The sequence below is a fragment of the Acomys minous genome (assembly GCF_964271855.1).
Source record: "Acomys minous genome assembly, chromosome: 12".
Lineage (NCBI taxonomy): Eukaryota > Metazoa > Chordata > Mammalia > Rodentia > Muridae > Acomys > Acomys minous.
The window spans coordinates 25,190,464-25,244,959 of record NC_140493.1 but is presented as its reverse complement, the minus strand read 5'-3'; the positions used below and the strand labels follow the sequence as shown (position 1 = coordinate 25,244,959).

At 49.5% G+C, this 54,496-nt stretch overlaps 1 protein-coding gene and 1 long non-coding RNA gene across 2 annotated transcripts in view; both read right to left on the bottom strand.

Annotated features, from left to right (window-relative positions):
• Positions 1-6,436: 6,436 nt before the first annotated feature.
• Positions 6,437-17,518, bottom strand: LOC311579924. Its single transcript, XR_014773290.1, has 3 exons — positions 17,286-17,518; positions 13,973-15,203; positions 6,437-6,561 (listed from the first exon to the last, which is right to left on the bottom strand). It is a non-coding gene; the product is annotated as an uncharacterized lncRNA (long non-coding RNA).
• A 35,220-nt stretch (positions 17,519-52,738) lies between these two features.
• Positions 52,739-54,496, bottom strand: part of MB (myoglobin) — a 7,803-nt gene continuing 6,045 nt past the window's right edge. Inside the window, exon 3 of the mRNA XM_084751584.1 lies at positions 52,739-53,335. Within this exon, the coding sequence (XP_084607710.1) occupies positions 53,192-53,335 (144 nt within the window). The 3' untranslated portion in view covers positions 52,739-53,191. The remainder of the gene's footprint in view (positions 53,336-54,496) is intronic.

The window sequence follows — 54,496 nt, the reverse complement described above, 5'->3', positions numbered from 1 at the left end:
AAACAAACAAACAAACAAGCAAAACCTTTATGTGTGTGAGAGTGTGTGGCTGTGGGTATGAGCGTGCTTGCACATGTGTGGAGGTTCAGTGTCTAGATCTGGTGGCAGTTGCCTTTACTCAGCCACTTTGCCAGCTCACACACTGCCTCTTTGTTTTTTGGTTTTTGGAGACAGGGTTTCTCTGTGCAGCCTTGGCTGTCCTGGACTCACTTTGCAGACCAGGCTGGCCTCAAACTCAGAGATCCACCTACCTCTGCCTCCTGAGTGCTGGGATTAAAGGTGTGGGCCACCACACCCAGTCACACACTGCCTCCTTAAAGGTTAGCATCAGAAGCCGGGCATGGCCTTTAATCCCAGCACTTAGGGGAGGCAGGAAAAGGTGCGTCTCCATGAGTTTGAGGCCAGCCTAGTTTACAAAGAGAATTTTAGGACACCCAGAGCTATTATTACACAGAAACCCTGTCTCAAAAAAACAAAAAAACCCATCTATTTGTATTGGTGTTTTCTCCGCATGTATGTCTGTGTGAGGGTGTTGGACCCCATGGAAGTGGAATTACAGACAATTGTAAGCAGCCATGTGGGTACTGGGCATTGGACCTGGGTCCTCTGGAAGAGGGGCCAGTGCTTTTAACCACTGAGTCCTCTTTCTAGCCCCAATTTAGGCCACTTTGATCATATAGTGCCATATCATATAGATCACAACATATAACATTCAGAGAGCACTTGTAGAATCACTCCAGGGAAGAGCATCTCAGGCAGGCTGGGGTTTCATTTACAGGAAAGAGAAACACAGTTGCTTAGAATGAGTTGAGGTAATCTGGTGTGGTGGCGCAGGCCTTTAATCCCAGCTCTCGGGAGGCAGAGGCAGGTGGATCTCTGTGAGTTGGAGGCCAGCCTGGTCTACAAAGTGAGTCCAGGACAGCCAGGACTACACAGAGAAACCCTGGCTCAAAAAACCAAATAAATAAATAAATAAATAAATAAATAATAAAGTTGAGGGAAAACAGTCTCAAGTCAGGTGGCAATTTGCACTTTTCACTTATGAACTCTGTGCTGTTGCCATTTTTTAGAAAAGAAAACCCAATGTGCATTAATCACTGAAGTCACATTTTCACGTGATTGACACAGTGGACTGGGTAACAGACACCAGGTTATGTCATTCTCACGTGCACTCATTCCTGGCTTTGGTACTTGTTGTAGGACCTTGGTCAACTCACTTATCCTTTCTGAGCCCAGCATCCTTAATTATAAAACCTGGGCTCTAGGTAGCCTATGACACAGAATGATGTGATTAAAAAGACCATTCAAGCCGGGCGTGGTGGCGCACGCCTTTAATCCCAGCACTTGGGAGGCAGAGGCAGGCGGATTGCTGAGTTCAAGGCCAGCCTGGTCTACAAAGACAGTCCAGGATGGCCAAGGCTACACAGAGAAACCCTGTCTCGAAAAACCAAAAAAAAAAAAAAAAAAGACCATTCATCAGGCTAGAGAGAAGGGTCAGCAGGGAATGGCAGTGGCTGCTGTTTCAGAGGGTCAGGGTTCAAGTCTCAGAACCCCATGGCATCTCACAACTGTCTACAACTCTTTCTCCAGAGGATCTTATACCCTCTTCTGGCCTTTGTGGACACCAGGCACACATGGTGCACGGACATACATGCAGGCAAGGCACCACACACAGTTTTTAAAAAGGCAACCCATGCATGAAATGCAACTAACGCTGATGTAAAAATGAGCCCAGAAGTTGTTGTTTGTTTGTTTTTTGAGACAGGGTTTCTCTGTGTAGCCTTGGCTATCCTGGACTCACTTTGTAGACCAGGCTGGCCTAGAACCCACAGCGATCCACCTGCCTCTGCCTCTGGTATTAAATGCATGTGCCACCATGCCCCTAGAAGTTGTAACTGAAGTTGTAAACTAACCTGATGCTAAAAAGGAACAGAGTAATTCAAAACCAAACAGAAACAAAATAAGCCAAAGCTAAAAGACTTGTACGAAAAGAACAATTAAGGCTGGGCGTGGTGGCGCACGCCTTTAAGCCCAGCACTCGGGAGGCAGAGGCAGGCGGATCGCTGTGAGTTCGAGGCCAGCATGGTGTACAAAGTGAGTCCAGGACAGCCAAGGCTACATAGAGAAACCCTGTCTCAAAAAACAAAAAAACAAAAAAAAAAAAGAACAATTGAGCACGTTAGTTGGGCATTGGGAGGCGAGAGGACGGTGAAAAAGGAAAAGAGTGGGAGGATTTTATTAGAGTTGTCAGAGAATCCAGGGGACTCAAGTCTGAATTTCAGATGAACAATGAATTTCTTTAGTATATCCCAAATATTGCACCAGGCATATTTCACTAAATTACCTACTGTTCATCTGGAATTATAGTTTAAATGGGTGTCACTATTTTCATTTACCAAACCAAATAACCTAGACAAAGTGATTTTTGTACGAAATCTCTTATTGCCCTAAAGGTGACACAGAATTCAGAAGAGCCTGACCTTGCTAACTGCCCTTGAACTCACAGTGATCCACCTGCCTCTGCCTCTGGAGTTCTGGGATTAAAGACATGTGCCACTGCGCCTGGCCTAGATACAGTGTTAACCAAATTTCATACATTTCACCTGCAGGATATGCAGTAATACCAAGGCCTTCTCTAAATGCTAACCAAAACTATTATCCAAGAAATTAAACTGTCCTTAGGACCAAGCCTATGTTAGCAAAGAACACACTCCTTGTAATGGGTCTTTTTTTTTTCTCTTTTCTTTCTTGATGGGTAAGAATACCTTTACAGCAGTGGTTCTCAAACTGGGGTCAGGACCCCATTGACAAGGCTCTATCTCCAAACATATTTTTACATTACAATTCGTAACAATAGCAAAATTACAGTCATTATTTGTTTTTGTTTGTTTGTTTGTTTGTTTTGAGACAGGGTCTCTCTGTGTAGTCTTGGCTGTCCTGGACAGCCACCACATCCGGCTAAAATTACAGTTATGAAATAGCATCGAAAATATTTTTATGGAAGTCAGGCATAAGCCTTTAATCCCAGCACTCAGGAGGCTGAGGCAGGATCTCTGAGTTCGAGCCTAGCCTGGTAATACAGAGTGAGTCCAGGCTACAGACAGAATACAAAGCCAAAGAGAGAAAGGGGGGGAGGGGAGAGGGAAAGCAAATAATTTTACGTTTGGGGTCACCACAGCATTAAGGGCTGTATTAAAAGGCCATATGCAGTAGGGAGGCTGAGAAGCACTGTTTTAGGGAGTACCTTGTTTCTTGATACAGATGACTTGAAGGTACATAGCTAACAGGTTAAAGCTCCTTAGGTCTTAACGGTCAGAGCTGGAAGACAGTGGCCCATCTGTTAATCAGAAAGCTTGCCTGTTACTTGTCTTTGGTCATTTCACAGTGCAAATCCTTGTGCATTCCTCCAGGCTTTTTGTTTTGTTTTGTTTTTGATCCAGGGTTTCTCTATGTTATCTTGGCCATCCTGGACTCCCTTCTTTGTAGACCAGGCTGGCCTTGAACTCACAGTGGTTCACCTGCCTCTCTGCCTCTGGAGCGCTGGGATTTAAAGGCGTGTGCCACCATGCCCGGCTCTCCAGTTCTTAGGTAGATAGCGAAGCTTAAGAGAAAGACACACCTTGTGCTGTTATTTTCCTAAACAACTTGACACTGCCACGCTGATCAGTGTTTGTCTGGAACAACGGATAAATGGCTGCGAGGTTGTCTAAACCTGCGGAAGGCCTCATGTCAGGGCGCCGTGAGTCGACCCAGGCAACCAGGTCCGCTCTGGGCACTCCAGACATGAGCCTCATTTATCCCACAATAGTCCCTCTTCCTAATGTGCACAGAGATGCTCCCCGGTGATGTTTTCCACGTCTGTGTAGCGAAGGACAGGGAGCCCTTCACCCTCTTGCCACCTCCCACCAAACTGCTGATGTGGCGTGGGATGTTCCTTTCTGCGATCAGAGTACTTGCTCTCTGTTGTGTGTCCTCAGAATAACTCCAAATTGGTAATTCCAGAGAACCTATAGTGCCAGCGATCCTGGGTTTGAGCTAGGCGACCTCAGCTGTTTTGTTTGTTTTACTAACCTGGAGGGTGTCGTTTAAAGTCTAGAAGCCTTGAAGGTCTTTCTGAAGATAAAGTCAGAGATAAAATGTAACCCCTTTTGTAAACTGAGCAGTTACATAAATAGGTGACTTTGTTTTCATTCATCTCAACTGCCTCCACTGTTACAAATAACCTGTCGTTCTTTGTTCATTTGTCCCAATTTCTTCCCTCTTCTTCCTGCTTCTTCTACCTCCTATCCTTTCCGCCAGATAAATTTGCTTCCCTGAAAAAGGCTGACTAGTTGGAGACAACATTACCAGCCAATCGGAGCTCACCATTCCTGGCTGGTAAGCCATACACATGTAAGCTCCAAATCTCCTTTCATTGTTGCTAGGGCTTTGGGTCTTTTTTATTTATTTATTTATTTTTAATTTAAGATTTACTTATTTATTATTATGTATACAGTGCTGTGCCTGCATGTACACCTGCAGGCCAGAAGAGGGCATCAGATCACATTGTAGATGGTTGTGAGCCACCATGTGGTTGCTGGGAATTGAACTTGGGATCTCTGGAAGAGCAGTCAGTGTTCTTAACCTCTGAGCCACCTCTCCAGCCCCTCTACTTCTAAAAGCATGCTTGCTTGCTGTTTCCTCCTCTCCCTTTTCCCTTCCTCCCACTCTCTCTAGCTCCCTACCCTTTCCCCTTTCCCTCCTCCCCCTTTTTTGGCTTGGAGTAATTCCAAATGCTTAACGGGTTTAAATAAGCAAGGTTTAGCCCTGGCTGTCCTGGACTCACTTTGTAGACCAGGCTGGCCTCAAATTCAGATCCAATTTTAATCTAATTTTAAAAGCAAGTGTTTTAGCAGCTTAATTTCTCTTGGCTCCATAAAACAGAATTTCGTTGTGTTTAGGGGATTTTTCCCCCATGCAGATTGGCTTTTCTTCAGGTGACTAGAACACAAACTGGCATCACATTTGGCAGTGAAATGCCCTGTCACGTGGACCCCACTGGGCTACCACAGTGAGTTCTAAGTATGTCAAAGCTCTAACAGTCTTAACCAATGACCGGAGGTACCATCCGGACTGCATCAGAGTTGATACATTCTGTCTTACAGGGATGCCTGGAGACCACAGCTGCTCACCGTGATGGGGCCCTTGCCTTGCCAAGTGGGTAACCCCTCCCCTCACACCTGGCTCATCTGTAAGCTCACCGGTGCTCGTTAGATGCTGGTTCTCAGGTGGAAAATGTGTATGGCTTCATTTGACTGCTTGGATCCTTCTTTTATATGTCAAGTTCGATTAAGGCAAAGCCGAGTATTTCTCACCCCACTGTAACCCTAGATCCTGGGAAAGTGGCACGTAGTTGGTGCTCAATGGCTGTAGTGAAGGAAGGAAGGAAGGAACAAGTGCGCACAGGCACTCTGGCATCCTCCATGTGCCATGACACTTCTGCACCACCAGCTATGGATAGGGCTCCTATGGGACATCCTGTTATCTCATCATCCTTTTGGAAGTTATGATTTCTAATAAACTGTCATTATTTAAGAATTTTTGTAGAATTACTAACATGCTTTCTCAAAAAGGAAGGAAATTTTTGTTTAGATTAAGGCTCGGGATAATAACAGTGTATGATTATTATCCATAGTCATGCATGTTTTCTCTCTTTTTTTTTTTTTCAAGAAAGCGTTTCTCTGTGTAACAGCCCTGGCTGTCCTGGACTCACTTTGTAGACCAGGCTGGCCTCGAACTCACAGCGATCCGCCTGCCTCCTCTGCCTCCTTTGCCTCCTTGAGGTTATTACTTTTTTTTTTTTTTTTTTTTGCCAAGATTGTGTCTCTAAAAGATAAACGTATCCTTAGCAAAATGAATCACTGTATGGGGAGTTCAAGGTCATAGATGAATCAATGTCTTGGTCAAGGTATTGCTGCTTTACTTGTGTCCATTTCTCTTAATATTCCAATTTTGGAATTGTAGCTGGCCTGTTACAGTTGCTTTTGAAAGTGAAAATTGTTGTGGTGCCCTCTGGTGAAACAAAAAAAGAATTTCATTCATTCTTTTCTTTCTTTCTTCCCCTTCCACTCTTTTAATCTAGAAAGAACACATGATTGTGATTGATATGTGAAAAGATCAGCTTTAATGTAAATTATAAAATTTCCAGGCAGGTTGTTCTGGCTGTTGGGGGACTACAAGAAACACACCTCAGTCTATCGGTTTATAAAGAAGATATATTTATAGCAAGCAGGTGCTGCAGACGAAGGGCAAGCCTATGAAGGATTGTGGTTTGAGATTCATTAGAATAAATACAGGAACATAGCATTTATATTATATCGCAATGCTGATAAGCATTTAAGATTTAAAAAAAAGATTTATTGTATATATAGTGTTCTGCCTGCATGTAACACCTGCAGGCCAGAAGAGGGCACCAGATTACATTATAGATGATTGTGAGCCATCATGTGGTTGCTGGGAATTGAACTCATGACCTTTGGAAGACCAAGCATTGCTCTTAACCTCTGAGCCATCTCTCAGTCCCTAACTAAACTAGTCCATGTAACGATAACTAGTCCACCGACCAGTCCAGCTGGTCAGTTATTGGGGGGCCGAGGGGGGTCGCAACCTGTATTTAAAGAAATGGGCGAGAGAGACGTAGAGCTCAAGCGAACAGTTGCTTGTCAAGAGCCGTTTATTGAGGGTAATGGCAGGCTTTTTAAAACCTGCTTTAGGGAGGGCGGGGGTACGCAAGGAGAGTAGTGGAAAAGTACAAAATCTTCTGGGTTGAGCCCCGGGAACATTAGCAAGGGGAGGGGTCTTCCAGGTGAGACAAAGCAGGATGTCTCTGTGGTTATCTTAGGATCAGATCGCTGTCTTCTCAGGACTAAGCCGGATGCCTTGCATACCTAATGAGTGGCCCAGCAGGATGTTGGCTGCAAATACTGAATGGGTGGGGGTCGGCCTCAGGCCTTTTGGTCCCTGGCATCTTCACCCCTTTTGTTTATTTTGGCCTGAGGGAGACCTTACAGCCCAGCGAATGACTTTTAGGAGGTCACCAGTCATTGTTACAGGATGGCGGTATATTTGAGAATCACTATTGTCCAAGTGTTTCAGGACAACAGTTATTCTGGACCGGCCAAATTCCCAAGGAAAGGGGGCCTCGCGATGGCCTGAGCCTGCTAGAGGATCGATGCTCAATCTTACCACGCCTATGGTCTGTCCTCCCACCAAGGACCGACCGACGTCTGATAACCGAGACTTATTCGATCGCTCCGTCTCTGACTTACCAGGCACTATCGCGGGTCAGGTCAAGGTGGGCTCAGGCCAAAAGATATAGGGGAGGGCTTGCACAGGTTTACCAAAGGCACCGAGGGCACAACCAGGCTCACCATCCAGCATTCTGCATCCTCGGGAACTGCAAAGGCCGCCCATAGTTAACCGACTGAGGCGTAGGTGAAATCTCCTGGATGGAAATAGAAGTCTCATTTGAGTCCTCAGTCTCCAGGCTGCGGTAGTGAACCTGGATATTCTTGGTGGCAGCTTCAACCTGACTTTTAACAAACCCTGTAAGACGGTTTAAAGTCCATGGGCCAAAGGATAATAGAAGGAGAACACCAACGAGGGGCCCGAGCAGGGTGAGGAGAAGGGTAGTAAGCCAGGGGGAGGCAAGGTTAGGGTTGGGGAAATTCCCCCTTTCAGAAAATTTAAAAATGAGTCGGGGTCATGAATAGTAAAACGGGGAAGAAGGACACACCAGTCTTTGGAGGAAAGGAAGGTAGGGGCATAGACGATCGAGGTTAAACCAGAGGAACAAGCAAAATGGGTGTTATTTGGCGCGGGAATGTAGGGGAGGGAGAGGTAGGGAATGACAGTCTGGGCGCGAACGCGGCTGAGGGGAAGAGGAGGGAGCATATGGGGACCCAGGAGGCAAGTTCCTATGCCGGAAACGGACTGGAGGGTAATGCGATTGTCGGGAGCTAAGCCGGTGAGGGTGGGGTAACATTAGTAAAGAGCAAGGTGGAAAGAAGAGCAATACCCTCGTAAAAGGGCGGGGAGGGGGAGAAATACATCCAACATTCAGGAAACGACAAGGAGGAGTCATTTTTAAAGGCCCATATGGAGGCATTTGCCAACTGGAGAATGACATCAGCCGAACTGGGGGGGCCCACGGGGAGGGTAGGTCGGAAGGGAGGGGGTGAAATGGAAACTAAGGAGGACGTCCGAGGGGGTGGGCGGGGAGGGAGGCATGGGGGTGGCAGGTTTAGGCGGGGGGCCAGGAGCAGGAACGGGAACAGGATGATGGAAAATATGATTAGGCCCAACCACTGCAGTGCCCTTATTGGGTACCTTTTTCAGGAGGTGTAACCTGAACGTAAGTCCAAAATCGAACTCTGATTTATAAACACGGAGGCCCCATTTAAATCCACGACCCGTCCAACTGGCACGTTTACCGGGCTCAGTGAAGCGAATGGTCAGGGGGTTGCACCAGCCATTGGTGACTGAACGAGCTGCATTGCAAAGGTCTTTAACGGCCTCACCATAGGGCTGAGGATGAACCCAGGAATCAACAATGATGTAGTCCCAAGAAGAGGATGGCTTCCAGTACGTGTCGCCAGTGGTCTCACACCCCCAAGAGGCACAGTAAAAATCTTGGGCCCCACCACAGCGGTGTTTATCAGGACGGGGCCGATGAGAGGGTCCCGGGCAAACATAGAGTCCTCCGGCCCAAGCAATCCCATCCTGGTGTAAGGTTTTGTGGAGCATGATGCGCTCCAGGTCATTACAGCAGCAGGGACTGGGACCACCAACCGAGCGAGAGAAAGGGGGCGTCTCCTCGGGAGCCTTAGGCCAAAAAATGTCTTCCACGCCCCAAGAAGAGGGGCCTCCCAGGGCCAGGGCACAGAGGTCAACCTGTAAATCGGGCCACTGGGGGTTAATGCCCTGAGAGGAGGAGGAATTAACAATATCTCCCGCTTGGTTAATAATGACCCAGGTAAAATTATAGATTGTATAAGGCTGAGGTTGGCACAGGAATGCGGAGAGAATCACTTCAGGAAGGCAGAGGCAAAGGAGCAACGCGGTGAGTAGCAACATGATGAATCAGCGGTATCTTTTTTATCCTAAAAAAGAGCACAATTACATCTTTTCCTCAGGGGAGTTCCCTGGGAGAGGGGGGTTAAAAGGTTTGATTAGGCGCTCAGGTAACCAGCGCGCATTTTGTTCTTTTTGATCATAAATGCAGGCATGACCTTTGCCCCAAATAAGGACTGGGTCGGGTCCATGCCATTGGTGGGTCAGTGGATCCTTACACAGAGCCTTGGCATAGGTGGAGGAGGTGGAAGAGTGCCAAAGGCGATCGGCCGCCGAATGGCCAAGATCATCCTTTTGTAGAAAATTTAGGACGAACAATGCATGATTGAGAAGCAGGCGAGGCCCTGCTGTAGAGGGATATAGGATTCCTTTGGAAAACTGTAATTTATTAAGCATTGTTTTAAGTGTCTGGTGGGCCCTCTCGACAATTCCTTGTCCTTGGGGATTGTAAGGTATCCCCGTAACATGTTTAATCTGCAGTTGGGCACAAAAGGACTTGAAGGCAGAACTTGTATACCCAGGGCCGTTATCAGTCTTTAATGTAAAGGGTTTGGGGGCAACAGTAAGGCAATACAAAACATGATCAATAACATCTCTAGTAGACTCTCCATCGTACAATAAGGCAATACAAAACATGATCAATAACATCTCTAGTAGACTCTCCAGCATACAATAAGGCAATACAAAACATGATCAATAACATCTCTAGTAGCCTCTCCAGCGTGCGGAGAGGCGCAAATAAATCCACTAAAAGTATCTATAGACACATGAATATACTTAAGTTTCTTAAAAGAGGAGAAATGAGTAACATCCATTTGCCAGACCTGTCCAGGCATGAGGCCACGAGGGTTGACTCCCGTATGTGGCTCGGGAAGAAAGGTGACACATGCCTGGCATTCTTTAACAATAGCCCGGGCTTGTTCCTGAGTGATGGAGAACATGTGGCGGAGGCTTTGGGAATTAAGGTGGTGGAGGGCGTGAGCCTCCCTGGCCATAGCAACGGGGTCGCTGGCGGATGGAACGGCCAGCCCTGAAAGCAGGGGGCGCGTGGCTGAGTCCACCTGGGCATTAAGTGTAGTCAGAGGCCCTGGCAGGGTAGAGTGAGCGCGAATATGACCAACGAAAAAAGGCTGAGAGCGCAAAAGAATAAGCTGTTGGATATGGGAGAAGAGAGGGGAGGCATTAGTAGCAGGCTTAATACGAGGAACCGTCTCAAGGAGTGGAACAGAGGACGCGACATAGGCACTATCAGTATATAGATTAAAGGGAGTATGGGGAAGCAATGTAAAGGCGTGTGCGACAGCTTCCAGCTCAACAAGCTGAGCAGAGGTATGGGGGGTTTGTTTTTGCAGGATAGCTCCGTCCACAGAGAGGGCAGCAACCCCGGTAGAGGAGCCATCAGTAAAAACCAGGGAAGCTTGGGGGAGGGGTCTGGAGCAGGTGACTCTCGGAAAGATGACAGGTTGTCGCTGCAGGAATTGAATTAGTTTATCTGGGGGATAATGATTATCTAATAGGCCGCAAAAAGAAATACAGGAGACCGCCCAATCATCTGAATTTTGAAAAAGCCACCTTATTTGTGTGGCCGAGTAAGGCGTGATAATAGAGTGAGGGTCCCTTCCGAAGAGCCTGGTGGCCGCTTCCCGCCCCTGCCGAATGAGAGACGCAACCAGAGTAGGATAAGTAGGAAGGACCTTAGTGGAGGAGGAGGGGAGATGAAGCCAAAAAAGAGGGGCCCGTTGCCAGAGCAGTCCTGTGGGGGCAAAGAGGGAAGGAAAAATTATGAGCGCGAAAGGCTGGGTAGGGTCATAATAGGAGATGGACTGGTGGAAGATGGCGTCTTCGACCTTTTGTAGGGCCACAGAAGCTTCAGCAGTGAGACTGCGTGGTGAAGAAGGGTCAGAGTTGCCTTTTAAAATATCAAAAAGGGGTTTAAGCTCTCCAGTAGTGAGCTTAAGGTAGGGGCGCAGCCAGTTAATGTCCCCCAAAAGCTTCTGAAAGGCATGAAGTGTTCTAAGGGTGTCTCGGCGGAGCTGGACCTTTTGGGTCCTAACCGAAGAGGTCCCAAGTTCATAGCCCAGAAAAAGAAAAGGGGGGTGTTGTTGTATTTTGTCTGGGGCAATTTTAAGTCCCAGATGACCCAAACTCTTAACAAGTTCCTGGGTGACTAGAGAGAGCTCAGCCGTGTTAGGGCCAGCAAGTAAGATGTCATCCATGTAATGAATAATATATAAATGTGGGTACCTAAGGCGTAGCGGGTCGATGGCCTGGGCTACATATTTTTGACAAAGAGTGGGACTGTTGGCCATGCCCTGAGGAAGTACCCGCCATTGAAATCTGGGTGAGGGCCCCACATGATTAACGACAGGGAGGCTAAAGGCAAAACGTTTGGAATCGTCAGGGTGTAGGGGAATGCAAAAGAAGCAATCTTTAAGGTCGAGAACAAGTTTATGAAATCCTTTAGGGATAGCTACAGGAGAGGGGAGACCAGGCTGCAGAGCTCCCATGGGCATCATGGTCTTGTTAATTTCCCTGAGGTCCTGGAGGAGTCGCCAGGCACCATTCTTTTTTTGGATGACAAAAATGGGGGTATTCCAGGGGGAGGTAGAGGGCTCAACATGGCCTGCATCAAGTTGCTCCTGCACCAGCCTTGAGGCTGCGGCCAGTTTACGGGAAGGAAGGGGCCACTGATCGATCCAGACAGGAGAATCAGTTCTCCAAGTAATTTTATCGGCCTGGAGTGCAGGGGGAGAAGTGGCCCTTATAAAAAATTTTGTTTATATCCCAGCCCTTGGCGACTAATCCTAGGCATAGGGACAATGGGCTCGAGACGCCCCTGTCCCAGCTTGCCGAGGCCCTGGCCTGGCAAATAGCCTTGATCTAAAAGTTGATGCGTGACAGGAGAGGAGGGGCTATAGATAAAGACCCCCATCTGAGAGAGTATGTCCCGGCCCCATAGATTAACGGGTAACCCGGGGACAATGAACGGTTGCACCATCCCCGTCTGGCCATCAGGGTCAGCCCAGCGAAGGACCTTAGAACTTTGAAGGGTGTTGGTAGATATTCCGATGCCCTGAAGGTGAGTAAGGGAGGGCTGACAGGGCCAAGACGAGGGCCAAGAAGATTGGGACAGGACCGTCGAATCTGCCCCGGAATCAATGATGCCTTCAAAGGGGCGGCCATCAAGCCTTAGTGTAAGATGGGGTCTATCAGAAGTTAAGCGTTGGACCCAAAAAGCGGAGGGGGGCAGGGAGGGAGTCGGGGCGGCGGGAGGAGAGACAACAGAGTCAGCCAGGGTTAACGGAAGGGCCCAGGCCAAAATCTGACCAGGAGAGATGGAGAGAGGGCCCTGGGTAGCGGCGGCAAGGAGGAGCGTAGGAGAAGGGAGCGGGTGTTTTAGAACCAGGGGATAGATGAGTAGCCTGATAAGGGCAGAAGAGGCACGGCCGAGGACCAGGAGGGGAAGAGGGGGAAGAGTGAGTAAGGTAGAGGAGGAAAAGGTTGGCGCCGCGCGGAGGAGGCCATCATCGGAATGATATCGAGCAGCCTCCTCAAGGGTGGCAGCAGCATCCGGATCCAAGGGCTCATCTGGGGCCTGAGAAAGGAAAATGGCGGAATGGCGGGAGGCGCGTGAAGGGGCGACTGACGGAGGGGGAACAGGAGAGGCTGGCGGACCGGACCGGACAGAGGGTGTCCTTTTTGGGGGAAAAACAGGGGCACAAAGTGGTGAACACCCGCGTTCCATAGCGGAAATGGGGTCCTCATAGGTGGGAGGAAGCGACGGATAAAGACGGCGGGGGGAAGGGGAAGGCTTGGACGCAGGCGCAGGGGAAAGATTTTTTAAGGGCTCCGAGGATGTAGGAGGAACAGAATCGGGGGGCATGTCAATGAACGTAAGAGAGGAACCCTGCAGAGAGGAACAGGAAGGAACACGAGAAGGAGGGAGAGATTCGCGCAGGCAGAGTTCAGCCACGGAGAGGAGCTGCCTCTGTCCGCTATCGTTTTCGCTGGACTCAATTATGTCCCGTATAAGGCCCCAATAAGAAAAAATACTGTTCGACACCGCTGTATTACCACCTTTTTTAATAAGTGCATTAAGCTCACGCCCCACCTTTTGCCACTTTTCAGAATGAATAGTAGGTCCATCAATCATGAACCAGGGACAGGTCTGGTCAATAAAAACAAAAAACTCAATCAAATGTTTCTTTTTTACCCTAATACCCCTCTCTCTGAGTACGTCCTTTAAGCCTCTTTGCTTCTTTGGACAGCGAATGGCCCATTCTTGAGATATGCGAACGGATGACTCACCTAATGACGAAGCCGGCCGGGCGAACTCAGCTGGTCATGAAAACTCCTGTGGACCGGTCCCTTAATCCGTTCGGGAAGAAACCCGCACCTCGAGTCCCACGTCGGGCGCCAGATAAACTAGTCCATGTAACGATAACTAGTCCACCGACCAGTCCAGCTGGTCAGTTATTGGGGGGCCGAGGGGGGTCGCAACCTGTATTTAAAGAAATGGGCGAGAGAGACGTAGAGCTCAAGCGAACAGTTGCTTGTCAAGAGCCGTTTATTGAGGGTAATGGCAGGCTTTTTAAAACCTGCTTTAGGGAGGGCGGGGGTACGCAAGGAGAGTAGTGGAAAAGTACAAAATCTTCTGGGTTGAGCCCCGGGAACATTAGCAAGGGGAGGGGTCTTCCAGGTGAGACAAAGCAGGATGTCTCTGTGGTTATCTTAGGATCAGATCGCTGTCTTCTCAGGACTAAGCCGGATGCCTTGCATACCTAATGAGTGGCCCAGCAGGATGTTGGCTGCAAATACTGAATGGGTGGGGGTCGGCCTCAGGCCTTTTGGTCCCTGACACCTAACTAGGTCTTACACCTAAGAGATCAGATAAAGATGCTGGTGGTTGTGACATTCACAACTGTACGTACAAATAGTCATGATTAGCATTGAGGAGCAGAATTTGGTGATGGTTTACTAAGTAGAGATCCATTTGCTAGGACTTTTGTTATATGCGCATCACTAAACACGATAAAATCATGATACATCAGCGGGGAATGGTGGGGCACGCCTTTAATCCCAGCACAGGCAGAGGCAGGCAGATTCGGATCACTGTGAGTTGGAGGCCAGCCTGGCCTACAAAGTGAGTCCAGGACAGCCGAGGCTACACAGAGAAACCCTGTCTCGGAAACCAAACAAACAAACAAAACCACGATGCACCTGCTAAAATGGCGGGGCTTCAACACTGGTTCCTTGTACCAGGTCACGACTCCAGCACTTCTTTGTAGAGCTCCCTTATCTTCACATGGGGAGAAAGCGAGGACTCCTGGAGGCAATCCGAACCGAGAACCAAAAGGATCCTGCCACGAGATCTCAGGATTAGCATAGGGCATTAAGGATCCTGCCACAGATCTCAGGATTAGCATAGGGCATTAAGGATCCTGCCACGAGATCTCAGGATTAGCATAGGGCGTTACAATCTCTGCTGAGTCTGTTCCTTCTAATTGTCAAGGTCTTGTTCTTCCTTTCACAGTCATTTTAGAAACATTTTCATTATAGGTTTTTTGATTTTTTTAAAAACTCTGTTTATGTGCTAAAAATATCCATTCTAAGATATTATCTTAAGATATCTAAGATTACTATTATATCTAAGGTACTATCTGCATAAGGATCCCTATGGGAGAAGGAGTAGAAGGCAACATAACTAAAACACCGTCCGGCTTGGGGTCCAAGCGAGCCACATGTGAGCCACACGCGCATCCTGTAATTTCTTTTCTCCCAGAGCCAATTCCCTCTCAGCTTCAGCTGATAATTTTCTTGAACTATTTAAGTCTGAATCACCTTGTAAGGTTTGAAAATAAATCACTTAACTCTTGAGTGTAATTAATCCAATTGTAGGCTGTAAGCAGTTAATATTTCCCAGCAATTTTTGAAGACCATTAAGCGTTTATAACTGATCCCTTCTGATCTGCGCTTTCTGTGGGTGGGTTTTCTGTAAGCTAGCTTATATCCTGCTCAGTTGGTAGAATCTCCTCTGTATTTTTTCGGGAGCAATTTGTTGTTTTGTTTTTCAAGGCAGTGTTTCTTGAAGCCTCTGTAGCCTCGGCCGTCCTGGACTCACTCTGTAGACCAGGCTGGCCTAGAACTCACAGTGATCTGCCTGCCTCTGCCTCCTTGAGTGCTGTGATTATAGGCATGCGCCATTGCGCTGGTTTCAAGAACAATTTGTAATCCCCAACAAAGCAAAATTTTCTTTACGGGGGCTGGAGAGATGGCTCAATGGTTAAGAGTGCCACCTGCTCTTCCAAGGGTCCTGAGTTCAATTCCCAGCAACCACATGGTGGTTCACAACCATCTGTAATGTAACATGATGTGATGCCCTCTTCTGGCCTGCAGAACACTGTATACATAATAATAAATAAATAAATCTTTAAAAAAATTTTTTTTTACTTTAACAAACCTATTTTTAAGGTATCTTATCAGAATGAGCCAATAAGATATCATCCATATAATGATAAATTATACATTGAGTAAACTTTATAAATTATTTCTAAAGGTTGTTGTACAAAATATTCACACTAGGTGGGGCTGTTTTACATTCCTTGTCACAAAACCATCCACTGGTATCTTTTGGTTGGTGGGTCATGGGCAAATATGGGCACAGTGAAAGCAAACTTTTCTTTATCTTGTTCTTACAGGGTATTGGGGGGGCTATCTTTTAAATCAATCACTACAATAGACCATGCCTTAGGTAACAAAGAAGTAAAAAGGACTTCTTTTTTCCTTGAGACAGGGTTTCTCTGTGTAACCTTGGCTGTCCTGGACTCCCTTTGAAGACCAGGCTGGCTTCGAACTCACAGTGATCCACCTGCCTCTGCCTCCCGAGTGCTGGAATTAAAGGCGTGCGCCACCATGCCTGGCCTGAATTACCTTCTTAATGGCTCTCAGATCAGCTAACAGCCTCCATTTTTTAGAGTTCTTTTTAATGATAAATACAAGAGAATTCCAAGGGTTGATCCTCCAGCTGCTCTTAAAGCAGCTGTTGTGGGGCCTGTAACGTTTCCTTATTTTTGGATGGTTGCTCTACGCAAACAGGCTTATTAGTTAACCATTTTAATGGTAGGGCAGTTGGCATACTATTAGCAGTGGCCCTCCTTATAAATTTGGAGAGCCAATTTCTGCTGTGTCCTGCCTATGGCTAACCTGGATGGTCTGTAACTGTTTTTGATTAAAAAAAATTTCAGTATCTTTACCAGGAACATTTTCTATTTTATGGCTTGTCCCTGAAGTTGAAGGAATGCTAATCTGTGCTTCTCACGCTTGCAGTACATCTCTTCCCCATAAATTAATGGCCATATCTGCCACATATGGCCTTAATCTCCCCGTGGGACCCTCTGGTTCTACACATGTAATCCATTTTAGACTTTGTATTACCTGAGACAATGTCCCAATCCCTAGGAGCTGTGCAGACACCTTCTGGAGTGGCCAAGCTGGATTCCAGGAACCTTATGAAATTATTCTTCTATCTGCTTCAGCACCCACTTACCTTCAATCTCTATTCCATCTCATCCTAGTTTCAACTTTGACCTCTGAACATTTATAGCAGTTTGTCAAAATACTCATTTCCTGGCAACTCTAAAATCTCTCCTTCTATTCATTGGAGTAGTTAAGCTTAGAGAGGTGCTGTGTGGTCATATCATGCGCTAATTTTTCTAGTTGCTCTCTAGAACATTTTCTCCTTGGCTGACAGGGATTGACTGGCTCATGCTGTCTTTTTAGTGGGGCTCAAAAAGCCCCTTGAGGCAGTTTCTTGATTGTAAGAAATTGCAGAGTATATCTCTGGATAAGCTACGTTCATGAGCCCTGTGTCCACCCTTTCCATGTCTTTTACATATCCCAAGAAGCTTTCTCCCTGGATTATCATTAAATAGAATATTATCCACAGGAACTATTTGTCTTCAGTCTTTTAGGGAATGACCTAGTCTTCCATAGCCAAAGCATAAGACATCTTTAACTCTCATATATTTTTTTAAATATTTATTTACTGTTGCACTTGCATATACACCTGCAGGCCAGAAGAGGGTGCCAGATCTCATCATAGATGGTTGTCAGCCACCATGTGGCTGCTGGGAGTTGAACTCAGGACCTTTGGAGGAGCTGCTGGTGCTCTTAACCTCTGAGCCACCTCTCCAGCCCAGCTCTCATATTTTTAGCAACACCTGTCCTATCATAGCAGTATTGAAAGCGTTAGAGCACGGTAGTTTTAATCTAGTCAAACATAGGTGTGAATCTGGTCTAGTAGAGTTTTTGCATTCAGCATTAGCATCCTTGTATGCTACAAGACACAAACTCAACCTCCTCCTCCTCCTCCCCTTCTCCTCCTCTTTGTTCTTTTTGAGTCAGGGTTTCTCCATGTAGCCTTGGCTGTCCTGGACTCACTTTGTAGACCAGGCTGGCCTTGAATTTACAGAGATCCACCTGCCTCTGCCTCCTGAGCGCTGAGATTAAAGGCGTGCACCACCTCGCCCAGCAGCATTAGCATTCTTGAAATCTAAAGACTCAATACTTCTTTGAATCTGTACTTAATATTGCTCTATTTATAGCTGAAGTTAATCTCTGTAAAAAAATCACTAAAAGATTCATCTGAGTCCTGGGTTATCCTGATACATGATTGAGATCATCTTTCCCACCTTCCAACTTTGTCCCAAGTATTTAAAGCTACTGTATGACATTGTCCTGAGGTGGCATCTTCAAATATCATCTGCATTTTAAAATATTTTATTTAAATTTTAATTTATTGCCTTGGTGTAGGGGTATCAGATCCTGAAGTTACAGACATCTGTGAGTTGCCATGTGGGTGCTAGGAATTAAACCCAGGTCCTTCGGAAGAGCAGTCAGTGCTCTTAACCACTGAGCCATCTCTCCAGCTCTCTTTAATGAATAATTCTTTTTTTGTTTGTCTGTTTGTTTGTTTTTTGAAACAGGGTTTCTCTGTGTAGCCTTGGCTGTCCTAGACTCACTTTATAGACTAGGCTGGTCTCGAACTCACAGCAAACCATCTGCCTCTGCCTCCCGAGTGCTGGGATTAAAGGCATACGCCACCATGCCGGCTTCATCTTCATTTTAAAAAAAGATTTATTATTATGTATCCAGTGCTCTGCCTGCATATACACCTGCAGGTCAGAAGAGTCCATCAGATCACATGAGAGATGGTTGTGAGCCACCATTTGGTTACTGGGACTTGAACTCAGGACCTCTGGAAGAGTAGTTAGTGGTTTTAAATGCTGAGCCATCTCTCCAGCTCCATCATCTGCATGTGTAACTCAGCATTTCACCTAGCAACTGATTCTTTTTTTTCTTTTTAAGATTTTATTTATTTATTTTATGTATGAGTACTCTATCTACATGTACGCCTGCAGGCCAGAAGAGGGCATCAGATCATATTATAGATGGTTGTAAGCCACCATGTGGTTACTGGGACTTGAACTCAAGGCCTCTGGAAGAGCAGACAGTGCTCTTAACCTCTGAGCCATCTCTCCAGCCCACAACTGATGCTTGGCAATGTGATGTGGATCACTTTATTTGGTGATCCCGTTGAGATTCCCCATGCTCTGCAGGGGCTCATTCTCTAGTTTCTGGTCTGGCCCTCAGGAAGCCTTCTGGATAAGGGGGATAACCCCAATAGGGAGCCTTCTGTGTGTGTGTGTGTGTGTGTGTGTGTGTGTGTGTGTGTGTGTGTGTGTGTGTGTGTGTTACCAAGAGACTCTGCTTGGGATTAGGGAAGTCCTTTTTGTGAGAGCCCTCTTCCTGGTTGGAAGAAAATTTCTGACGAATTGCTTCCTAGTCCTCCTGTACTAAGTTGGGACTCCAATAGTGGGGGACCCTGTATTCTGGTTCTGCCTCTCAAGAGAGATGGTTTCAGTTTTGCCTGAGTGAATGGCTGGCCGACTTTGTGGATGACTAAATGCATGATAGGCAAGTTGGGCCTAGGGAGTTCGCTATTGATGTGATTCCTTCCTTCCTTCCTTCCTTCCTTCCTTCCTTCCTTCCTTCCTTCCTTCCTTCCTTCCTTCCTTCCTTCCTTCCTTTCTGACAGGGTCCCAAGTGCTGGGATTAAAGGCGTACATCACCCACGCCGCCTTGATTTCTTGGTTTTGTTGCTTGTGTTTCTGGTTTGCCTTGTTCCCCGCCCCTGCCCCGCCCCCGCCCCGCAGCCTGAATTTCTACTGGTCTTTCCAAACTCTTCCAGTAGGTGGCAACCTTTATATGTTGTTATATGTTGTCTTTTTGTCTGCTAGGAAAGCCTTCTTTTCCGCTCTAGAACCTGGAGGCACTGCCAGGCTCCTCCCTCAGTGCCTTTTGGGACTGGGGATTCGCAATGGAGGGTCGTTCTCCGGCCATGGCCTGGTCCCTGGTCCTGACCTGTTTCAAACAGCAAGGTCTCCGGGATCTAAACAGGTTGCGCTTGCCCTGGGCCCATCCCTGCCGGTAGGATGGAGGATAAGCGGACTGGCTGGGAGGGAGGGGGACACACGCTGCGCTGCTCTCCCCTCTGAGAGGACCGGGCTCCCTCCCTGGTGCTGGCTGGCAGGCTCACTGTCACCAGCCTCTGGCCACCTATTCTGCTGCCTTCATAGGCCAAGGACCCTCTACTGGGCTCCCTCCCCTCTGTCTACAACCCATTTCCAACACTTCTTTCATAGTCTTTCTCCTCCCCACCAACCTCAGGCCTCTCCATCGGTCCACCGCACTACCTCCACACCCCACCGCCATCTTCACCCACTTAGCCTTCTGGATCGACACCCTGCCCGACCATCACCCTCCCCCGACCCCACTTGTGACTATTACTAACGCCCCCTGATGGAGGTGTACTTCCTTCACCGCTTTGGGCTTCCTCCTTGAGAGTCAGCCTTGCCCTGACTCAGGTCCCAGCCTTGTTTTTGTGTCACAGAAGGCACAGCCCCCTCATGGGACAGGGAGCAAATGACATAGAGGAAGGGCATCACCCTTTCCTGATCTGCTTCAGATCAGTATAACTCAGATCCGTCCACCTTTTAAATAAGTCCCAAGCCCTAACTGCCATCCTGCAGCCTGTCCTCCACTCCTATAGCCCAACTTGGCATGGTTGCTAGCAACTCCTGACTCTGTTTACGTCAGAGGAAAGGGAGCACTCCTGGAGCAGAGGCAAGGAAAGCTTTTTATTTTTGCCTCAGCTACTGGGATGAATGCTGAAAGGCTACTCCATTTTGAAGCAGCTTCCTCATCCACACACGGTGGTTGGGACCCCAGTTCCTACACGCTCACAGGTCCTGAACACTTCACGGGGTACCTTATGACTAGAATGCAGGTGCCCAGAAGAGTCTGTTGGGTACATTTCTCAGGGTTACAAGAAGCTTTCAGAATTTATGCCCATTTTGATCTACTGACTAGGGAAAACGCTAGGCTGTTAAATTTGGCCTTTGTCTCTCAGTCAGCTCCATCCAATGGAGAAAAGCCCCAAAACAAAACAAAACAAAATGGGGCCAGTTACCAATACAAAGATGCCAGTCCGGGGAGTCATGGACACCACTAAGGTCAATTACCTCATATCTGAGAGAACAGTCAGTCTGGGCTACAAGCTGGTAACTCACTCTTTTGTGGTTGCCCCAGACTGCCTTTATTCCCTCACGGGCAGAGATCTTCAAAAATTGGGGACTACCATCAATCACTTTTATTTCTCAAGAAACTAAAATTTCACCGGGTGTGGTGGCGTGTGCCTTTATTCCCAGCACTTGGGAGGCAGAGGCAGGCAGATTGGATCTCTGCGAGTTCAAGGCCAGCCTGGTCTACAAAGTGAGCCTAGGACTGTCAAGATAAATACAGAGAAACCCTATCTCGAAAAACTAAAAACGAAAACAACAACAGCAAAACCCCACACAAAACCTAAAATGTCCTTTGCACCTGCTATCAACTCAGCTTCCCTGCCTCTGTCTGAAGAATGGCTTCTAAGTCCCCTAGTCTCACAACAGAGACAAGCCCAGAGCCAGGGCCCTGCTCCAGGACTTGCAGGTTCCTAAGGTCAGGGCTTGGCAGCATGCCACCCTCCAGCTGTCTCTTTGGCTACAGCCACATGCACATGCTCTGGCAATATCCCATAAACCAAAAGGCTGGGCTGGAAATGGCTCCCCATCTCGGGAGCTTATTAGAAACTAACATTTTTATCCCTTGCCAGTGGGCTTGGAATCTGCCTTTCCTGCTTGTCCATAAATCAGGGACCACGGATTATCTCACACACACACACACACACACACACACACACACACACACACACACACACACCGCCCCATCTAGGATCTCTGGGAGGCAAATAGCTGAAACTATTCATCCTATTGGTCCAAATCTGTATACTTTGCTCAGTCTCCTCCCACCAGACCACTGGGTCTATACATTCTTGGACTTTTTTCCCCTTCTAGACAGGGTTTCTCTGTCTTAGCCTTGGTTGGCCTGGACTCACTTTGTAGACCGGGCTGGCCTCAAACTTGCAGAGATCTGCCTGCCTCTGCCTCTGCTGGGATTAAAGGCGTGCGCCACCAAGGATTCTTTCTCTTCCATCCCCCCCCCCGCCCCCCCCCATGCCAGCGAGCCAGCCCTTATTTGCCTTTGAATGCACCGACCCAGTGTCCATTGAGACAAGCCGGCTAATCTGGACCTGACTACCCCAAGGGTTCAAAAATTCCCCTACACTCTTGGGGGGTGGGGGAGTGAGGGTGGGGGAGGCATTACAAAAGAAGTAACAAGATTCAGGGTGTCACACTGTGATCTCTGCCAATCACACTAGATGATCTGTTGGCAGCAGCTGCCACCACCACTTGTTTGAAAGACACAAAAGACCCGCTCCAGCTGCTCCAGGCATAGAGAAGTTGTGTTTCTGAGAAAAAGGCTTAGCTCTGCCAAACAGAAGTCTCCTGTCTGGGATACAGGCTCACTCAAGGTAATAATACATACATACACACGTACATACATATACACACACATACATATGTACGTACATGCATACATACATACTTCTCAGCTCTATGGGAAAGGAAGCCATCCTACAGATCCCCACTCCCCAAACTAAGAAGCAGGTAGAATTTCCGGGGTGCGGGGGTGGCGGGGGGGTGGGGGGTGAGATATTGCAAGCTGTGGATTTCTGGGTTTGCTGAAGTAGCCCAGCTCCTTTACTCTGCCACTGCAGGAGAGCAGCCTTTAAAGTGAGCTGAAACAGAGAAAAAGGCTTTCTGTGAACTGAAGTGAGCTCTGGCCCAAGCCCTGCCTTTGACCCGGATATTATTAAACCATTTTACCTCTCCATCCGCAAGACTTAGACATTGCAGAGGGCGTTTTGACTCAGACCCTGGGACCCTGGCATAGGTCTGCAGCGTATCTGTTCAAGCATTGGGATGCAATGGCCTCTGGCCATCCTGTCTGCATGCCATAGTCTGCTATACAAGTTGAGAGGCTGAAAAGCTCACCCTGGGCCAGGGCCTGAGTTTTAACGGCTCCTAATGCTGTAACAACCCTTCTATAATGGAGAAACGACCAGAGGCTGTCAAATCCCCACACCATTCAATGCCATAGTCTTTTAAGAACAAAGAGAAAATACTTTCTGTCCTTGGAGTGTGGCTCCCAAGGAGGTGGCTGTTACTCATTTCAACAGCCAACATACTTCCACACCCAAGGAAGTCAGAGGGCAGACCAGGCGCGGCGGCGGCGGCTGCAGTGGCAGTGACAGCGGCAGCAGCGGCAGCGGGGAGGTCTGTGAAGCCCCTTTATGTCTTGCCCATTGATGCACAGCTCCCTCCCCAGGGCACCTGCTCCCAGGAAGAAGAGGTCAAGGCCTGCTCTCAGGATACAAAACAGGATACGACTGGATGGTGGATCTTGCCAGACTCAAGAAACACCCCCTGGGGCCCTCTGACACCCTGTGGTGTGCCAGCTGCACCACAACACCCGTTCAGTGCCACTGTTGAGGCCTAAATTCAAAATGTTTAAACTTTTCAACTCTGCTTCCTAGAAACAGTTCCTCATGGCTGACACTAACACTCCCTGCCAGAGGGTCGAGTTGACCTTATACTAAGCTACACTCTGCACCCTTGTTATGTGTGAGTCAATGGTGTCATAATTAAACACTTTGCTATCTACACACTTGGTTATTTTTTAAAACTCTGTATCAACAGAGCGGTGGTGGTGCACATCTTTATTCCCAGCACTTGGGAGGCAGAGGCAGGTGGATCTTTGTGAGTTCAAGGCCAGCCTGGTCTACAGAGCAAGTTCCAGGACAGCCAGAGCTGTTACACAGAGAAACCCAGTCTTCAAAAACCAAACCAAAACGAAACCCACTGTATCGCCAGGAGTGGTGGTGCATACCTTTAATCCCAGCACTCGGGAGGCAGAGGCAGGTCGCTGTGGATCGCTGTGAGTTCACTGCCAGCCTGGGCTACATTGCGAGTCCAGGACAGCCAAGGCTACACAGAGAAACCCTGTCTTGAGGGGGGAAAAAAATCTTCCAGTTGGATGGTGTCCTAGGTACCTCTGCTGTGGTAGGCTAGCACAGCACCTCTGTATCAGCCCCTGTGCCTCTGGTTACTGCTTCCAACGGCCAGGCTGTTCTCGTTCAGCCTGGGGAGAGTCTACTGCTCCCCCTCATTAGGACAGTCTCTATCCCCTGCAGGGCCAGCGAGAGCCCCACTGTTTGCCCCAGGACCAGCAGACTGAGATGATCTATGCAACATACTTACTGACCATCACGCTGACTAAGCCAATTAAAGTTGTGAGTCTTTTATTGACAGCCAGACCAAGAGTAGGCTTGTGCCTCTGGAAGTCTTGGTGCCCAAGCTCGGGGATACGGCATTTTTGGTCTGGTTTGGCTTTTTCGAGACAGGGTTTCTCTGTGTAGGCTTGGCTGTCTTGGACTCACTTTATAAACCAGGCTGGCCTCGAACTCACATCAATCTGCCTGCCTCTGCCTCCCGAGTGCTGGGATTAAAGGCATGCGCCACCACCACCTGGCTGACCACAGACTTCTTACTATTCAGTCACAAGCTCAAGATTTTAACTTCCTTTTGGTCATCTTCTGAATATAGGTTTAAAGATGTTTCTCATTGGGCTAAAAACATATATCTGGCTCTCTGAACAGAGGAAAGAAATGTTCATGCTTTTAACCAAAAAGCTGTAGTTTTTGCTGGGACTCAAAGAGGTGCCTCTACTCCAGCTACATTACGTTGTGGATTGCAGCACAGGATAAGATGTCTAAAACGTTTCTCTCTTTCTGTAAACTAAAAATCCATGTCAGTTTCAGGGAGTCAAAGAAGTCATAAGACTGGGATCCATCTGTCACAGGTCAAATGGGCTCAGTAAGTGCAGCCTGGGTTCCCCACCTGTCTATTCCCAACGATGGGAGCTCTCTCTGGTCTGGGGACTCGTCCCTTCCACAATTACTAGGACTATGGGCCTAGACATTCCAAACATAAGATTTTCCTTTAAGTTCCTAAGTTATAACTTCTGTCCCTGGTCTGATGTTTTTAAATATTTATTAGTATTGTCTGTATTATCTAATAATGTTTATTATCAGTATGCCTGGCTATCGATTAACCAAGACACAGACACTTGTTATATTTTAGAATAGCCTTAATTAACCTGGGGCAGGGTATGTGATACCTGCCCCAATCCCATGCCATCTGCTTCTAATAACTTCTATCAAGCTACCTCCCCTCCATAATCCTAAATACTTGCTAATGTTCTTCATCTGGGCCGAATCTCCATCCACGCCGGCCATGTGCTTCTCCATCTAACCCATGGCGGCCTTCTTTCTTCTCTCTCGGGACTCTCTCTTCGGGTCTCTCTCTCTTTCTCCTTCCCAGGATTCCTCTCTCTCCCTCTAAGCTGGGGAACCTTAGCCACACCTCTATCTCCTCTGCCCTGCCCAGGTGGGATGGCTTTTTATTAGTCAAAAGGTGGGTTACAGAGACAGCAAGCAGTAATTAGCATCAAAATACATTAGACCATCTCCCAACACTGGTCTATATTAGTCTCAGAAGATTCCCACTTGGCTGACAGACTCCATCCAGGGATCACCTGCGGACTGCAAGCTGCTGGGCTCTGGGATGAGAGCTGAGGTAATCCAGTCCAGGAGATGTGATTGCTCCTCTTCTCTTCAGGTGGGTCAGCTAATCAGATGCTACTGATAAAAGCCCCATTGCTCAGCCTTTGACCAGCTTTTCAGCCTTCCTGGGCCCTGACAATGACCCCCTAGTTTCAGATGGAAGTAGCGGACAGACTGGATATCCACAATGCCAGACGGCAAACCAGGAAAGTGGGCCCAGATTTATCAACGGGTAAATTCATTAGCTGAAATAGTTCTACAATATGATAGGGTACTTTGCTTCCTTTGTGCAGAACAAAGAGGTGCTATATGACTTTAAGAGGAAACTGTTATTTTCCTACAAACCATTCGGGATTATAATCTGGTATACTCAAAGAAATATTACTAAAAGAAGACCTGGAGCCAGGCGTGGTGGTCCACGCCTTTAATCCCAGCACTCGGGAGGCAGAGGCAGGTGGATCGCTGTGAGTTCGAGGCCAGCCTGGTCTACAAAGTTAGTCCAGAATAGCTAGGGCTACACAGAGAAACCCTGTCTCGAAAACAACAACAACAACGACCACCACCACCACCACCAACAACAACAAAAACAAACAAACCAAAAACAAAGAGAAGACCTGAGATGAGACAAATGACTGGTGCCCCATCGGTTTCCAGGCTCCTCCATGTCATGTGATGTCAGCCATCAGCCATCACAGGGCCTTTCGACCTCCTGCTTCTGCCGATCACTGTTGGTTCTTGCATCATTTGCACCATTGTTACCTTAACTGTGATAATTCCTGGCTGGGAACCATGATGCTGATGGCGATTAGACCCCAACATAAACAAGTGCCCATCACAGAGTCAAGGATTTGACCCAGGGTACAGTTCAAGATGGGAATGTAAGACTCAAAATTAGCCTGTAAGCCCCGCCCCACGAGGACCAGGTTAACTTCCTGGGATTCTGGGAGTAGTCATTCTTGGAAAAGAACAAAGCCTCATGGGAAAGTACTGTGGCAGTTAGCATCCCTGCCGTCAGTCGGCCTAGCAAGCTATGATATCATCACCTGCCCGCCACTAGATGGGGCAGCTGCCCAGGATATAAAAAGGGCAAACTCCTCTCTCTCTCTCTCTCTCTCTCTCTCTCTCTCTCTCTCTCTCTCCCTCTCCCTCCCTCCCTCCCTCCCTCCCTCCCTCCCTCCCTCCCTGTCCTCCCTCTCCCTCTCTGTCCCCCCTCCTCTCCTCTCTCTTGCTGTTTCTGTCCTTCTCTCTCTCTGGGGTGCCCCTCCTTCTTCCCTGCTCCCCCATGCTTCTGTAATAAACTTCTTCATATCGTATCTGTTGCCTGGCATCTTATTTTCCATATTTAATAGTGGCAGTATGGTTTTGTCCTTAGAAGCCCCTACAACACTTGTGGCCACTCCCTGAAATTCCAGAGAGTGGTCCTGACCAAAGTCCACCCTGGACAGTATTTAATTACAGCTTGCTTCATATTTGGGTTTGAATCGCAGAACTAGTCTTTTCTCTTGGGAATCCCAGGATTAACACTTCCCAGCTGGGAAAGGATCCTGATAGGTAAAAAAAAACCGTGTAGCTTGTCTTGAGGAAGGGTCTTGTGTGATATTTGTAAAGACCGCCGGGCCTGCATCAGGTGTGATGACATTGCAGCCTTTGACTTTAAAAACCCTGCCCTCAGGCAGAGACTGGTGATCTTGTGAGTCGAGGCCAGCCTGGTCTACAAAGAGAATCCAGGACAGCCAAGGCTACACAGAGAAACCCTGTCTCAAAAACAAAAACAAAAAACAAAAATAATGCTAGGCGTGTGACACACACCTTTAATCCCAGCACTTGGGAGGCTGGGAGGCAGAGGCAGGCGGATCTCTGTGAGTTTGAGGCCAGCATGGTCTACAAAGTGAGTCCAGGACAGCTAGAGCTGTTACACAGAGAAATCCAGTCCCAAAAACCAAAAAACAAAACAAACGAACAACAAAATAAAACCCTACCCCCCTTTGGGCACCAAGAGTCTTGGCCAGGTCGAGTCTACTCTTGGTCAGCTGTGGACTCAGCACGCTCTTAACTGGCTCAGCAAAGCGTGATCTGTAACTTTCTTGAGTGGGTTATTTCAGTCTCATGATGTCACCCTGCCTATCATGGAAACCAGGCTACCCCAGCTCACACAGATCTGCTTGCCTCTGCCTCCCCAGAGCTCAGATTAAAGGTGTGTGCTGCCACGCCCAGCTTTACCAAGGCTCTTGAGGAATAAGCTTCAGTCTTTGGGCTCTCTCTTCCTTTTTATAATGTAGGCATTTAGATGCCTTGGATTTGTCTGTCCATGGAAATGCTGCAGAGGAAAAGGCTTTGTGTGGAAGCAATAAAGGCCCCAGTCTGTGCAGTTTATGAACTAATACAGTGGGAAATTAACCTGAACACACCCAACCTAATCAAATCAAAACCCTTAAAAAGATAAATCGACCCCCCCTCCTGTGATCACCTTGCTGGCCCCATATGTCCAGAACCTTCCAGTGGCCTTTAGGACCTTAGCATGGCCTCCAGCCAATAGCCCACGAAAAGCTGGAACTCGTAGCCACGTAGTGCCAGACAAGATAATTCTGCCAGCAACCTACATGACTGTGGAAACAGTTTCTTCAGTTCCCCAGAGGAGAAACAGTCGCCTTGACAAGACCTGCACCGTGATTATAGTGGACTGAACCTCTGAAACCGTAAGCCAGCCCCAACTAAATGCTTTCCTTTATAAGAGTTGCCTTGGTCATGGTGTCTCTTCACAGCAATCCGACCCTAACTAAGACAGATAAATACCCAGGAGTGGTATAGCTGGGCCACGTCTCATCCACGACCGATGGCTCAGCCATTTATTCTCAGCTCTTTGAACAGTACTGAGTCTCTGCATTAGCCACTGCCCACTGCAGTAAGCAGAGTACCTTGTCCAAGGTTGGGAGCAGCACAAATCTATGGATATCGACATAATCACGACACGTTTAACCACATGACCAATTAGTAAGACAACAGCAATAGGCTCTCTTCTCCCCTGGGGCTTACAGCTTCCTTAGCTATGAGTTTTGACCATGATTACATTACGGGCACAAATTCCCTTCTGTGGAGGAGGTCTCAAATCTAATCAGAGAGTCCTGGTAACCTTAGAAACAGTCTTGCCATTGTTACAGCAGGGGGTCCACCTTGTCTGGAAGGTTGGTACGGTAGCGTGCAGGAGAGGAGCCGGTTGCAGGGCCTGGGAACGTGAACTCAGTTTGGACCCTGCCAGCAAGATGGACCTTGCTCCTGAGATGGCTGGACCCAGAAAACTGTTTCCTAACAAAACCCAGAAATGATTACAACCATGGACATGTAACACACTTCAAACCAGTCAGAATGGCACAGTAAATCCTCTGGTGTCCTGGCTTCGCTTGACTTTCCAAGCTGCCTCTCAAAGGCCGCCTTAGGTCACCTCATGGTCCACATCCATATGTGTATACGCCTTGAACACAGAGGCACATATATGCACACAAAGGCTCTGGGTGCAGGCTCACAGGGCCATGTGTATTTGTACATGGACATACTAGCACTCCACACATGGGCATATATAAAAATGTACACATGTCTGCACACGGATCTTTCATACAGGCATGCACACATCTACTAGCACACATATAACTAGCTTCATACTAGACACAGAGCAGCAACACATGAGAACACACATACACAGAGAGAGAGAGAGAGAGAGAGAGAGACAGAGAGACAGAGAGACAGAGAGACAGAGAGACAAAGAGACATACTCAGGCCTAGAAGGTTCAACAGTGAGGAGGGGACAGTGTTGTTTTAAAGAAAGTAAATCCCAAATTGTTCGATTTTACCAATGAAGACTCAGGAGCCAGATACTGGGGTGAAAACCTGCTGGCTGAGAGAGGCAAAGAAAGCACCCAGCTGACCTTCCTACTCAGCTCACATCCCAGAAGGAAAAGGCCAAAAGCTAAAAGCCAAAAGCCCCAGAGCCAAAGAGCTAAAAATCTAAATACACAGAGAGTGAGAAAGAGAGAGGAGACAGTTTTACTAGGGCAGTATTACAGAGACAGGTTGCAGAGAGAAAGAGAACAATCTAGAGACAAGTGAAGGCAGAACAAGCCGGAGAATAAGAAGGATCCAGAAGGTTTGAGCAAATTGCTGCAGTTAGTTTGAGGCCAAGCAGAACAATTCAGAGGTCAAGAGAGAAGCCAGAATGAATAAGTCAGCTGGGAGAGGAGTTTGAGCCAGAACAGCTGAGTCGAGCCAGCCAGCCCAGAGCTCAGTAAGAACAGGAAAGGGTGAGCTCATTAAGCAGTAAGTCTCAGAGGCCGAAGACATTCTAGGGGTAGGTTAGATTGTGCGGAGGCTCGAAGCTTCCAGGACTAGGTCTAGGTTAGCAGACAGAGGCAGTAAGTCTCAGAGGATGACAATACATCAGGTGAATAAAAGATGCTTTTCCAGGGGAGGAATAGAAGGTGTGTGTGTGTGTGTGTGTGTGTGTGTGTGTGATTCTCACTCTCATTTAGCTCCTTTCCCTTGGCACAAAGTTTTGTTTGGGTTATTCTTTGTTTTGTTTTGTAGATTATAAAGACATGGGCCTGGAACCAAATCTTTGGGTTTTACAGGTGGGAGAGGAGATTTCTCTTCTATCAGAATCTGCTGGAACAAGATAGTGCCTCAGAGAGCTTGGCGTCCTCTTGGAAGACTTTTGACCGGGAGTTTCCTCCTCCCAACCCCACCCAGGAGCAGCCGCCACAGGAGTGAGGTCACCCAGTCCCAGAAAGACATGCATGGTATTTATTCACTTATAAGTGGATATTAGCCCAAAATAGATGTCTTCTGAGCGTCTCCACTCAGCGGGGGGATCAGGACAGATGCTGGGACGCAAAGCCAGACTCTGGGTGAAGGACGTGAGTTGTACGGAAGGGTTGGGGCATGGGAGAAAGAGGGGTTGTCAGGCACTCCACAAGGAGACTGTGAAGGCTGGCAGATCTGGACCCAGGGGTGCCGGGGTCCTGCCCCGGATGAGGGAAGGGCTTGAAGAAGGTGGGCGCAGGAGCAAAGACGGAAGATCAGACGTGGGACACCATGCAGTTTCTTTTCATGAGAGACTGACAGAGAGGAAGCGCATCTAGAGACGGCTTAATCTGCTCTGACAACCTGTGTCTCTTGCAGGCTTTATTTATACACAAAATCATTTCCTTAGAAACTCTGAATATTGATTACATAACTTTATGCCTTTCTTGGTTACATAAGTATATAGAAACAAAAGAAACAAAGCAAACAGCAAATTTTATAAGACCTAAAAGTTAACATTATGATAAAATTATTTCAACTCAAAGTTTTCTTCCTTAAAATTGGAGTCATAAAGCCTTTCGGTTACAGAAGTGCTAGACAGGCTGACTCTGTTTGAGCTTGATCCTATTTTGGCTTGGCACAGAATTAAGAGAATTAGAAGTTGTTTTCTACTACCTGTTACATCAAACTTCTCTTTCTATAGAAGTCCAGTCTCTCTGACTACTTTGTTATGGCTACCTGTTGTTATAGTTACCCGTTGTTATGGCTACCTGTTGTTATAGTTACCCGTTGTTATGGCTACCTTGTTGCTCCTACCTAGCAACCATGTCTTTGTTTTAGGAACCTGCGTAGGACTAACTTGTTACGCTATGGTTCTGCTTCTGTAAACACACCTATTCTGTCCGCCAAATCCCCCATTTGGAAACCCCCTACTCCTGAGCTATAAAACCCTTGTCTTTCTCAAATCCAAAGCTGATCTCTTGAACCCCTGCGTTAGGGGAAGGCGGCCCATGCATAGGAATTTAAAAAAAAAAAACTTGCTTCAGGCCATGATGATTTGGGTTGGGACTTTTTTCTTCTCCCATCTTTGGGATCAACATATATTCTTATGAACTTTTCAATTTTTCAAAGGCTTTTAAGCTTCCTCAGTTTCCTAAGTCTTTTGCGTCTCCTCCTTCCTCCCAGGAGCATGCTGCAATTCAGCGGAAATAGCCGCATAACCTAACTTAAAGATATGTCATAAGGATCAGTAGATTAGGCGTGTACACAAACCAGGCAGTGCTGGTGCACACCTTTAATCCCAGCACTTGGGAGGCAGAGGCAGGAGGATTTCTGGGATTTCAAAGCCAGCCTGGTCTGGAAAGCAAGTTCCAGGACAGTTGCACAAAGAAACTTTGTCTCGAAGCGAACACACACACACACACACACACACACACACACACACACACACACCCACACCAAAACACCTGTCCATCACAGAACTCTAGAGGTAGAGGCCAGAAGATCAGGAGTCCAAGGCCAGGTTCAGTTATGTAATGAGTTCAAGGCTAGCCTGGGCTCTACGGGGTATTGTCTCAATCGAAACAGACAGAATTTTTTTCTTTGGTCTGTTCCACTCTCTGACTTTCTAAACTCACTGCCTAGAATCCACAGCATCAAATGGCTGTAAGTTTCTGCTTCTCAGCCCCGGAGACCCTCTGCAGTAAATGCTAACAGCCTTCCTATTTTATGGACCTGTCCGGAAGAAGCAGCAGCCTCTCACCTTCTGGAAACTTTAGATATTGCTTACGTTTGGGGTAGAAAGAATCTAACATGACAAACTGTAATTAACACCACACATGACTTTTCTTTTTTTTCACACATGACTTTTTCTTTCTTTTCTTTTCTTTTCTTTTTTTTCTTGAGACAGGGTCTCTCTGTGTTAGCCTTGGCTGTCCTGGACTCGCTTTGTAGACCAGGCTGGCCTCGAACTCACAGCGATCCGCCTGCCTCTGCCTCCTGAGTGCTGGGATTAAAGGCATGCACCACCACTGCCCAGCTTCTGTGTACATGTTTTACTTTTTGTTTTTTTTTTTGTTTGTTTTTGTTTTTAAAGACTTTATTATTTATTTATTATGTGTATGGTGCTCTGCCTGCACATGCATCTCCAGGCCAGAAGGCATCAGATCCCATTATAGATGGTTGTGAGCCACCATGTGGTTACTGGGAGTTGAACTCAGGCCCTCTGGAGGAGCAGGCAGTGCTTTTAACCTCTGAGCCATTTCTCCAGCCCCTACTTTTTTGTTTTTGAGACCAGGTCTTTTTCTTTTTCTGTAGCCCAAGCTAGTTCAGGAACTCACAGTTCGGCTTCAACCTCCCTCCCAACCATGCTCCACCCCCAGTGCAGGGGGTGGGGGTTACAGGTGTGGGACAGTGTATTGGTTGGTTTTGTGTGCCAACTTGACAAAAGTTAGTTATCAGAGAGTAAGGACCCTCAGTTGAGAAAATGCTTCCTTGAGATCCAGTTGTAAAGCATTTTCTCAGTTAGTGATCAGTGGGGGAGGGCCTGGCCCATTGTGGGTGGGACCATCCCTGAGCAGGTGGTCCTGGGTGTTATAATAAAGCAGGCTGCGCAAGCTATAGGAAGCAAGCCAGTAAACAGCATTCCTCCACGGCCTCTGCCTCCAGGTTCCTGCCTGCTTGAGTTCCTGTCCTGACTTCCCCAGTGATGGACTAGGATGTGGAAGTGTAAGCTGAATAACCCTTTCCTCCCCAACTTGCTTTTCGGTCATGGTGTTTTGTTTGCAGCAATAGAGACCCTGACTAAGACCGACACCACACCTAGTTTTGTATTTGCTTCTGTGACCCTTCATACGAGGTCAGGTGTGGCATTGTCCGCTGGTGGTCTCATGTCAGTGTTAGAGTTTTATTAGACTCAGGATGTTAGGAGACAGTTGCTTGAGTCCAGCTGTCTCAGGAACAGCCTCTGTCTTTCTGACAGGGACAGTGTTTTCTTCAGGTGTTTCATGTTTGTCTGTGAGCCAGTAAAGGATGGAAAGAGGGCACTTGCTGTTATCCGTTATCTAAACTAAGGCTCACACGTCATAAAGCTGGTGCCTGTCCTGACTTAAAGCTTGTCCGCTTTTTGTTCCCCTGTCATCCTATATTCTGGGCCAAAGTCCAAGAGGGGGGACCTGAGTGCAAAAAGCTGAGTCAAAGGTCTGAGTGCACAAAGCTAAGTTTAGGGTCCTGAAACCAGGTGACCTGGATAGGGCCCAGTCACCCACATTTACTTCCTTGCTCAACCCCTTGTGTCAAAATATGGTTGGTCAATGCAACAGCCCACCCTGCTCCCCCTTGCTTTGTGTTCCCATCCTTTTAAAATGTTGTACAATCTCCCTTCGGGGACGCGGTTCAGATCTTGCGCATCCCTGTGGGTGCAGAAAATAGAGCTGGCCCCTGCCTCCCAAGAACCTAGAGCAGTGGCTCTCAACCTTCCTAATGCTGCGACCCTTTAATGCAGTCCCTCGTGTTGTGGTGACCCTCTCCCCCAGCCATAAAATGATTTTCATTGATACTTCATAACTATAATCTTGCTGCTACATTATGACTTGTAATGAAGATATCTTTTTTTTTTTTTTTTTTTTTTTTTGGTTTCTCAAGACAGGGTCTCTCTATGTAGCCTTGGCTGTCCTGGACTCGCTTTGTAGAGCAGGCTGGCCTCGAACTCACAGCTATCCGCCTGCCTCTGCCTCTTGAGTGCTGGGATTAAAGGCCTGCGCCACCACGCCCGGCTCGCAATGAAGATATCTTAAATGCGGGAGGGATAACGGATATGCGACACCCCCGGTGGGTCGAGACCCACAGGTTGAGAACAGCTAGCTGCCCCACAGGCTTTGAGATTCCCACCCGATAGCAGGCTCTTGGGGCTAGTGGAGGTCTAAGATGGGACCAGATAATACGTAGACTCTTTACACTCTAAGGGGGGGGGGGAGGGGGAGGAAAGGAGCTGACCGGTCTCCAAGTCAGTGGCACTGGGGACTTCGCACACATGCTCCTGTCACCTTCACAGTCTCAGGAGGTCAGACCAGTCCTTTGCATGGAAAAGCAGTGTGAGGTCAGGAGAAGGAAGGTGCCTATGTTTTTTCAGTGAGCTCAAAACCACCTGGAGCTGGGGCTGCAGCTGCAGGGAGCTGGCTGCCTAGAGGGAGGCTTGCCTGTGAGCCAAGATCAGCTCCTGCCCTTCCCCACTCCCTACCCACAGCAGCCTCAGGGCACTGCCACATGTGCCCTACCGAGAGCAGAGCCCGTGGGGGCGCTGTGCAGGGATCCTTGGTTGCTGCTCCCCCGGGGCTGGCTGGAACGGGGAACTGGGGGTGTACACTGATTTGCCAGCTGTCTCTGAGCCCCTGGAGGCTCAGGAGCCCCAGACTGGGAGTTCTACAGAGAAGCCCCTGGGGTTAGAAATGATAAGGGCTCTCAGTGGCCAGCTAGGACAATAATAAAATCTAAACCACTGTGTGCCAGGCCAGGACATGGGCAGAGTGAGGTCCCTGTGAGAACAAACAAGCCCTGGGGATACCTGGTTATAGTCCTGGCTCTCCTGCCTGGCTGGCCCCAGGCTGCTGCTGCTGCTGCTGCTGTTACTACTTCTTTCTTCTTCCTCTTCCTCTTTTTCTTCTTCCTCTTCTTCTTCCTCCTCTTCTTCTTCCTCTTCTTCATCCTCTTCCTCTTCTTCTGTTCCTCCTTCTCCTCCTCCTCCTCCTCCTCCTACTTCCTTTTTAGTTTTTGTAGACAGGGTTTCTTTTGTGTTATCTTGGCTGTCCTGGACTTGCTCTGTAGACAAGGTTGGCCTTGAACTCATAACAATCCACCTGGGATTAAAGGTGTGTGCCACCATGCCCAGCTCCAAGTTCTTTACCACTCTGAGCCATATTTCCTCACTTACTCCTACTATTGAGAGTGACTTTCCTCTGAGCTGAGAAGCTGCCATCTTGGGGCATTCAGTCTTGCCCAAGATCACCCCAGCCAGGCTTGTTGGTAGTTCGCTTCTTCCTGGCCCCAGAGCTTCTGGCTGTTCCCTACTGACTGGCAGCTCTGCATGTGGCCTCAGGAAGGGGTTCGGATGTCTGAGAAGAAATACAGAGAGTGGTCCTAGGGGTTACAAGCATGCAGGGAGAAAACTCCATCCACCTGTGCAGCTACCAGGGCCGTCCCCATCCCTGCTAGGTGATGCTTTTCAGGTGTGGCCAGTTGTGGGCGGAGCACTCACATGCAGGCAGGAATCCCTCACCTGGGCTCAGTAAAGATGTCCAATAAACTCTTCGGTTCCCTGAGTGAACTTGGTGGAACTGCGCCTCGGGTTGTCGTTGGGACCTTAGGAGAAGGGGTCTAAGTCTCCCCCTGGGAAGGAATTTTTGCAACACCTACTTTAACAGATTGTATTGATTGAGGATGATGAGTGACAGCGTGTTCGTCTGTCTGTATTTAACCCTCCAGGCAACCCTGTGTAGTAGGTACCATCGTCCCTATTTAGAGCGGAAAAATTGTGCATGTGCGTCCTTAGGGCTCCTGCAAGAGGTCACGTGGCTTTGGAAGCCATGGAACGGGATTTAATCCAGACAGTAAGACCCCCAAATCCCTGCACCGAATCCTGCCGAGTACATTCACGTAATGCTTCCTTTGTTGTGGCCCATTAGGTAGATGGGAAAACTGAGGTACGTATCGGAGCACACAGCAGGCTAGTAATAGACATAGCTCTTCCTCTGCAGGGCTACTTCTGCCCACTGGATGTTATTTGTCCCTGCGTCCCAAGTAAGAAATGGGGCTCCATGGGCTACAGCTCCTACTGTGTAGATCTGCTGAGCATGCATGGGATGGGTAGATAGAGAGAGAGAGAGATATATATGGATGGGTAAATACATAGCTAGGCGGATGAATGGGTGGACAGACAGATGAGTGACTGGATGGGTGGATGAATGAATGGGTTTGTAGATGGGTTAACAAGTGGCAAGATGGCTAGATGGCTAGGCAGGCAGATGAATAAATGGGTGTATGGTTGTGGGTGCACTGGCAGGCAGACAGAGGGATGGGTGGATGGATGAGAGGATGGACCAGATAGGAATAGTTGTAGACGTTTAGATTAGTGGATAGCTGGGTGGACATGGGTGGAGGGACAGGGGAGGAGAGAAGGATGCATGGATCAACGGGCAGATAGAGATGAATGGACAGAAGGCTAGGTGGTCCTGGGCAGAGATGCCTTTCCCCTTGAACCGCAGTTGCAAGTTGACAATGACAGTCACAAGACTTCCAGGGACATTCACAAGATGAGGACGAGAGATGGGAGCCTACTGCCTTAGGGCTATTGAAGAAGATGACAACGGCGAGTCATCGCCCTTCAGCCCTGTATCCCAGCATCCATCCTTGGCATAAAGCTCAATGGAGTAAGGTAGCAGGGCAGATCTAAGCCCAGGAACAGACTTATTCTCCCTGGCTGTCCCGGGAGGGAGCCTTGCATTCTGCCAGAGCAGTGGGCTGCCCCCTGTTCCTAACAACATGGGATCAGAGTCCCAGCAGAGCAAGGACAGGCCCTCAGCAAAGGCTAAAGCACAGTACATCCCTGGGTACCCACTGGGTATGGCCCAAAAGAACAAAACGTCCTGCCACGAGGGCTCGTCAGCAAGGGAGGATCTGCCCAGCCAGGAGGAGGCTTGACTTCACCGCTGGCACATATGCTAAGGCATGGCGCGGCCTTGCCCATAGCCCTGCCCCGTTCCAATTCCTATCCTCTGTGCTGGAAGCCTAAATCCCCCAGGGGCCCTCTTCTGATGACAGCTAGTGGCAATCTGATTCTCGGGTTTCTAGGATGTGAGACCATTCTATTCCCCAGACAGTGGCTTGGGGTGTGAGGGCCTACTCAACCTTTGAGTAGTTCAAACTGAGGATACCTTGAGATGGCTCCTGAATGAAAAAAATAAATAAAAGAAAAAGAAAAAAGAAAAAAGAAAAAGGAAGGAAATGACTGCTTGTAGGTATAGCAGGGAGGAAGTTTAATATAAATGAGAGAGCATAGACAGAAGCAGCGACATCTTGGAGAGGCCAGAGTGGACATGACCCTGAGCCAGGCGAAGAGACATGGAGGTGGGGGATGGGGGGAGGGGCAGAGGTGGGGGGAGGGGAGGGAAGAGGACCAGGTGCAGCAGCCAGGAGGCCCAAGAGAGGAAGGTTAACCCAAATGCTTGGATTAGATAGGGAAGGGCAGTTGTGGGCTAGGCAGCCCTGCTCCTGGGCTGGAGGAATTTAGGACAGGTAGCAGAGTTTGCCAGGCAGATCCTGTAGCAGGTAGGGACTGAGGGATGCTGGGAGAACCTGGTGGCCAGGTCTGCTTTCATATGTTAAGTAGAGTTTGGGCATGGTGGCACACGCCTTTAATGTCAGCACTTGGGAGGCAGAGGCAGGTGGATCGTTGAGCGTTTGAGGCCAGCCTGGTCTACAACGCGGGTCCAGGACAGCCAAGGCTGCACAGAGAAACTCTTTCTTGAAAAACCAAAAATAAATAAATGTTAAACAGGCCAGCCACTTGTCCCAGGTATGAGATCTAACAGCTCCCACTGACTCAATTGAATATTGAAGTTACTCAGGCCACTCTTGGTTTTTGGTGATGTTTTAGTACACCAGACAGTCCCTCCTCCTTGCTGTTCCCTTGACCGGGCACACTTGTCTTCAGAGGCCACATTGCCATCATTGAGAGCAGGGGCTCTGGCATGGCATGTGAGGGCTTAAATGTCAACAGCTCCCATAGGCTTATATGCTTGGACACTTGGTCCCCAGTTAGTGAAATTGCTTGGGAAGGATGGGGATGCGTGGCCTTGTTGGAGGAAGTGTGTCACAGGAGGCTGGCTTTGAGGTTTCAAAACACTGTCACCATCCCTAGTTTGCTCTCTCTCTGTCTTGTGGTTGTAGGTCAAGATGTGAGCTCTCAGCTGTCCCTCTGCTCCTCCATTGTGAAATTTAACCCTCTGAATCTATACACCAAATTAACGGCTTTCTTTCTTTCTTTCTTTCTTTCTTTCTTTCTTTCTTTTTTTTTTTTTGAGACAGGGTCTCTCTGGGTAGCCTTGGCTATCCTGGACTCACTTTGTAGACCAGGCTGGCCTCGAACTCACAGTGATCCACCGGCCTCTCCCTCCTGAGTGCTGGGATTAAAGGTGTGTGCCACCACTGCCTGACTAAATGCTTTCTTTTATAAGTTGCCTTGGTCATGGTATTTTATCACCACAATAGAAAAGTAACTAATACACAGTGCAAGGTCAAGACTGTTTGTGGTTTTTTAGTAGCTGTGACAGGATCGTGAGGGCGAGCAGCAAGGTGTGTGCCCACTACCAACTCATAGATTCCACACGGTCTCTGCATAGGTGGCTGCCGTTGGCATCTAGTTCCCAGACTGAAAGTCAGAGGCTTGAGGGATGGTTCATTCAGCATTCCGCAGCAAAGCTGGACTAGACCATGCCACCACCAGGCCTACACTCATCCATAAACTTTCATGTAATTGGTAGAGTTTTGCGTTGACCACCATGAACCTCTGTCTCTGTGCATCCCCTCAAAGCTGCAGGCTTCCTTTTACAGGGCAGCTGTGAGAACTGAGGTAAACATGGTATCTCAAGGCAGGATTGTGCCTGAGCCTCTGGGAAATTCAGTCACCTGTGTCTCCAGCAATGTGGCTGGCTGAGCCAGCAGACATCTTGAACCCTCAGGGAAGTCCAGCTCCAGGCTTCAGCTTATCCAAGCTACTGCTGCTAACTGGTGTGTGGGTCAGGGGTCAGGGGTCAGGGGTCAGGGGTCAGGGGCCAGCTCCACTGGCTACTGCCTCCAAGGAACCTCAGGCAGCTGTCAGGGACAGCTCGGGATGATCAGGGGTGGACACACGAAGAACTCATGAGCTTTCTCAGTCTAAAGGTGTTCCCTTCCCCCACACAGCTGAGGTCTGCACTGCCTGGCTGTCCCAGACACCACCACTGGCCCATGCCTGCCGGGGACAAACAGGAACCATGCTCTGAAGGGGAGAGAAGTGTGTTCCAAAGAAGGTTAATGGAGTTCGAGGCTTGCCTGCACCCTACCAGCTTCAGGTATGCTGACCCAGGCTGGGCAACGGCAGTACTCAGTGCTTTTTGCCTGGAAAATGGGCTTTAGCTCGACAGCTTCACCCAGGGGTGCCCAGTGCTAGGGACCAGAGTGATGTGGGGCCTGGCCTAGAAGTGGCGTCCTCCCTACACCTGAACAACAGCACTGAGTCGCTCTTGCCTAGGCCTTCTGGCTTAGTGGGGTTTTGAACCAGGAGCTCACCCCCCCCCCAAAAAAAAGTCCTCTTTCTCCATCATCCTCTCAGCTGACACCTTTGTTTGGGGCGTTATGTTGTGACCTTGTAGCTCCAGCAGTTTAAAATAGCATGCGTTCTTTTCTTCTTGCACACAGGGCCTTATGTACCCCAGGCTCCCCTTGAACTTATTATGTATGGAACACGGTCTTGAACTCCTGACCCTCTCCAGCTTTCCACTGCTGGATTAAAGCTGTGCACTGCCCTGCCGAGTTTATATGGTTCTGAGAATGGGACCCAGGGCTTAGGATGGTAGGCAAGCACCCTGCCACCTGAGCCCCAACCCCAGCCCAGAACACACTCTTCCAGATCGGAGCCCCCAAACTCAACTCTTGCCTCACTGACCACAGAGGGCAGCAGCACAGGTTTTTGAGGATGTTTGCTTCTTTGCTCAGTCCCTGTGTGTGGCCTCTCTCCTGCTTCCTTGTACTGTCTTCCTGCTTCCATACGCCAGCCTCCCTCTTAGATCCATTGGGCCCACATGGGTTGTGTCCCTGTCTCAAGATTCTTAAGTTAGTCACCTCCACAAGGGGCTCTTTGCGGTAAAGTAACATAATATCTCCCATTGGGGTGTGGCTGTCTCTGGAGACTGTTCTGTTGCTATGCTACATCTGTTGACACCGGTGTCTCCTGAAGCTAGGTTCCAACCAGCCTCTGCCTCTTTATGGCTGTGGAATCTTTTCCAAGATCATGACTTCTTTGGCCATCAAATTCCCCATCTGGACATTAGCTCTGATGACCCATGGCGATGAAGATAGTATAGGTACTGCCCTAAGCAATGCCTGCCAAGTGCACGGGACAGCAATAGCGGGAACCATCACACCAGATCTCAAAGAGGCTTACCTGGGCCAAGCTGAGAGTTGAGGCTATGTAGGTGGACCACACAGAACCAGGACCAGGCACAGTGATGCTTGCTTTTGATCCCAGCACATGGGAGGCAGAGGTAGGAGATGTGAGTTCCAGGCCAGCCTGGTCTACATAGTGAGTTCCAGGAAAGCCAGAGCTACATAGTGAGACCCTGTCTTGGGGGGAACAACCCTCCTCCAAACAAAAAACAAAAACAAAACACCAAGAACAACAAGCGCTCTTAACTGCTGAGCTACACAGACATGAGCCAGACCCTCGTGGAACTTTCGGTGGCACCAAGAAGACACTCAGAACGATAATCGCAATTACTAGAGAGGCCCGGAGAGGTTCAGGCTCACACAGCTGGAAGCAGCCACATGGGCGGTCTTCACACCCAAATCTGCCCCATCCCTTAGTTTTCCAGCCGCTTTGAGGCTGGTTATAGCCAAGCAGAAGAACAGAGATGGGAAGTGACTTGCCAAAGGTCACACAACAAGAGGACAGCCAATTGCAGATCCAGATTTCCAGGCACCATGCCCAGAACGTTCCCTAGAGGAGACCCTAAAAGCCGCTGGGATCAGAATTAACACCGGTGGCACCAGGGACAGAGGGTGTGTCAGAAAGCCTGTCCTGTGCCGGGTGTCAGCACGGAGAGCCAGGGCACTCACGAAGACGAGGGAACCTCCTGGCTGGGAACCTCCCAAGTTGTTGTTTACTTGCGCTCCCAACCTCGCCCCTTGTCTTCACGCACGGACCTTGGCCAGGCAGGGCTAGGGTGAAATGCCTCGGGAGACCCACCTTCCGGGAGATGGGTAGCCCCTGTCTGCCATCTAGTGGCGACGAAGAGACATGCTGCCCTTTCCTTAACCTCCAAACCGCAGAGCCCTTTGGGATACCAAAATAGAAGGACCAAGTTCTCCCTTGCCCCTGAGTTAAAAGTGAACCAAATGATCCTCTTACTTTTTCAGCGGAGGAGACTAAGGCCTGCCTGAAGCACTCCTGCCCAGCCAAGAACAGATCTGGGTGGCTGAGGGTCCTGCAAAGAGGCGAGGCTCACCCCAAGCTGGCAGGCTGTGTGGGCTCTGTGAGTGCAGAGGGCTCTGCGTGGAGGCCGGTCCCTTAGGAGTTGGTCGGGACACTGAACAGCGGAGGTTCAGGTGAAAGCTGGATTGCCAGACAAAAGGCTGAGGTGTTGGTCAGGGCTTCTTCACAGATCAATACACGGCCAGAACATCCCATCATTCCAAGGGACAGACATGACTAGAGAAATCCCATCATTCTTAGGGGCACCATGGCTGGAGAAATCTCGTGGTTGTGAAGGCATTTGCCCTCAGGGAGCCTGATATGTTAATCCTTCACTCAACAAATGATCTTGTCCTAGCTGAGCGGTGGTGGCGCACGCCTTTAATCCCAGCACTCGGGAGGCAGAGGCAGGCGGATCGCTGTGAGTTCGAGGCCAACCTGGTTTACAAAGTGAGTCTAGGACAGCCAAGGCTACACAGAGAAACCCCATCTTGAAAAACCAAAAACCAAAACCAAACCAAACCAAAGCAAAACAAAAAACCCCAAAACAAATGATCTTGTCCTCTGTGGCTGCCCTTGATGTGTGCTCAGAAGCCATAGGCCAAGCAGAGCCAGACCCCACAGCCAACTAGGCAGACAAACAGAAGGTGCTGTAAGAAACAGACAAGACACAGACACTCCTCAAACTTGTGGGAGATATATCCCGTGACCCCTCCTGTGGGTGCCTAGAATTGTGGACAGGTCCAAACTCCACATAGGATATGATTTCCTCCCCTGCACATATAAACTTATGATAAAATTTAATGTATAAATTAGACACCGTAAAAACAAATCAACAGCCAGGCGTGGTGGCACACACCTTTAATCCCAGAGGCAGTCAGATCTCTAAGTTTGAGGCCAGCCTGGCCTACAAAGTGAGTCCATGACAGCCAGAGCTGTTACACAGAGAAACCCTGTCTCAAAAAACAAAAAAAGAATGGCTGAATAAATAAAAATGTAGGAATTGGTTGGGCACAGTAACCCAAGCTTTTAATCCCAGCACTCAGGAGGCAGAGGCAGGTGGACCTCTGTGAAGAGGCTAGTACGGTCTACATTGTAAATTCTAGGTCAGCCACAGTTACATAGTGAGACCTCGTATGAAAGAAACTACCAACCAACCAACCAAAAACCTTAAAAGTTCTTTCTTTCTTTCTTTTTTTTTCAAGACAAGGTTTCTTTGTGTAGTCTTCACTGTCCTGGACTCATTTTGTAGCCGAGGCTGACCTCGAACTCAGAGACCCACCTGCTTCTGCCTCTCCAAGTGCTGAGATTACAGGCATGCACCATTGCACCCGGATTTTGTTAACGGGTAAGAGGGTGGGTGGATACTGAGAGCTAATTGCTCAGCCGCTCTTTGCTGGCACCGCACTGAATCTTGGAGTGACCATCACAGAGACCTTCTGAGGGGCCACAGTCTGTGTCCATTTCACAGATGCAGAAAAGAGAAGAGGTTATTGAGACCTTGCAGCCTTGCACCTCTGCCTGGATGACCCTGCCTGACATCTGGGCTAGGACAGGCTCCCTGCAGCCCCTGATTCTGCCCAAGGCTGGAGTGACATCAGCATGGGCAGCAGAGCTGTCAGGGATGTAGTTCACAGGCCATGAGAATGCTGTGCCATGCCCTCTCTAGGTGTGTCAGCCTGATGTGCAGCGCCCTCTCCAGGTGTGTCAGCCTGATGTGCAGCGCCCTCTCCAGGTGTGTCAGCCTGATGTGCAGCACCCTCTCCAGGTGTGTCAGCCTGATGTGCAGCGCCCTCTCCAGGTGTGTCAGCCTGATGTGCAGCACCCTCTCCAGGTGTGTCAGCCTGATGTGCAGCGCCCTCTCCAGGTGTGTCAGCCTGATGTGCAGCACCCTCTCCAGGTGTGTCAGCCTGATGTGCAGCGCCCTCTCTAGGTGTGTCAGCCTGATGTGCATCGCCCTCTCTAGGTGTGTCAGCCTCATGTGCAGTGCCCTCTCTAGGCGTGTCAGCCTCATGTGCAGTGCCCTCTCTAGGTGTGTCAGCCTCATGTGCAGTGCCCTCTCTAGGCGTGTCAGGCTGTTGTGCAGTACCCTCTCTAGGCGTGTCAGCCAGATGGACCTTGGCCCCTGTGCAGGTCCTTCCCGCGGAGTCTAGTCCCTGTACCTAGGAGCTGGCTCAGAGCACTCAGACCCCAGGTGGCTACCACTGCTACGTTTCCTGCAAACCTATTGAGATCACACACCCCAGGGTGTTGATTTGAGGTCATACACCTCATGGTGTTGGTTGCACCCAGAAAAGACTCAGAGGTTCCATTGTTTGTGTCAGAAAGACAATGGCAGGGCAAAGATGGGGACTCGGAGGAAAACCTCAATTTGTTCTTGCCTCTCCAGAGGCTTCTGGGTTCTCACAGCACTGGGCTCAAGGCCTAATGGAAACAAACTGGGCTTCTCAAAGGTGGATGAGATACAAGGGATCTGAACACGGGCAGCCTTGGGCCGGGTCCTGACTCTGTCTCCCACTTTCGGTCACCTCAGGCAAGTCCCTTAATCACTCTGAGCCTCTGAAAATTGACATGAAAAGCAAGGGTGACAATGGTACTTGCTGTCCAAGAATGGGAGAGTTTAAAGGAGAGAAGTGCTCCCAGGTTCCAGGCTCTGAGCCTAGGTGGCTGTCATCTGTCCGGTGGCCTCATGTGACCCATCAATCTCCTCACGGCGCACATGACAGAATTGAGACCAAGGCATTGACACCATCCTGTGGCTGCAGTTGTACACAGGACATGGGCCTGGGGCAACATGAGGAGGCAGGAGGGACTCCAAGTGCCTGGAGTGGGGACACATAAGGGTTTCCTCTCCTCACAGCTTCCACAGGACAGATGCCCTACCAGAACCTTCACTCTTTTCTGGCAGTGACCAGGATGGAACAGGCCAGTCTCTGTCCTGCCAGATAAGTAAGTGCCCTATCTCCAGGCCCTGCCCCAGCTCAGCATGGGGAACCTATGTGTATAGCCCTAACCCTAACCCTAACCCTGGCAGTGTGCAGCTCAGTGGGTCTTTGAATACACAGGGTTGAGCCCTGGTGCCCCAGGATACTGCAGGCTTCCTTGGCCCCAATCAGTTGCTCTATTCCTTTAGCTGCATTTGGTCCTGAAACATTGACCCCTGGATGTTTTGTTTTGTTTTTCAGTTTTTTTGAGACATGGTTTCTCTGTTTAGCTTTGACTGTCCTGGACTCACTTTGTAGACCAGGCTAGCCTCAAACTCACAGGAATCTGCTTGCCTCTGCTTCCCAAGTGCTGGGATTAAAGGTGTGCACCACCACCGCCCGGCTCTTTTTTTTTTTTTTTAATAGCAGAATAAGCTGTTTGAGATACACTGAGATTGTGTTTCTGCTGAGGAGAGAGCTTTCTGAGGTTTAGAGTGATCGAGTTCTGGACTTGAGATACCAGAAGAACTAAAATTGGATTTCAGGGTTACTGGGACAAAGGTTAAAAAATAAGCTGGGCGGTGGTGGTGCACATCTTTAATCCCAGCACTCGGGAGGCAGAGGCAGGCAGATTGCTGTGAGTTTGAGGCCAGCCTGGTCTACAAAGCAAGTTCAGGACAGCCAAGGCTACACAGAGAAACCCTGTCTCGAAAAAACAAAAGCAAAAACAAAAAACAAACAAACAAACAAAAACAAAAGGTTAAGAAACAATCCCAGAACTTGGGAGGCAGAGGCAGGCAGATCACTGTGAGGCCAGGTGGACTACAAAATGAGTCCAGGACAGGCAAGGGCTACACAGAGAAACCCTGTCTTGAAAAACAAAACAAAGAACTGGGCCTACAGGAGATAATCTGGCCAGCTGCCAAGAGCAGCCTCACCAGAGATAGCATTGCCTAGTGACTGACCCGAAGGGTCCCACGGGAGACAGAGTTGATAAGAGACCACATTCCTTCCTGCCCACTGGAGATAGGGTTAATAAGAAACCAGACACTTCCCTGGACAAAGTAGTGAACAAAGAGTTAAGCCATGGGGCGGTCTTGGCGCCTTTTTCTGTAGCTTGTCACCCTTAAACATTAGGCCTCCTTACATTACTCAACCAATAGGCACTTGCCAGGCTGGAACTCCGCTGCTTTGGGGCGCTGGGGGGGATAGGAACCTATACGTTACTCTCAGCTCAGAGTTCAGGGCTCTTTCTGGATACCACTGTGTTTAGTGACCGGCAGAGCCTGGCTCGAGTCGAAAAACTAAAGGTCCTCATGTGTATTGCATTGGTATCGAGTCCTGGTGGTCTTTTTTTTGGGGGGGGGAGGTCTCTCAATCTGGATCCAGCAGGCTGAGCCCAGACATTGAAAATGGGATGTGGATGATGCTGGTGAGACTTTTGAGGACCCTGGCCATCCTTCTCAGGCCGGGAGCCCAGCGTTACTGGGCAACCTCGGTGCTTGAGGTTGGGGTAGTGGGTGAGAATTTAGGCATTCTCCACAGTTGCAGGGGGCAGAGGGCATAGAGGGTGGTTCCTCCAGACCCCAGTGCCACAGGAAGAAGTGAGCCTGTGAAGGAATGTGTGGAGAAAGTCTTGTGATTAAATTTACCCTGGGGGTGGGAGAGTGTGACCTTGTCCTGTGTTGCTTAGGTGACCCCCTTTCAGCCCTTGGCGATGAAGGATGACGCAGCTTGGCCACAGGACTATTGTTCCCTCTGCCCCTCACCTGTTATTTTGGTACAGCTGCCTCTCAAGATGCCATGGCTGCCAAGACTAGGAGTCCGTGCCAAGATGAGCCTGGCCAGTGCCCAGGGTGGTGCACCCCTGCACGTCTCTTAGTGGCCTTAGCTGGCCCTGTGTTCTCAGCGGGGGCACGTCTTACCCTGGTACTGGCTAGTTGCGGCCAGGCTGAACTCTCCTGCTCTGTGTCTGACATGAGCCACTTGACACCCCTAAGAGCCAGGTTTCACTGTATAGTGAACATCCCAGGCCCGCTCCATGCTTGCGAACCTTTCTCTCCATTTTCAACCATTGTGGAGTTCCCGAGAGAGTTGTGGGATTGGAGGATGAGAGATGCCAGAAACTAGAGGCTGGAGGCCAGTGGGGGTGGGGCATTCAGAAAGAGACAGAAAGGCAGAGACAGAGGATGAAAGCACCTGGGTCTTAAACCATACAATCAGAGTCAGGATACCCCCCCAAAGGCTCGCTGAACTCTGCCATGCAGACTCTGGGGCCACAGCTCCCTGCCTGACTTGGGCCTGCTAAGAGCAGTGGGCGGGGCTTTTCTGATCAGTTCTTCTGGAGTGAACCTACTCTGAGTCTGTCCATCGTCTGCCCATCGTGTCCCTTTTCTGCCCCTGCCAGCAGCGTCCTCTCATCCGGTGCTCTGTCCCTTTGGACCCTGACAAGGGGAGGAGACCTGGCTGTGCCACACTTGCTCTGTGAGGTCTGGGAACCTGCGAGGTGTGGCTCACCAGAGTGTCCCTCTCTTCCTCTCCCAGTTAACCCCTTGCCCTTGGCTCCAGAGGGAGAAAGAGTGGGAGAGGAAGCCAGCTCCTGCCACCACCCTGGCCAGGATGCTCTCTAAACTGTGTTCTGGTGGCAGTGACAAGAACAGGCACAATCCAGGTGCCTTCTAGACCTGCAAGCTGTGTTAGCTCTTTCAAGCCTCAGAGAACTTTAAAGGAGTAAGAAAAGTATTACACTTCAGGAGGGACACTGAGGCAGGGGTGGGGGTGGGGGGGTGGGGGTGGGCGTGGAATAACTCGCTCCACCTTATACAGCTCAGGAGAGCTCCTCAGTGTTCCTTAGTCAGGTAAAAGGTGAGTGACCCAGGACCTGGCTACCCCAGGAAGGCTGGATGTCAGGAATGCCCAGACTCGAAACGCTGGCCTGCCTGCAAACACAGCGTAGGATCTGGTGTCTGGCCTCAGCTGGCAGAGTAGTGAGCTTTGGGCTTAGGACACCTGTCAATGTCTGTTCCCTGCTATACCCCAGGGAGCTGTGCATGCAAACAATATATGTACACATACACAATCACACTACACAGACACACACACACACACAGACACACACACACACACACACACACACACACAGACACACACAGACACACACACACACACACACACACACACACACAGACACACACACACACACACACACACCCTTCCCTCTGGAACCATGCCATGGTGCTGCCCCCGACGGACTGCAAACTGAAGTTCTGGGTACAGATCTAAAGCCTGATTTTCCTCAGGTGGGTGACCTTGGGCAGGGCTTATTTTCTTTAAGATTTGTCCCCAACAACTTGAATACCAGGCTTCCAAAAGGTGACAGAAATGTGGGCAAGGTCAAGTGAAGAAGGGTGAAGATAGAAAAACATGTTTTTTTAAAAAAATATTTATTTATTAGCATTTTTTTGTCTTTAGCTTGTTTGTTTGTTTTATTTTGAGACAGGGTTTCTCTGTATAGCTCTGGTTATCCTATACTCACTTTGTAGACCAGTCTGGCCTCCAAGTCACAGCGATCCACCTGCCTCCGCCTCCTGGGTGCTGGGGTTAAAGGCGTGCACCACCATGCCCAGTGATTTATTTATTTATATTCTGCCCACATGTATGCCTTCACGCCAGAAGAGGGCACCAAGATCCCATGTGGCTCCTGAGAACTGAACTCAGGCCCTTTGGAAGAATGGACAGTGCTCCTAACCTCTGAGCCATCTCTCCAGCCCTTGGGCAGCCCTTTTAACTACTTGTGTCACCATCTGTGAACCAGAAATGCCAGCTTTACCATTACAGTTCTCCAGAGACCCCCAAGTCAAAAGGATGCAGAGAAGGAAGTTTAGGATAAGGACCTTGCTTTTGGGCTGGTGGGAGGGAGAAGGCCCAGGGGAGAGTCACACAGTCACTGCGTGCAGAATTCCTTTCCTAAGTCCCTCAGCTTACAGGACAAGGCTCACCATGGGCCTGGGGGTCATCTATCTGCTTTATGTAGCATTTCTTCATTTAAATGTTAAACTTATACTCACAGCAGCATCAGCTATAGTGTTGGACCCTACAGTGGGCACCATGGCCTGCCCAAGGGGGCATACAGAAATAACCTCTGTGGTTATGGCACTGATGGTCATACTTTGCTCACTGAGCTACTAAAAGAATCAGCAGACACACACCAGTCAGGGCCCTCAATTTAACCTTTTCTGGTAGCCTAACTCAGTCGGGTGAAATCTAGTGCAGAGCCTCTGCATGAGCAGGTACCGGCTGGCTGACATGGGCACAGGCTGGGCATACTGATTGACATAGACCACTTCTCCATGGAACCAGGGATGCTCACCCCTCCCTGGGTCCTACCTCCTCCTATGTGGGTCAGAAAGCCCCTCCCACCCCACCCCACCCCACCCCACCCCACCCCACCCCAATCCTCAGAACTGAAAGCTCCCCATAGCCCCACATCATAACCCCATGATTCCACAGTCGCTCGACTTTCCAGCTGTCCTTCCTCCCTACAGTGTTGGGAGGCCTCGGGGGTGGGGGTGGGGGTGGGGGTGGGGAAGCAGTTCAGATACACACACTCCTTGCTGGATAGCATCTGAACATGAGGCACGCACAATGCGGCCTTGCTTGTCAAAGAGATCAAGCAGGGCCCCTTTGTTTAGTTCTCTGCAAAATGCCAGCTTAGGAAACAGCTTTGAATTTGTGGGTGACTTGTGATCAGACCATAACAACCAGTTTGATGTGAATCAATTGAAGGTGAAGTCTCTTGCGTTGTTTAAAGACACACCATTCAGCCAGGCGGTGGAGGCCCACTCCTCTAATCCCAACACTTGGGAGGCAGAGGCAGGAAGATCTCTGGGAGTTCTAGGCCAGCCAGGGCTACACAGAGAAATCCTGTCTTGAAAAACCAAAAAAGACACACCATTCACTTATGCTACAGGCAGTACCTTGCTCCTACCTAGCCTGCTGCCTCTAGCAGTGTTCTTTATAAATTCTATTTTCTTTTCCTATTAAAGAAAATGTGTTGGACAGTGGTGGCACACGCCTTTAATGCCAGCACTCAGGAGGCAGAGGCAGGCAGATCTCTGAGTTTGAGGCCAGCCCGGTCTACAAAGTGAGTCCAGGATAGCCAAGGCTACACAAAGAAACCCTGTCTCAAAAACAAACAAAAAAACCCCAAACGCACATGGATAGTTTAAATCACCAATAAGATGGCAAAGGAATGGGCACAGGTGCAGCAAGCACCATCATGGTGAGTCCATCGCTCTGGTGAGTCGGCACAGCTTTATAAGCTGCTGCTCTTGGTTTAGCACCAGGCTGGCAGATGGCACCAGCCGTGTGTGTGTGTGTGTGTGCGTGCGTGCGTGCGTGCGCGCGCGTGCGTGCGTGTGTGTGGTGTCCCCTCTCCAATTCCTACCACAACTCACCCCCTCAGGCCTCCAGAGATCCACCTGCCTCTGCTTCCCAAGGTCTGAGATTAACAGCGTGTGTCGCCATGTCAGGCCTGTGTGCATTTTTTTTTTAATGCCTGCGGTTTACAAGTGATACTCTCATCAGTGCACACACAATGGTGTGTTCCAAGCTGACCGGATGTCCCAGGGTCTGCATGCAGAGCAGAAACACACTGTCCTGCAGGGGCTGCCAATAACTACAACTTCTGTTTCTGGAAGTGTGGTGGCCTTTGTACCTCAAGTTCATTCTACTGTCAGGACTCTAATAATTCTGGATTGAACAAGCAAACAGCTGCCTGTGGTGGCAGATGCATTTAGTACCCAGTACCCAGTACCCAGTACCCAGTACCATACCTGCAGGATGGTGTGTTTTGGACACTGGTGGGTGTTTCCCTTAGGAACTGCCTTACTTTGGCCTGCACCTTTTCAGACTATAAGATTTCTGTGCCCAAGCCCCAGGGAAGGCCATGGCTACTGAAAACAAACAAGAAATAACCCGTGCCTTTGCTTGGATGTGCAGATGCAAAGCTTAGGTCCAGCTAGAGCCAGAAAGATTGCAGGTAGGACAAAGGCTAGAATAAGCCACAGGACTCCCTGCCACTTGGGTTGGGAGACCCCCCTCTCTGAAATCCCCCAGTGCAGAGTGGACGAGAACAGACTGCAGGTGGTCGTGGGTCTCAGAGAAAAGGGTCTGCTCAGGATCCCCCCTCCAGATCACAGAGCATCCCGGGGGATCAGGAAGGCACATTCTCTGAGATCACTGCTTGTCATGTGGAGCAGGGACCCAAACCTTAGAAGATGTCGTGGTCAGGCACCACGTGGAGTGCACAGCCATACCAGGCAAACCTTCCTCAGTCAGGCTGGTGCCTAGAGGAGACAGCAGGACTCAGATGGGTCTGTGGGGTCTGAGTATGAAGGGAACTATGCCTCAACTCCAGGAGGGGCCTTCAGGAGCGGCTGGGGGTACAGTGGCTGCAAGACAATGCCAGGAACAGATGGCTGCAATCACACTGCAACCTACACACACACACACCATGGAATTTGCCGGATCTTGGCTGGGGCTGAAGAGAAACCTTAAATAAACCAAGGCGAAGTATTTGCCCCTGGCGCCGTGAGGACTCAGAGCAACTGAGCTACCCTGACAAAAGACGCAGCAACTGCCCTGCATGTGCACCTCAGAGCTCTAAGCTCGCTTCTATTTTTACCTCTAGGTTTGACATGACTTGATGAGTGCAGGGCAAATGACAAGTGCCTAGCATTCCTCTGCAGCCTGCATTTCTTCCTGTCAGGAGCCAGGAGCGTTCCTGACAGGAATGCTGATGGATGGCTAATAGCCAGGGGAAGAGCCAGCTCCTTCAGCCCCCTCGGAAGATCGCGTGTCAGGAAGAGCCCGTTGTCTGAGAGTCAGTGGAATTTCTCTATATGGTAAGGACACAGCCCCGCCCAGAAATGAAGGTGTTATTACGATTAATCATCATTAGTATTATGTGTGCACACATGGATTCGAGTGCGTGCATCCACGGTGGAGGTCAGAGGGCAACTCCATGGAGTTGGATGTCTTCTTCCATCTTCCTGTGGGTCAAACTCTGGTCACCAGGCTGGAAAAGATATCCCTTCCTTTGGCTATCAGACTACTGAAACTACAGACTCCCACAAATTAGGATCTCATGTCTGGGAAAGAAAAAGTTGACGTTTAGTGCAGTCCGAGGAGGCGCTTGTCTTCCAGGAAGGAATTTCACACAGTTCAGACAGTGTCAGACCACCCTTGCGGGACAGAGGAGAGGTGACGATGGACAAGACTGTTGTAAATCAGGCATGCTCTGACAGCCTGCTCAGCTTACGTCATCACCTCACGTCGTAGTGATGCGTGCTCCCTTTAAAAGGTCCCAGCCACCTCAGGTCACGTGCTCTGTCCCTGTCTCCCTGTCTCCCTGTCTGTCTGTCTGTCTCCCTGTCTGTCTGTCTGTCTGTCTGTCTGTTTCCCTCCCTCCCTCCCTGCCTCCCTCCCCTGTCTGTCTCTCAGTCTCTATCTGTCTCTGAGTCTCTGTCTGCCTGCCCCCCCTCTCTTCCCCCCCCTCCCTCTCATGTTCCTACTCCATGCTGGCCTTTTCGGCTCCCCCCTACCCCCGCCCCCATAAGCCTCTTATAGACCTGTTACACAGCTTGAGCTCTCAGCAGCACAGCTTGGCCCCCAACACACCAAGGGTAACTTTTTGCCACTTTTGTCCTAACATAGACCATATCTCAACCAGGACAGCTTAGCTACACATACTGCTGGCTCTCACACTAGAGTCCTGAAGATAGATTTGTGTGTGTATGTGTGTGTGTGGGTGGGTGGGTGTGGGTGTGTGGTGTCACTGTTTCCCTTCCAAGTGTGGCCAGGTGTGTGATTAAATCTCCTTTCTCTGCTTTTCAGTATTACTTCTCTGTCTATTGGCCTGTTGAGGACTGGTGGCTGAGCCTAGCTCAGCCTGCGTTGGCCCCAGCGACAGGCCTGCTCTGGGTCCTTTGTGAGGCTCACATGCTTCATCGTATAGTCCACACTTGGGGACATGGGCTTCTTTTTCCATCCTGTGTTTGAATAGAAGCTCCCAGCTGTCTGCCCTCTCACTGGCCAGACGATCAGCAGCTGCCACTGTTGGCTACCGGCTCTGTCCAGGGTCAGAGACCCTGTTGTCTTCTAGGTCACTGTTGGCTCTCAGCTCTGTCACTTCCTGGCTGGGTGACCTTCTCACATTGCCTCAGCTGTTGGACCCGCAGTGACATCACGCCCTCCGCTCCCCCATCTTCTGCCCAGGGCACCTGGCACTGATCCCCACACTGCCAAGGTCACTTGACCCTGACTGCATTCACACCTTCTTAACACTGCTCTGAGCCCAGGTGGGGGCCCCTCCTTCCCTGTCCCTGAAGGCAGCCCCCCCCCCCCCCCCGTGTGTGCCTGCCGCTGAGAGGTGACTGCACAAAGCGACCTGCCCGACATCCTCTCGGTCTGCCTGCAATCCCAGAATCACACACCCCATTCTTCTAGGCACGATTCTGGGTGTTTTCCTTGCTGGAAGGGGCAAAACACTCAAAGACAAGAAATTAGTAGTTTTGAGGTATTTTATTGAAACAAGGTAGGCCAGCAGCTAAGCGAGCAGCAGGAGACTTCTGATGCCCACTGGCCCCCCCTTTCCACCCCCCACTCCTGATAAGAACCCTCCACCTCGTTCAAAGGTCAGGGTCTGGGAATCAGTGACATGAATTTGGGGTCACATGTGACAGTGGGAGAGGGATTTTCCCAAAACCAGGAGGAAGTAAGTTGAGGCTGAGGTGGCGGGAGAACTGAGCATGACCCAGCGGAGCTGAGGAATCTGAGACCACTTTGCACCTCTGGGTTCCCCAGGGGTGATGCCACCCAGAGCCCTGTCCCCAGGAGATGACTGGATGCCACACTGCGCTCCCCTCTTCTGCTCTCTGCTAACCTAGGGCACTGCACACTCTACTTGCTACACGACACTGGCCGCCGGGCTTGGTGGCCTGGGCAGTGGGAGGCGTCGACCTAGCCCTGGAAACCCAGCTCCTTGTACTTGGCAGCAATGTCATTCCGGAACAGCTCCAGGGCCTTGCTCATGGCGCCCTGAGCGTCTGCTCCAAAGTCGGGGTATTTGCTCTTCAGGACTTGGATGATGATCTCTGAGATAAACTGTAAGGAGAGGACAAGAGGCTGCAGGTCATGGGACTGAGCAAGCCACGAGGCAAGGGCGTCCACCCACTGCCCTTCTTTTCAGTTCCCAGGACACGTTCCCAAGCACGGACAATGCGTGCAATCGTGGTGAACCAAGTCCTTTAAACCCCACTACCACCAGGAGGCGGGCACCATCACCATCCCTGCCTTGTAGATGTGGAAACTGTGGCAGAGATAGGTGTGGCTGTGTGTTGAAGTCACATGGTTAGGAATGGGGCACTTGAACCCAGGCGAGGGGCGGCCTCTCTGGAACCACCCTCTCACCTCTTGTGTGCCCACACCACTGCAGGATGCACGTCCAGCCACAGCTAGCCCATGAGAGCTTGCAGGTAAGGCGCCTTACTCAGGGTCTGCTAACCTACCCAGGACCTGTGCTCAACCAGACCCCCCGGGCGGAGGCCGTCCTAGCGTGTGCGTTTCTCTCTGAACTTAGGCCTGATGATGACTATTGACTTAGGATCACACTGAGCAGGGCGTCACAGATACTGACAGGAAGAGGGGCGCTTAGTGCCCAGATGGAGATTGGGGCTGCCCAGAGCGCAAAGGCTCATGGATGAAACTGTCACAGTGCTTATCACCAGTGACTTGGACTTTGGTCCCCATACAGCCTTGGCTGCTGTACGGAGAGGTAGCATTTTACTGAGGAGACAACCAAGTAACCAGGTTAAGGTACCTAAGGAGCTGAGGTTGGTCCCAGAGACTGTGGACAGGCTCTTGCCAGCTCAGGAGTGAGGGTACAGCTGCTGTTACTGTCTTTTTCACTGGGCCCTCATGTGCAAGCAGAGATGAGAGTGGGAGACAGCAAAAGGGGGCACCGAGGGACACGGGTGTATCCAGAGGGCACAGGGCTCCTTTGCAAGCACAGGCCTGTGAAATGTGCCTCACAAGTCACAGATGCAGCAAAGAGGGTAGATGGAGCCTGGGTCTGTGGAACAGCCCCGTCCTCAGGGAGTGGGGAGAGTTCTGTGTCTGGCTCTGACCCTGCCTTGTGAGAGGACCCCCTCGGGGAGGCTCCTGGCCTCTCTCCAGGCCACAGCACAGTTGGCACCTAGGCCATCATGAAATGAGACAGCCGTGCGTCAGGGAAACCGAAGGTACCCTCAGCTCCCCACCGCTCTC